Source organism: Balearica regulorum, chromosome 3, assembly GCF_011004875.1.
Source record: "Balearica regulorum gibbericeps isolate bBalReg1 chromosome 3, bBalReg1.pri, whole genome shotgun sequence".
NCBI lineage: Eukaryota > Metazoa > Chordata > Aves > Gruiformes > Gruidae > Balearica > Balearica regulorum.
In genome coordinates this window covers 1590473-1657928 of record NC_046186.1, presented here as the reverse complement: position 1 = coordinate 1657928, position 67456 = coordinate 1590473, and the positions used below count along the sequence as shown (strand labels likewise).

The window sequence follows — 67456 nt, the reverse complement described above, 5'->3', positions numbered from 1 at the left end:
GGCCCATTCTATTCCCACTTGAGATGGCGCACGTTTATATTTTCGCGGCAATTTATCCATGGCAATCCTGTCCGTGACGCCAATTTCACCGTCGCGTTAAGAGGAAGAGTCTGACGTGTGGCTGAGGAGGGCCGTTGAGTCCCGAGGTTCAGAAAGGATTTTAGAAAGCAATTGTAAACTCCTTCTCACAGAGGAGCCTAGGTGTGCCTAGGTCCAGTCTTAGACCCAGACTCAGTCGATGGTTTATGTCTAAAGGATTATATGCGTAGCCGCTTACCAGAGTCAACGTTTGCCTGTCAGAGCCCCGCCAAGGACTTTCACTGAGACAGTTTTGCAAAGTTGAAAAAGATAGATGATTTATTAGGGCGACAGATATAAAAAGTTTGGACTTGCCGTTGATAAATACACTTAGTGCAAAAATCGAGCTGCTCTTTTGTTAACAATACGTTCCCAGGGTAGCACCCGACATGGCCGGAGGTGCAAGCCTTACCAAAGAGGCGTCCCTGCCTGGGGGGAGAGAGGTCCAGGAGGTCTCATCCTCCAACTGGAGGATTCTAAATGCCAGATCCATACTCGTATGAGGTGGGACTGAGGCAAGTATCAGGTGCCGACTGGGTCTTAACAAGCTTCGCTGCTTGTTGAGGCCTCCCCCTCGCCACAGGGATCGCTCAGTTAATTCCAGCGGCAGAGCCTGCGGCGCCGCGTCTCTCAAGATGAGCAAGTTACTCATCCATGGCCTTTCTTCAGGTCCTATCCGTGCAAGGCAAGCCCGGTACTCAGTAGGGTGCTCAGCACGGTGCTCCAGCCCGTGCTTTATTGAAGTTGCCCCCCGCAGCTACTTCCGGCCCACTCTGTATTCAACACCAACATGTTTCTCCGCCGCGTGTCGCCGGGCCCTGGCCAGGATCCCTGGCGCAAGAGGGAGGACAAGAGACCACCACGGTGTACGTGGCTGGTGAGAACCCACCAGCCCCTGGGATGGGAGTGGGGGGCTGCCGCCAGGGCCCACCAGCGGGTCCCCCAGGCCCACGGGGTGCCAGAGCCTGGGCCACGGTGCCACCAGGCCCAGGCAGCCATCACAGTGGCCTGGCCTAGGGGTGGAGGTGGGTGGCCCGAGGGACCTGTCCTGCCCGCTCCCGCGCAGGCTCTGGGCCATGTTGTGGGGTGCGCTGCCCCCCAAACCCTGACAAAGGGGCACGGGGCCCTCCTGGCCGAGGGCAGACAGCCCGCACTAACCCGGCGCTGGCTTTGTGGCGCAGGGGACCTCTGTGGGGAAGGACCTTAGGAGAAGCAGGAGGAAGGACCCCATAGGTGAGCAGCCCCGTCCCAGAGCCGCGCCGGGCTCCGCAGCGGCTGCAGGCCGAGAGACGCCGTTGGCCCTGGAGCCCCCGTGAGGGCTGCCCTTGCTTAGTCCCCCTCTGCCTCCTCTCCCAGGAGCCTCCATCCCCTGGGAAGACGTGGAGGGGTCTATGGAGAGCCTGAAGGCTGGGTAAAGAGAGCCCCTCTTCCCTGCGGGGGGGCAGCCCCGTCCGGGACCCTTCCCCGCTTGTGGGAAGCTCTGCCGCGGGCAGCCGCCGTGTTGCCCTGGGGAGGCTGCGGGTGGGCGAGAGTAGGATCTGGGAAAGAGTTTGCCCTTTCCTGACACCCGCTGTGCCCCCTCCCGCAGAGCCCGCTGGTGGCCCCAGCGCCCCTCTCTGTCCTCAGCCCCTGGCTCCGCCAGATGCGTGATGGAGTCCCTGGACACAACCCAAATCTGCCTCGACCTGCTGCAAAAGCTGAAGGCAATACAGGATGACGGCGCTGCGACCCTGTGCGAGGCCGTGAAGAAAGAGTATCTGGTCTGCCTGCAGTGCCACCGATTCTTCACCGGCAGCTGCCCGCACTGCAGCCAGCCCACGGCAGTACAGGACCTGCCCACGCTGGCCGCCGTCCTCTACGGCGTGAACCTCCTGGTGCGCGAGGAGGTCCCACAGCTGGAACTGCGGCTGGGCTTGGAGCTGGCCGTCGGCGGGGAGCCGCTCCACGCGTGGGAGGTCACCTGGCTGCTCCCCCAAACGGCCCCCGAGAGATGCTGCAGGGCCTGCAAGGCGCCTCTGCCCAGGAGCCCTGGGGACAGCGAGGGCTCGCAGGCATGGCTCCCCGTCCTCGGGGCCCAGGGACCCCCAAAGGGACAGGCGGGACCGGCCAGGCAGGACGCGAGGCAGGCGTGGGCAAAGCGCCCCGCTATGGGCAGTGCGGCCCTGTGGCCGGCTGCGCCGGAGGAGTCTCTCCCCGGCCTGGGCCCGGTGTGGCCCCTGCCCCCGTGGGCACAGCCCCCCCCTCCCCCTCAGGCCCTGGACAGGCTGCAGAGAGCTGGCAGGGAGCCCCTGCCCTGGGTGGGCTACAAGGGCCTGGGCCAGGGGGCCAGGCTGCAGCACGCCTGGCAGTCCTGGGCCAAACTGAAGAACAGCGTGCGCAGGGGCGTCGGGGACGAGCAGGGCCGCCTGTGGAGAGGAGGGAGCTCGGCACCCAGCGGCACCCCGACAGGGGACCGGGCGCTGCCCTTCGATCTCCGCTGTAAGGTCGACGCGCTCTTCCACTCCATGGTGATGGAGGCGTAAGGAGCACCGGCAAGAAAAGGTGGGACCGGGAGGAGCGTGGGCCGGGCGAGCCCAGCGTGGGGAGACAGGGGGGGGATGGGGCTGTCTGGTGCAGCCGTTGCAGCCGTGGGGTTCAGGAGGGGTTTCTGGAGGACGAGGCGCCGCGGTGCGGGAGCGCCGGGATGACGGTGAGAGACGTGATGGCCTCTCGCTGAGTTTTGGTTTGGACGGGGCAGTTAAACAGGAGCGGCACTGGCACCAAACTGCTGACGTGGTTTAGGCCCAGCCGGCAGCTGAGCACCACGCGCCGCTCGCTCACCCCTCCCCCGGCGGGATGGGGAGGAGAATGGAAAAAACCACGGCAAAGCCTCGTGGGTTGGGATAAGGGCAGTTTACTGGGACAGCAAGGGAGAGGGAAAACCATCAACAACAGTGCTGATAACAGATAGTCACAATGGGGGACAGCAGAGAACAATTTACGGGTCCAACGACCGACCGACCGGACGCTCAGCCCGTCCGGAACCGCGCCGAAACCGCGCCGCCCGCTCCCCTGCCTGACTAGCCCCCCTTTTATGGTGAGCATGACCGTGACATGGTATGGAGTAGCCCCCGGCCAGCTTGGGTCACCTGTCCTGGCTCCTTGTGACATTACCTCTATCCTTGCCCGAACCAGGACAACTGCACAAACAAGTCCTTTGCCTTTACCTTCTTTCATCTTTTACTCACTTCTACACCGTTCTATCTGCTCTGCCGCTTTGTCCTCGTCTTGCCAACATTTTTGGGCCCATTCTATTCCCACTTGAGATGGCGCACGTTTATATTTTCGCGGCAATTTATCCATGGCAATCCTGTCCGTGACGCCAATTTCACCGTCGCGTTAAGAGGAAGAGTCTGACGTGTGGCTGAGGAGGGCCGTTGAGTCCCGAGGTTCAGAAAGGATTTTAGAAAGCAATTGTAAACTCCTTCTCACAGAGGAGCCTAGGTGTGCCTAGGTCCAGTCTTAGACCCAGACTCAGTCGATGGTTTATGTCTAAAGGATTATATGCGTAGCCGCTTACCAGAGTCAACGTTTGCCTGTCAGAGCCCCGCCAAGGACTTTCACTGAGACAGTTTTGCAAAGTTGAAAAAGATAGATGATTTATTAGGGCGACAGATATAAAAAGTTTGGACTTGCCGTTGATAAATACACTTAGTGCAAAAATCGAGCTGCTCTTTTGTTAACAATACGTTCCCAGGGTAGCACCCGACATGGCCGGAGGTGCAAGCCTTACCAAAGAGGCGTCCCTGCCTGGGGGGAGAGAGGTCCAGGAGTTCTCATCCTCCAACTGGAGGATTCTAAATGCCAGATCCATACTCGTATGAGGTGGGACTGAGGCAAGTATCAGGTGCCGACTGGGTCTTAACAAGCTTCGCTGCTTGTTGAGGCCTCCCCCTCGCCACAGGGATCACTCAGTTAATTCCAGCGGCAGAGCCTGCGGCGCCGCGTCTCTCAAGATGAGCAAGTTACTCATCCATGGCCTTTCTTCAGGTCCTATCCGTGCAAGGCAAGCCCGGTACTCAGTAGGGTGCTCAGCACGGTGCTCCAGCCCGTGCTTTATTGAAGTTGCCCCCCGCAGCTACTTCCGGCCCACTCTGTATTCAACACCAACATGTTTCTCCGCCGGGTGTCCCCGGGCCCTGGCCAGGATCCCTGGCGCAAGAGGGAGGACAAGAGACCACCACGGTGTACGTGGCTGGTGAGAACCCACCAGCCCCTGGGATGGGAGTGGGGGGCTGCCGCCAGGGCCCACCAGCGGGTCCCCCAGGCCCACGGGGTGCCAGAGCCTGGGCCACGGTGCCACCAGGCCCAGGCAGCCATCACAGTGGCCTGGCCTAGGGGTGGAGGTGGGTGGCCCGAGGGACCTGTCCTGCCCGCTCCCGCGCAGGCTCTGGGCCATGTTGTGGGGTGCGCTGCCCCCCAAACCCTGACAAAGGGGCACGGGGCCCTCCTGGCCGAGGGCAGACAGCCCGCACTAACCCGGCGCTGGCTTTGTGGCGCAGGGGACCTCTGTGGGGAAGGACCTTAGGAGAAGCAGGAGGAAGGACCCCATAGGTGAGCAGCCCCGTCCCAGAGCCGCGCCGGGCTCCGCAGCGGCTGCAGGCCGAGAGACGCCGTTGGCCCTGGAGCCCCCGTGAGGGCTGCCCTTGCTTAGTCCCCCTCTGCCTCCTCTCCCAGGAGCCTCCATCCCCTGGGAAGACGTGGAGGGGTCTATGGAGAGCCTGAAGGCTGGGTAAAGAGAGCCCCTCTTCCCTGCGGGGGGGCTGCCCCGTCCGGGACCCTTCCCCGCTTGTGGGAAGCTCTGCCGCGGGCAGCCGCCGTGTCGCCCTGGGGAGGCTGCGGGTGGGCGAGAGTAGGATCTGGGAAAGAGTTTGCCCTTTCCTGACACCCGCTGTGCCCCCTCCCGCAGAGCCCGCTGGTGGCCCCAGCGCCCCTCTCTGTCCTGAGCCCCTGGCTCCGCCAGATGCGTGATGGAGTCCCTGGACACAACCCAAATCTGCCTCGACCTGCTGCAAAAGCTGAAGGCAATACAGGATGACGGCGCTGCGACCCTGTGCGAGGCCGTGAAGAAAGAGTATCTGGTCTGCCTGCAGTGCCACCGATTCTTCACCGGCAGCTGCCCGCACTGCAGCCAGCCCACGGCAGTACAGGACCTGCCCACACTGGCCGCCGTCCTCTACGGCGTGAACCTCCTGGTGCGCGAGGAGGTCCCACAGCTGGAACTGCGGCTGGGCTTGGAGCTGGCCGTCGGCGGGGAGCCGCTCCACGCGTGGGAGGTCACCTGGCTGCTCCCCCAAACGGCCCCCGAGAGATGCTGCAGGGCCTGCAAGGCGCCTCTGCCCAGGAGCCCTGGGGACAGCGAGGGCTCGCAGGCATGGCTCCCCGTCCTCGGGGCGCAGGGACCCCCAAAGGGACAGGCGGGACTGGCCAGGCAGGACGCGAGGCAGGCGTGGGCAAAGCGCCCCGCTATGGGCAGTGCGGCCCTGTGGCCGGCTGCGCCGGAGGAGTCTCTCCCCGGCCTGGGCCCGGTGTGGCCCCTGCCCCCGTGGGCACAGCCCCCCCTCCCCCTCAGGCCCTGGACAGGCTGCAGAGAGCTGGCAGGGAGCCCCTGCCCTGGGTGGGCTACAAGGGCCTGGGCCAGGGGGCCAGGCTGCAGCACGCCTGGCAGTCCTGGGCCAAACTGAAGAACAGCGTGCGCAGGGGCGTCGGGGACGAGCAGGGCCGCCTGTGGAGAGGAGGGAGCTCGGCACCCAGCGGCACCCCGACAGGGGACCGGGCGCTGCCCTTCGATCTCCGCTGTAAGGTCGACGCGCTCTTCCACTCCATGGTGATGGAGGCGTAAGGAGCACCGGCAAGAAAAGGTGGGACCGGGAGGAGCGTGGGCCGGGCGAGCCCAGCGTGGGGAGACAGGGGGGGGATGGGGCTGTCTGGTGCAGCCGTTGCAGCCGTGGGGTTCAGGAGGGGTTTCTGGAGGACGAGGCGCCGCGGTGCGGGAGCGCCGGGATGACGGTGAGAGACGTGATGGCCTCTCGCTGAGTTTTGGTTTGGACGGGGCAGTTAAACAGGAGCGGCACTGGCACCAAAGTGCTGACGTGGTTTAGGCCCAGCCGGCAGCTGAGCACCACGCGCCGCTCGCTCACCCCTCCCCCGGCGGGATGGGGAGTAGAACGGGAAAAACCACGGCAAAGCCTCGTGGGGTGGGATAAGGGCAGTTTACTACTGGGACAGCAAGGGAGAGGGAAAACCATCAACAACAGTGCTGATAACAGATAGTCACAATGGGGGATAGCAGAGAACAATTTACGGGTCCAACGACCGACCGACCGGACGCTCAGCCCGTCCGGAACCGCGCCGAAACCGCGCCGCCCGCTCCCCTGCCTGACTAGCCCCCCTTTTATGGTGAGCATGACCGTGACATGGTATGGAGTAGCCCCCGGCCAGCTTGGGTCACCTGTCCTGGCTCCTTGTGACATTACCTCTATCCTTGCCCGAACCAGGACAACTGCACAAACAAGTCCTTTGCCTTTACCTTCTTTCATCTTTTACTCACTTCTACACCGTTCTATCTGCTCTGCCGCTTTGTCCTCGTCTTGCCAACATTTTTGGGCCCATTCTATTCCCACTTGAGATGGCGCACGTTTATATTTTCGCGGCAATTTATCCATGGCAATCCTGTCCGTGACGCCAATTTCACCGTCGCGTTAAGAGGAAGAGTCTGACGTGTGGCTGAGGAGGGCCGTTGAGTCCCGAGGTTCAGAAAGGATTTTAGAAAGCAATTGTAAACTCCTTCTCACAGAGGAGCCTAGGTGTGCCTAGGTCCAGTCTTAGACCCAGACTCAGTCGATGGTTTATGTCTAAAGGATTATATGCGTAGCCGCTTACCAGAGTCAACGTTTGCCTGTCAGAGCCCCGCCAAGGACTTTCACTGAGACAGTTTTGCAAAGTTGAAAAAGATAGATGATTTATTAGGGCGACAGATATAAAAAGTTTGGACTTGCCGTTGATAAATACACTTAGTGCAAAAATCGAGCTGCTCTTTTGTTAACAATACGTTCCCAGGGTAGCACCCGACATGGCCGGAGGTGCAAGCCTTACCAAAGAGGCGTCCCTGCCTGGGGGGAGAGAGGTCCAGGAGTTCTCATCCTCCAACTGGAGGATTCTAAATGCCAGATCCATACTCGTATGAGGTGGGACTGAGGCAAGTATCAGGTGCCGACTGGGTCTTAACAAGCTTTGCTGCTTGTTGAGGCCTCCCCCTCGCCACAGGGATCACTCAGTTAATTCCAGCGGCAGAGCCTGCGGCGCCGCGTCTCTCAAGATGAGCAAGTTACTCATCCATGGCCTTTCTTCAGGTCCTATCCGTGCAAGGCAAGCCCGGTACTCAGTAGGGTGCTCAGCACGGTGCTCCAGCCCGTGCTTTATTGAAGTTGCCCCCCGCAGCTACTTCCGGCCCACTCTGTATTCAACACCAACATGTTTCTCCGCCGGGTGTCCCCGGGCCCTGGCCAGGATCCCTGGCGCAAGAGGGAGGACAAGAGACCACCACGGTGTACGTGGCTGGTGAGAACCCACCAGCCCCTGGGATGGGAGTGGGGGGCTGCCGCCAGGGCCCACCAGCGGGTCCCCCAGGCCCACGGGGTGCCAGAGCCTGGGCCACGGTGCCACCAGGCCCAGGCAGCCATCACAGTGGCCTGGCCTAGGGGTGGAGGTGGGTGGCCAGAGGGACCTGTCCTGCCCGCTCCCGCGCAGGCTCTGGGCCATGTTGTGGGGTGCGCTGCCCCCCAAACCCTGACAAAGGGGCACGGGGCCCTCCTGGCCGAGGGCAGACAGCCCGCACTAACCCGGCGCTGGCTTTGTGGCGCAGGGGACCTCTGTGGGGAAGGACCTTAGGAGAAGCAGGAGGAAGGACCCCATAGGTGAGCAGCCCCGTCCCAGAGCTGCGCCGGGCTCCGCAGCGGCTGCTGGCCGAGAGACGTCGTTGGCCCTGGAGCCCCCGTGAGGGCTGCCCTTGCTTAGTCCCCCTCTGCCTCCTCTCCCAGGAGCCTCCATCCCCTGGGAAGACGTGGAGGGGTCTATGGAGAGCCTGAAGGCTGGGTAAAGAGAGCCCCTCTTCCCTGCGGGGGGGCAGCCCCGTCCGGGACCCTTCCCCGCTTGTGGGAAGCTCTGCCGCGGGCAGCCGCCGTGTCGCCCTGGGGAGGCTGCGGGTGGGCGAGAGTAGGATCTGGGAAAGAGTTTGCCCTTTCCTGACACCCGCTGTGCCCCCTCCCGCAGAGCCCGCTGGTGGCCCCAGCGCCCCTCTCTGTCCTGAGCCCCTGGCTCTGCCAGATGCGTGATGGAGTCTCTGGACACAACCCAAATCTGCCTCGACCTGCTGCAAAAGCTGAAGGCAATACAGGATGACGGCGCTGCGACCCTGTGCGAGGCCGTGAAGAAAGAGTATCTGGTCTGCCTGCAGTGCCACCGATTCTTCACCGGCAGCTGCCCGCACTGCAGCCAGCCCACGGCAGTACAGGACCTGCCCACGCTGGCCGCCGTCCTCTACGGCGTGAACCTCCTGGTGCGCGAGGAGGTCCCACAGCTGGAACTGCGGCTGGGCTTGGAGCTGGCCGTCGGCGGGGAGCCGCTCCACGCGTGGGAGGTCACCTGGCTGCTCCCCCAAACGGCCCCCGAGAGATGCTGCAGGGCCTGCAAGGCGCCTCTGCCCAGGAGCCCTGGGGACAGCGAGGGCTCGCAGGCATGGCTCCCCGTCCTCGGGGCCCAGGGACCCCCAAAGGGACAGGCGGGACCGGCCAGGCAGGACGCGAGGCAGGCGTGGGCAAAGCGCCCCGCTATGGGCAGTGCGGCCCTGCGGCCGGCTGCGCCGGGGGAGTCTCTCCCCGGCCTGGGCCCGGTGTGGCCCCTGCCCCCGTGGGCACAGCTCCCCCCCTCTCAGGCCCTGGACAGGCTGCAGAGAGCTGGCAGGGAGCCCCTGCCCTGGGTGGGCTACAAGGGCCTGGGCCAGGGGGCCAGGCTGCAGCACGCCTGGCAGTCCTGGGCCAAACTGAAGAACAGCGTGCGCAGGGGCGTCGGGGACGAGCAGGGCCGCCTGTGGAGAGGAGGGAGCTCGGCACCCAGCGGCACCCCGACAGGGGACCGGGCGCTGCCCTTCGATCTCCGCTGTAAGGTCGACGCGCTCTTCCACTCCATGGTGATGGAGGCGTAAGGAGCACCGGCAAGAAAAGGTGGGACCGGGAGGAGCGTGGGCCGGGCGAGCCCAGCGTGGGGAGACAGGGGGGGGATGGGGCTGTCTGGTGCAGCCGTTGCAGCCGTGGGGTTCAGGAGGGGTTTCTGGAGGACGAGGCGCCGCGGTGCGGGAGCGCCGGGATGACGGTGAGAGACGTGATGGCCTCTCGCTGAGTTTTGGTTTGGACGGGGCAGTTAAACAGGAGCGGCACTGGCACCAAACTGCTGACGTGGTTTAGGCCCAGCCGGCAGCTGAGCACCACGCGCCGCTCGCTCACCCCTCCCCCGGCGGGATGGGGAGGAGAACGGGAAAAACCACGGCAAAGCCTCGTGGGGTGGGATAAGGGCAGTTTACTACTGGGACAGCAAGGGAGAGGGAAAACCATCAACAACAGTGCTGATAACAGATAGTCACAATGGGGGATAGCAGAGAACAATTTACGGGTCCAACGACCGACCGACCGGACGCTCAGCCCGTCCGGAACCGCGCCGAAACCGCGCCGCCCGCTCCCCTGCCTGACTAGCCCCCCTTTTATGGTGAGCATGACCGTGACATGGTATGGAGTAGCCCCCGGCCAGCTTGGGTCACCTGTCCTGGCTCCTTGTGACATTACCTCTATCCTTGCCCGAACCAGGACAACTGCACAAACAAGTCCTTTGCCTTTACCTTCTTTCATCTTTTACTCACTTCTACACCGTTCTATCTGCTCTGCCGCTTTGTCCTCGTCTTGCCAACATTTTTGGGCCCATTCTATTCCCACTTGAGATGGCGCACGTTTATATTTTCGCGGCAATTTATCCATGGCAATCCTGTCCGTGACGCCAATTTCACCGTCGCGTTAAGAGGAAGAGTCTGACGTGTGGCTGAGGAGGGCCGTTGAGTCCCGAGGTTCAGAAAGGATTTTAGAAAGCAATTGTAAACTCCTTCTCACAGAGGAGCCTAGGTGTGCCTAGGTCCAGTCTTAGACCCAGACTCAGTCGATGGTTTATGTCTAAAGGATTATATGCGTAGCCGCTTACCAGAGTCAACGTTTGCCTGTCAGAGCCCCGCCAAGGACTTTCACTGAGACAGTTTTGCAAAGTTGAAAAAGATAGATGATTTGTTAGGGGGACAGATATAAAAAGTTTGGACTTGCCGTTGATAAATACACTTAGTGCAAAAATCGAGCTGCTCTTTTGTTAACAATACGTTCCCAGGGTAGCACCCGACATGGCCGGAGGTGCAAGCCTTACCAAAGAGGCGTCCCTGCCTGGGGGGAGAGAGGTCCAGGAGTTCTCATCCTCCAACTGGAGGATTCTAAATGCCAGATCCATACTCGTATGAGGTGGGACTGAGGCAAGTATCAGGTGCCGACTGGGTCTTAACAAGCTTTGCTGCTTGTTGAGGCCTCCCCCTCGCCACAGGGATCACTCAGTTAATTCCAGCGGCAGAGCCTGCGGCGCCGCGTCTCTCAAGATGAGCAAGTTACTCATCCATGGCCTTTCTTCAGGTCCTATCCGTGCAAGGCAAGCCCGGTACTCAGTAGGGTGCTCAGCACGGTGCTCCAGCCCGTGCTTTATTGAAGTTGCCCCCCGCAGCTACTTCCGGCCCACTCTGTATTCAACACCAACATGTTTCTCCGCCGGGTGTCCCCGGGCCCTGGCCAGGATCCCTGGCGCAAGAGGGAGGACAAGAGACCACCACGGTGTACGTGGCTGGTGAGAACCCACCAGCCCCTGGGATGGGAGTGGGGGGCTGCCGCCAGGGCCCACCAGCGGGTCCCCCAGGCCCACGGGGTGCCAGAGCCTGGGCCACGGTGCCACCAGGCCCAGGCAGCCATCACAGTGGCCTGGCCTAGGGGTGGAGGTGGGTGGCCAGAGGGACCTGTCCTGCCCGCTCCCGCGCAGGCTCTGGGCCATGTTGTGGGGTGCGCTGCCCCCCAAACCCTGACAAAGGGGCACGGGGCCCTCCTGGCCGAGGGCAGACAGCCCGCACTAACCCGGCGCTGGCTTTGTGGCGCAGGGGACCTCTGTGGGGAAGGACCTTAGGAGAAGCAGGAGGAAGGACCCCATAGGTGAGCAGCCCCGTCCCAGAGCTGCGCCGGGCTCCGCAGCGGCTGCTGGCCGAGAGACGCCGTTGGCCCTGGAGCCCCCGTGAGGGCTGCCCTTGCTTAGTCCCCCTCTGCCTCCTCTCCCAGGAGCCTCCATCCCCTGGGAAGACGTGGAGGGGTCTATGGAGAGCCTGAAGGCTGGGTAAAGAGAGCCCCTCTTCCCTGCGGGGGGGCAGCCCCGTCCGGGACCCTTCCCCGCTTGTGGGAAGCTCTGCCGCGGGCAGCCGCCGTGTCGCCCTGGGGAGGCTGCGGGTGGGCGAGAGTAGGATCTGGGAAAGAGTTTGCCCTTTCCTGACACCCGCTGTGCCCCCTCCCGCAGAGCCCGCTGGTGGCCCCAGCGCCCCTCTCTGTCCTGAGCCCCTGGCTCTGCCAGATGCGTGATGGAGTCTCTGGACACAACCCAAATCTGCCTCGACCTGCTGCAAAAGCTGAAGGCAATACAGGATGACGGCGCTGCGACCCTGTGCGAGGCCGTGAAGAAAGAGTATCTGGTCTGCCTGCAGTGCCACCGATTCTTCACCGGCAGCTGCCCGCACTGCAGCCAGCCCACGGCAGAACAGGACCTGCCCACGCTGGCCGCCGTCCTCTACGGCGTGAACCTCCTGGTGCGCGAGGAGGTCCCACAGCTGGAACTGCGGCTGGGCTTGGAGCTGGCCGTCGGCGGGGAGCCGCTCCACGCGTGGGAGGTCACCTGGCTGCTCCCCCAAACGGCCCCCGAGAGATGCTGCAGGGCCTGCAAGGCGCCTCTGCCCAGGAGCCCTGGGGACAGCGAGGGCTCGCAGGCATGGCTCCCCGTCCTCGGGGCCCAGGGACCCCCAAAGGGACAGGCGGGACCGGCCAGGCAGGACGCGAGGCAGGCGTGGGCAAAGCGCCCCGCTATGGGCAGTGCGGCCCTGCGGCCGGCTGCGCCGGGGGAGTCTCTCCCCGGCCTGGGCCCGGTGTGGCCCCTGCCCCCGTGGGCACAGCTCCCCCCCTCTCAGGCCCTGGACAGGCTGCAGAGAGCTGGCAGGGAGCCCCTGCCCTGGGTGGGCTACAAGGGCCTGGGCCAGGGGGCCAGGCTGCAGCACGCCTGGCAGTCCTGGGCCAAACTGAAGAACAGCGTGCGCAGGGGCGTCGGGGACGAGCAGGGCCGCCTGTGGAGAGGAGGGAGCTCGGCACCCAGCGGCACCCCGACAGGGGACCGGGCGCTGCCCTTCGATCTCCGCTGTAAGGTCGACGCGCTCTTCCACTCCATGGTGATGGAGGCGTAAGGAGCACTGGCAAGAAAAGGTGGGACCGGGAGGAGCGTGGGCCGGGCGAGCCCAGCGTGGGGAGACAGGGGGGGGTTGGGGCTGTCTGGTGCAGCCGTTGCAGCCGTGGGGTTCAGGAGGGGTTTCTGGAGGACGAGGCGCCGCGGTGCGGGAGCGCCGGGATGACGGTGAGAGACGTGATGGCCTCTCGCTGAGTTTTGGTTTGGACGGGGCAGTTAAACAGGAGCGGCACTGGCACCAAACTGCTGACGTGGTTTAGGCCCAGCCGGCAGCTGAGCACCACGCGCCGCTCGCTCACCCCTCCCCCGGCGGGATGGGGAGTAGAACGGGAAAAACCACGGCAAAGCCTCGTGGGGTGGGATAAGGGCAGTTTACTACTGGGACAGCAAGGGAGAGGGAAAACCATCAACAACAGTGCTGATAACAGATAGTCACAATGGGGGATAGCAGAGAACAATTTACGGGTCCAACGACCGACCGACCGGACGCTCAGCCCGTCCGGAACCGCGCCGAAACCGCGCCGCCCGCTCCCCTGCCTGACTAGCCCCCCTTTTATGGTGAGCATGACCGTGACATGGTATGGAGTAGCCCCCGGCCAGCTTGGGTCACCTGTCCTGGCTCCTTGTGACATTACCTCTATCCTTGCCCGAACCAGGACAACTGCACAAACAAGTCCTTTGCCTTTACCTTCTTTCATCTTTTACTCACTTCTACACCGTTCTATCTGCTCTGCCGCTTTGTCCTCGTCTTGCCAACATTTTTGGGCCCATTCTATTCCCACTTGAGATGGCGCACGTTTATATTTTCGCGGCAATTTATCCATGGCAATCCTGTCCGTGACGCCAATTTCACCGTCGCGTTAAGAGGAAGAGTCTGACGTGTGGCTGAGGAGGGCCGTTGAGTCCCGAGGTTCAGAAAGCATTTCAGAAAGCAATTGTAAACTCCTTCTCACAGAGGAGCCTAGGTGTGCCTAGGTCCAGTCTTAGACCCAGACTCAGTCGATGGTTTATGTCTAAAGGATTATATGCGTAGCCGCTTACCAGAGTCAACGTTTGCCTGTCAGAGCCCCACCAAGGACTTTCACTGAGACAGTTTTGCAAAGTTGAAAAAGATAGATGATTTATTAGGGCGACAGATATAAAAAGTTTGGACTTGCCGTTGATAAATACACTTAGAGCAAAAATCGAGCTGCTCTTTTGTTAACAATACGTTCCCAGGGTAGCACCCGACATGGCCGGAGGTGCAAGCCTTACCAAAGAGGCGTCCCTGCCTGGGGGGAGAGAGGTCCAGGAGGTCTCATCCTCCAACTGGAGGATTCTAAATGCCAGATCCATACTCGTATGAGGTGGGACTAAGGCAAGTATCAGGTGCCGACTGGGTCTTAACAAGCTTCGCTGCTTGTTGAGGCCTCCCCCTCGCCACAGGGATCGCTCAGTTAATTCCAGCGGCAGAGCCTGCGGCGCCGCGTCTCTCAAGATGAGCAAGTTACTCATCCATGGCCTTTCTTCAGGTCCTATCCGTGCAAGGCAAGCCCGGTACTCAGTAGGGTGCTCAGCACGGTGCTCCAGCCCGTGCTTTATTGAAGTTGCCCCCCGCAGCTACTTCCGGCCCACTCTGTATTCAACACCAACATGTTTCTCCGCCGCGTGTCGCCGGGCCCTGGCCAGGATCCCTGGCGCAAGAGGGAGGACAAGAGACCACCACGGTGTACGTGGCTGGTGAGAACCCACCAGCCCCTGGGATGGGAGTGGGGGGCTGCCACCAGGGCCCACCAGCGGGTCCCCCAGGCCCACGGGGTGCCAGAGCCTGGGCCACGGTGCCACCAGGCCCAGGCAGCCATCACAGTGGCCTGGCCTAGGGGTGGAGGTGGGTGGCCCGAGGGACCTGTCCTGCCCGCTCCCGCGCAGGCTCTGGGCCATGTTGTGGGGTGCGCTGCCCCCCAAACCCTGACAAAGGGGCACGGGGCCCTCCTGGCCGAGGGCAGACAGCCCGCACTAACCCGGCGCTGGCTTTGTGGCGCAGGGGACCTCTGTGGGGAAGGACCTTAGGAGAAGCAGGAGGAAGGACCCCATAGGTGAGCAGCCCCGTCCCAGAGCCGCGCCGGGCTCCGCAGCGGCTGCAGGCCGAGAGACGCCGTTGGCCCTGGAGCCCCCGTGAGGGCTGCCCTTGCTTAGTCCCCCTCTGCCTCCTCTCCCAGGAGCCTCCATCCCCTGGGAAGACGTGGAGGGGTCTATGGAGAGCCTGAAGGCTGGGTAAAGAGAGCCCCTCTTCCCTGCGGGGGGGCAGCCCCGTCCGGGACCCTTCCCCGCTTGTGGGAAGCTCTGCCGCGGGCAGCCGCCGTGTCGCCCTGGGGAGGCTGCGGGTGGGCGAGAGTAGGATCTGGGAAAGAGTTTGCCCTTTCCTGACACCCGCTGTGCCCCCTCCCGCAGAGCCCGCTGGTGGCCCCAGCGCCCCTCTCTGTCCTCAGCCCCTGGCTCCGCCAGATGCGTGATGGAGTCCCTGGACACAACCCAAATCTGCCTCGACCTGCTGCAAAAGCTGAAGGCAATACAGGATGACGGCGCTGCGACCCTGTGCGAGGCCGTGAAGAAAGAGTATCTGGTCTGCCTGCAGTGCCACCGATTCTTCACCGGCAGCTGCCCGCACTGCAGCCAGCCCACGGCAGTACAGGACCTGCCCACGCTGGCCGCCGTCCTCTACGGCGTGAACCTCCTGGTGCGCGAGGAGGTCCCACAGCTGGAACTGCGGCTGGGCTTGGAGCTGGCCGTCGGCGGGGAGCCGCTCCACGCGTGGGAGGTCACCTGGCTGCTCCCCCAAACGGCCCCCGAGAGATGCTGCAGGGCCTGCAAGGCGCCTCTGCCCAGGAGCCCTGGGGACAGCGAGGGCTCGCAGGCATGGCTCCCCGTCCTCGGGGCCCAGGGACCCCCAAAGGGACAGGCGGGACCGGCCAGGCAGGACGCGAGGCAGGCGTGGGCAAAGCGCCCCGCTATGGGCAGTGCGGCCCTGTGGCCGGCTGCGCCGGAGGAGTCTCTCCCCGGCCTGGGCCCGGTGTGGCCCCTGCCCCCGTGGGCACAGCCCCCCCTCCCCCTCAGGCCCTGGACAGGCTGCAGAGAGCTGGCAGGGAGCCCCTGCCCTGGGTGGGCTACAAGGGCCTGGGCCAGGGGGCCAGGCTGCAGCACGCCTGGCAGTCCTGGGCCAAACTGAAGAACAGCGTGCGCAGGGGCGTCGGGGACGAGCAGGGCCGCCTGTGGAGAGGAGGGAGCTCGGCACCCAGCGGCACCCCGACAGGGGACCGGGCGCTGCCCTTCGATCTCCGCTGTAAGGTCGACGCGCTCTTCCACTCCATGGTGATGGAGGCGTAAGGAGCACCGGCAAGAAAAGGTGGGACCGGGAGGAGCGTGGGCCGGGCGAGCCCAGCGTGGGGAGACAGGGGGGGGATGGGGCTGTCTGGTGCAGCCGTTGCAGCCGTGGGGTTCAGGAGGGGTTTCTGGAGGACGAGGCGCCGCGGTGCGGGAGCGCCGGGATGACGGTGAGAGACGTGATGGCCTCTCGCTGAGTTTTGGTTTGGACGGGGCAGTTAAACAGGAGCGGCACTGGCACCAAACTGCTGACGTGGTTTAGGCCCAGCCGGCAGCTGAGCACCACGCGCCGCTCGCTCACCCCTCCCCCGGCGGGATGGGGAGTAGAACGGGAAAAACCACGGCAAAGCCTCGTGGGGTGGGATAAGGGCAGTTTACTACTGGGACAGCAAGGGAGAGGGAAAACCATCAACAACAGTGCTGATAACAGATAGTCACAATGGGGGATAGCAGAGAACAATTTACGGGTCCAACGACCGACCGACCGGACGCTCAGCCCGTCCGGAACCGCGCCGAAACCGCGCCGCCCGCTCCCCTGCCTGACTAGCCCCCCTTTTATGGTGAGCATGACCGTGACATGGTATGGAGTAGCCCCCGGCCAGCTTGGGTCACCTGTCCTGGCTCCTTGTGACATTACCTCTATCCTTGCCCGAACCAGGACAACTGCACAAACAAGTCCTTTGCCTTTACCTTCTTTCATCTTTTACTCACTTCTACACCGTTCTATCTGCTCTGCCGCTTTGTCCTCGTCTTGCCAACATTTTTGGGCCCATTCTATTCCCACTTGAGATGGCGCACGTTTATATTTTCGCGGCAATTTATCCATGGCAATCCTGTCCGTGACGCCAATTTCACCGTCGCGTTAAGAGGAAGAGTCTGACGTGTGGCTGAGGAGGGCCGTTGAGTCCCGAGGTTCAGAAAGGATTTTAGAAAGCAATTGTAAACTCCTTCTCACAGAGGAGCCTAGGTGTGCCTAGGTCCAGTCTTAGACCCAGACTCAGTCGATGGTTTATGTCTAAAGGATTATATGCGTAGCCGCTTACCAGAGTCAACGTTTGCCTGTCAGAGCCCCGCCAAGGACTTTCACTGAGACAGTTTTGCAAAGTTGAAAAAGATAGATGATTTGTTAGGGGGACAGATATAAAAAGTTTGGACTTGCCGTTGATAAATACACTTAGTGCAAAAATCGAGCTGCTCTTTTGTTAACAATACGTTCCCAGGGTAGCACCCGACATGGCCGGAGGTGCAAGCCTTACCAAAGAGGCGTCCCTGCCTGGGGGGAGAGAGGTCCAGGAGTTCTCATCCTCCAACTGGAGGATTCTAAATGCCAGATCCATACTCGTATGAGGTGGGACTGAGGCAAGTATCAGGTGCCGACTGGGTCTTAACAAGCTTTGCTGCTTGTTGAGGCCTCCCCCTCGCCACAGGGATCACTCAGTTAATTCCAGCGGCAGAGCCTGCGGCGCCGCGTCTCTCAAGATGAGCAAGTTACTCATCCATGGCCTTTCTTCAGGTCCTATCCGTGCAAGGCAAGCCCGGTACTCAGTAGGGTGCTCAGCACGGTGCTCCAGCCCGTGCTTTATTGAAGTTGCCCCCCGCAGCTACTTCCGGCCCACTCTGTATTCAACACCAACATGTTTCTCCGCCGGGTGTCCCCGGGCCCTGGCCAGGATCCCTGGCGCAAGAGGGAGGACAAGAGACGACCACGGTGTGCGTGGCTGGTGAGAACCCACCAGCCCCTGGGATGGGAGTGGGGGGCTGCCGCCAGGGCCCACCAGCGGGTCCCCCAGGCCCACAGGGTGCCAGAGCCTGGGCCACGGTGCCACCAGGCCCCGGCAGCCATCACAGTGGCCTGGCCTAGGGGTGGAGGTGGGTGGCCAGAGGAACCTGTCCTGCCCGCTCCCGCGCAGGCTCTGGGCCATGTTGTGGGGTGCGCTGCCCCCCCCAAACCCTGACAAAGGGGCTCCCGGGGCGGCTGCTCCCCGAGGACTGCACCAGCTCCCCGAGCTGCACCAGCTCAGCCCTGGGCTGCTATGGCAACCATTGTGTGTCAATGCGATGTCATGGTGGCATCACCAATGTGGCCTTTGCTTAAGTGGGTTTCAGGGGGGCTCGGTTCTCACTCGTGTGCGAGCCAGCGACCAAGCGAGCACATGCGCAAGTGTGTGAAAAACACAGCAGAGATGGGAGGAGAAGCAAACGACCGGGTAGGAGCGGGGTGCTTCAGCGTCACCCCAACCTCTCCTCCCCTCAGGAGATCTCGATGGGTTTCTCGGCCTCCCCTCTTGACCCCTTTGCGCATCCTCTTGTTGTGCAGAACCTCTGGAGGAGATGCTGGTGCTCCCTGTGTGAGATGGACGAGTGGAAGCTGACGCTGCTGCTCTTCATGTCAAGCCTGAGCCTCTGGGGCCTCTGCATGGTCGTGCTGCCCTGCGCTACCAGCTTGTTGGCCATACTGGGCGTGGGCATCTTCTTGACCTGGTGGCCCAAGTACAACGCCAAGGTAGGTGTCTGCCTGGGCATCGCCCCAGACACTGCCTGGGCAGGGCTTGGCCCAGGGCAGAGCCATCTCTGGGGTGCTCGGGAGGGACCCCGTTTTGGGATGCAGCAGTCAACAGCGGCCGTTGCCGGCCCAGCCAGGCCCCTGCTCTGGAGCCACTGAGCCACCTCCGCTGGGGCACCAGCCTTGGGGCCAGGGACACTCCAGTGCCCCCTCAGGGTCCCTGTTGCCTGGGCACGGCAGACACCCCGCACTAACCCGGCACTTGTTTTCTGGCGCAGGGGACCTCTGTGGGGAAGGACCTCAGGAGAAGCAGGAGGAAGGACCCCATAGGTGAGCAGCCCCGTCCCAGAGCCGCGCCGGGCTCCGCAGCGGCTGCCGGCTGAGAGACGCCGTTGGCCCTGGAGCCCCCGTTAGGGCTGCCCTTGCTCACTCTCCCTCTGCCTCCTCTCCCAGGAGCCTCCATCCCCTCGGAAGACCTGGAGGGATCTACGGAGAGCCTGAAGGCCGGGTAAGGAGAGACCCTATTCCCTGCAGGGGGGCAGCCCCCTTCGAGACCCCCCACTCGTTGGAAGCTCTGCCGCAGGCAGCTGCCGTGTCGCCCGGGGAAGGCTGCGGGTGGGGGAGAGCAGGATCTGGCAGAGAGTTTGCCCTTTCCTGACACCCGCTGTGCCCCCTCCCGCAGAGCCCGCTGGTGGCCCCAGCGCCCCTCTCTGTCCTCAGCCCCTGGCTTCGCCAGATCCGTGATGGAGTCCCTGGACATAACCCAAATCTGCATCGACCTGCTGCAAAAGCTGAAGGCAATACAGGATGACGGCGCTGCGACCCTGTGCGAGGCCGTGAAGAAAGAGTATCTGGTTTGCCTGCAGTGCCACCGAATCTTCACCGGCAGCTGCCCGCACTGCAGCCAGCCTGCGGCAGAACAGGACCTGCCCACGCTGGCCGCCGTCCTCTATGCCGTGAACCTCCTGGTGCGCGAGGAGGTCCCACAGCTGGAACTGCGGCTGGGCTTGGAGCTGGCCGCCGGCGGGGAGCCGCTCCACGCGTGGGAGGTCACCTGGCTGCTCCCCCAAACGGCCCCCGAGAGATGCTGCAGGGCCTGCAAGGCGCCTCTGCCCAGGAGCCCTGGGGACAGCGAGGGCTCGCAGGCATGGCTCCCCGTCCTCGGGGCCCAGGGACCCCCAAGGGGACAGGCGGAACCGGCCAGGCAGGACGCGAGGCAGGCGTGGGCAAAGCGCCCCGCTATGGGCAGTGCGGCCCTGCGGCCGGCTGCGCCGGGGGAGTCTCTCCCCGGCCTGGGCCCGGTGTGGCCCCTGCCCCCGTGGGCACAGCTCCCCCCCTCTCAGGCCCTGGACAGGCTGCAGAGAGCTGGCAGGGAGCCCCTGCCCTGGGTGGGCTACAAGGGCCTGGGCCAGGGGGCCAGGCTGCAGCACGCCTGGCAGTCCTGGGCCAAACTGAAGAACAGCGTGCGCAGGGGCGTCGGGGACGAGCAGGGCCGCCTGTGGAGAGGAGGGAGCTCGGCACCCAGCGGCACCCCGACAGGGGACCGGGCGCTGCCCTTTGATCTCCGCTTTAAGGTCGACGCGCTCTTCCACTCCATGGTGATGGAGGCGTAAGGAGCACCGGCAAGAAAAGGTGGGACCGGGAGGAGCGTGGGCCGGGCGAGCCCAGCGTGGGGAGACAGGGGGGGGATGGGGCTGTCTGGTGCAGCCGTTGCAGCCGTGGGGTTCAGGAGGGGTTTCTGGAGGACGAGGCGCCGCGGTGCGGGAGCGCCGGGATGACGGTGAGAGACGTGATGGCCTCTCGCTGAGTTTTGGTTTGGACGGGGCAGTTAAACAGGAGCGGCACTGGCACCAAACTGTTGACCCCCCATGAGGTGTGGTCCCTTTGGCCCCGTGGGTTCCCGCTCAGGGACAAATGGAGCCCAGGGTCACTCCTCAGCTCCTTTCTCTCTCCCAGGGTGGGCAAGAGGAGACTCCTGGCTGGGCACCAGCTGCAGTGCAGCCAGCAGACGATGGAGAGAAGTAACTGGCGCTTCTCTGCTCAGCAGCAGCCCCTCAGTCCCACTGGTGGCTGCCCCCCGCCCTGCAGAAGAGACGGGCGAGGTCCTGCCAGCTGCACCATCAGCTGCACCGTGCATGTGGACACGTGTCTGCTTTGGGGCCAGCCAGACGGTGGACTGCAGAGAGGAAGTCCAGGAGCTGCTGGACTATGTCAGACCCCCGACGAGGACAACAGATGTCCGTCCTTCACCTGCCAGCAGCACCAAGCGCCTTGTGCTCTGCCAGTGTGGAGCAAAGATCCATCCGGCATCTCCGTGGGTGCTCTCCCCAGGAACGCAAGACCTTGGCGGAGAACTCGGCGGTGAAACTAAGCCTTTGTTAAAATAAAACATTGGCATCCTTAAAACATCCCTGAGAGCTCTTCAGTTATTGCACAAATGGGGGTAATGCAGAAAGCCACCCGTGTCCTGGGCTGCGTGTCCAGCAGCGTGAGCAGCAGGTCGAGGGAGGGGATTCTGCCCCTCTGCTCCGCTCTGCTGAGACCCCCCTGCAGTGCTGCGTCCAGCTCGGGGGTCCCCAGCACAAGAAGGACACGGAGCTGTTGGAGCCAGGCCAGAGGAGGCCACGGAGATGCTGCGAGGGCTGGAGCACCTCTGCTCTGGAGACCTCAGGCTGAGAGAGCTGGGCTGGTTCAGCCTGGAGAAGAGAAGGCTGCGGGGAGACCTTGGAGCCCCTTCCAGTCCCTGCAGGGGCTCCAGGAAAGCTGGAGAGGGGCTGGTGCCAAGGGCAGGGAGGGACAGGCCAAGGGGAATGTCCTGAAGCTGCAGGAGGGGAGATGGAGATGGGATGGGAGGCAGCAATCCTTCCCTGGGAGGGTGCTGAGGCCCTGGCCCAGGGTGCCCAGAGAAGCTGTGGCTGCCCCATCCCTGGAAGTGTTTGCCCAGGAAGTCCCTCACCCAGCCATCCCCCTCCTGGTGCCTTGCTTCAGTCACAATGGGTTCTCTCAGCCCAGCAGAGAGAACCCTGCCAGGGGCTTCGAGCAACCCCAAAGCCCTTCCCTGACACCCCCTTTGGAGGATGCCTTTTGGTTCTGCCTGGCTCCTGTCCCACTCACCCAGGAAGGAGAGAGGACACACAACCACCAGAGCTGCTTGTAGCAGCCTCCAGCAGGGAGGTTCCATTCCCTGGAAAGGTACTGTCACTCTTGCCTTCAAGAAGGGCAAGAAGGAGGACCTGGGGAACCACAGGTCGGTCAGGCCTGTAACTCCTCCGTGTGCGGCCTGGGGGACATCCTGGCAGCCCTGGCAGCAACCCCCCACTCCCAGCCTCCTCCTGTTTCCATGGCAACCGCAGATACAAATACCATGGCAACAGCACAGGCAATGCCACCAGTTCCCACAGCCTGGACGTGGGCGGATGCCAGGGCGTGCTGAAGCCGGAGATCTATTCCTCTGTTCTTCATGGCCACCACCCTTCCAACCCTGCAGTGGTGGCCACCAGTAGCTCCAGTTGGAGCAGAAGGGGTTGTCCTGCTGCACTGAGGTGACCAGACATGGTTATCTCAGACTCATCTGTCACTGTCATCCCAGGGCTGGGGGAGCAGGTTCCCCACCTTGGCACCGTCCTGCCTCTCCAGGTCTTCATCAGCTGCTTCACGTCCAACCTGGACCCCAGGAGCCCCTTTCAGAGGGTACTTACTGTCCCTGGGACAGGAGCCAGGCAGAACCGAAAGGCATCCTCCAAAGGGGGGTGTCAGGGAAGGGCTTTGGGGTCGCTCCAAGCCCCTGGCAGGGTCTCAGCTCTGCTGGGCTGAGAGAACCCATCCTGGCTGGAGCAAGGGAGGACAGCACGGGGCCTGTGGGCATGGGTGGAGTTGGGGTCAGTAAGTGGGGATATGTCAGTACATGATTTGTGGAAGACCCTATTGGCTTCTAGGGTAGCCCAGCTGGCCCTCCCCACTGCCTGCTTGGCCCCTTTGGAGGTGTCAGAGGTGGAAGAGCTGCAGGACCCAGCGAGCCGAGCGGTCTCCTCACCAGGGACCATCAGATGGCAAAAGAAGAGCAGATCCAGCCCTGTATTGGGTCCTTTCCTGCTAATCAGGGCCTGACCCCACATCTCCTTCCAACCCTGAGGGCCTGACCCTACTGCTCCCGAGGGCTGAGGGGAGATGGGGTGCTGGCAGGGAGCACCCCCACTGGGGACCCCCCAGTGCTCCCACGAGCGATGGTTGTCCTATTGGTGTGCACTGCATTGCTAGCACTTGTCCCGGCTCCTGCTGAGAGCTCCCAAAAACGCCCGAGCATCGTGAATCTTGCTCAGGGATCCCACCCGTGGTTTGGCACCCTGCGCTGCCGTAGCTGGAATCTCCCAATCGCTGCCCGCGGCAGACGCCCGCCCGCCTTTCTGCTGCTGTTTTCGGGGGGCTGGGGCCTGAACTGCTTGGGAAAAGGATTTTTTGTCCCCTAAAAGTGAAAACAAGATTGATTATCAAAGCAAATAATACAAATAACAACTTCGCTGGAACTTGCTTTAGGTTGTGGGGGCTGGGGGGAGCCCCACACTCCTTGGGGTGCTGCAGGAGGGCAGAGGGTATTTCTCCAGCTCAGGTTGGCCGGCCTCAAGATGGCAGCAATAACACGCAGCATGCCTCCACTGCTTCGAGTGAGTGGGGACCGCTCCATCCAACCCTCCTGGCTCGAAGGACACCCCCAGCCGCCTCTCCTGGCATCGCCTCCCCGCTTCTTCTACACCACTCCGGTGCGATGCAACTTCTTCTGCTCCTTCTTGGTGCCCTCAGACTTCTGTTGGTGGCTCTGGCCCTGCAACCGGTGTCCTCCTCCATCACCCTGACCCTCCAGCCCCGGCCCTGCTCCCTGCCAAAAGTAAGTTGGTGCCTTTCTCCCTTGAGCAGCCCCGCGCTGGGATGCTGGAAGCCGTTTCCGAAGCATCGCTCCCTAGTGATGGGAGAGGTGCTATTAATAAATCCCGTCAGATTTTATCGTTTCTCTCTGTGCCAATGAAGAGGGTGGTTTGGGGAAGGGGGGAGGCGGGGGGAAACCTGTTTCTCTTGAGCGTTTTGTAGCTACGAGCTCACCCTCGGTTGCAGGAGCATGGGATGGCTCAGCAGGCTGTTCAACCAGCTTTCCTGTAAGTCACGGGGCTGAATCCGCTGGGGGCTTGGGGTGGGGGGGCTCTTGGGTTAATTTTTGGCAGGGATTAGCAGGGGAAAAGGGTTGTCCTGCTCCCTGGGGGCTGTGCTGGCCAGGACACGCGACCAACGTTGCCAGGGTCTCTCCCAAACTTGCGTGGAGCCCAGGCACCTCCTTGGGAATACGTGGGTGAGACAGGACCGAACTGAGGGGATGGAGAGGGAAAGGGGCACGGAGGAGAGGGGTGCGTGGGGCTGGTGCACCTCCCGGGTTCCATGGAGCCACATCAATGAGCAGAGGGGTCCCCCAGAGCTGGTTGGGGTCCCCAGAGCCAGTGGGGTCTCCCCCTCCCTCACCTCTGCTTCCCCCTGCCCCTTGGGGGAGATGCCAGCCCACCCGGGGCGTGCGGAGGTAGCTCCATCCCTTTGACGGTATTCAGGCGTGTAAATGGCTTGGCTGGCTTCAGGCAGGAGAGTGGGCGCAGGCTGTCGGCACTGCTCTCCCTGTGTGGGAGGGCTGCCGCGGGAGCGCCGTGCTGGCTGGGGAAGGGGGTGATGGTGATTGACCCGTGTCTATCCAAAACTCTTCTGACCCCTGAGAGGGTCTTCCTCATGCCCAGAAGCTTTTTGATGTCTCTGCCTCTTCCCCTCCGTCTCTCGGGGGGCAAGGAGGTTCTGCTGCCCCGCTGTGCCTGGCTGCCGCAGCGTGCCGCGGGGCTGCTCCGACTGTCTTCCAGTGGCTGTAGCAGGAAGGGGCCCTGTCCACGTTGTGCCTGGTGCGGCACCAGTCACCCCCAGGCATGATACCTCGAGGGGGGGTTAATTTGGGGGCAGCAGGGGAGGAGAGGGAGCTGAGCGGAGGAGGAAGGGATGGGAACAAGACGGGGTGAGACCTGCAAGGGATGCCCACGCAGGGAGGGACCCCGCTGCGCCGGTGGTGGGTGCAGCCATCCATGGAGCGGCATGGCAAGGACCTGCTGAGCAACAGGCGGGGGGATCCCTGGGGGGGCTGCAGCTCCCCGCGACCCTGCAAGCTCCTGCCCGGGGTTTGGGGAATGGCCCCATCACTTCGCCATTCCCGCTCGGCACGTGGGTGCCCCCCCGCCACTCCCGCCGCCCCCTGGGATCACGCCTGCCCCACTGCATGCCACAGGGTGGGGGGCATGGGGTGCACCCCATCGCTCCCCTCCTCCTCCAGCTCCTCCTTGGCCCCTTGGCATCCCCCGCGCTGCCCAAACCGTTTCAGCAGAGCCCTGGGGTGGGGGGGCAGCTGTTCTGGGGGGGCTGGCTGGCTGACCTCAGTGTCCAGCCGTGGAGGGGGTCCTCAGAGGAGTGTCAAAGCAAGCGTTGGGGGGGGCCCTGGTGCACCCCGTCAGTAGGGAGGTGTCACTGCGGCCCGGGGGTGTGGCGGTGCTAGACGGCCGCCCTGTGACCACGAACGTCGGCCCTGGCTGCTCTTGCTCCATCCTTCTTCCTGCCTCGGGTTCTTCCGCGGTGCTGGGGCGTCCCCCTGGGCCCCGTGCTTTTGGAGGGGACCCCAGCGACGGGGGCTCGCCGGGGGCGGCCTGCCAGATCCTCCCAGGTGCGAGCGGGACCAGCCCGAATGCCGGCTGCCTCGGGCTCCCTGCCCAAATTCCCGACTGATCCCAAGACCTGCCCCAACCCGCCTGCGGGACTGAGGTGTGGGGCAGGCCAGCTGGGCAGGTGAGGGGTCCTGGGCCTTCCTCGCCTCCTGCCTCCTCTTCCTCCCTGGCGTCGGCGGCACCCGCCAGCCCTGGCAAGCCCTTTCCGGAAACCGGCAGCGGGTGGGAGGAGTGGTTTCAACGTCGGTACCAACCCGCGGGATACGTACCCACCGGGCCAACCCTCCCCTCCAGCAACGCCACCGCCTTCCCCCGCCGACGGGTGAGGAGCACGGCCGGCCCGGTGGGGTGAAGGCAGCTCCCACGTCCTCTGCCAAGGTGAGACCCTCTGCCTGCTCTCGGGGGGACCCTTGGGTGCTGGGAGGGATGGGGCAGAGCCAAGGGACAGCAGGGGTGGGTGCAGGACAGAGGCACCCCAGCCCGCAGTGGGGGTCCCCTCCCCAAGGCACCCATCCAGCCGGCTGCGCTGCCCGCGGTTGGGCTTCCTTGGCCCTCCCTGCACGGGCCGACGCATTGCGGCGGTGCCGGGGTGCTTGGGAGCTTGGGGGCACGAGGGCAGGGTGCAGCGCTCCCCCGGCGCTCCCCACCCTGCAAATGGCAATCAGGAGGTGCCTCGTCTCTGCTATCTGCTGCCGGCGTCAATGTTTGCCCAACACCGGGGCGGTTCCTGCCTGCCAACATGCCTGCCTGTGCTCAACCGGCGCGGCACGGCGCCTGTCCGGCACAGTGGGGAGTAATCCCGGAGACCGGAGTGTTGTGGTCTGGCGGGGGGGGGGGGCTGATCCAACAGCCCCGTGCGCTTTCTGCTGGGGTTCGACGCAGCCGGGGTGAGCGATCCCAGCGAGGATCCCCCCGGGACATGCTGCTCCCCCTCCTAACCCAGCCCTGCCTGGGTAAATCTGCCCCGCGTCCCCCTGGAGAGGGCGGCCACACTGCTGGATCCCCTGTGACGTCCAGGGGATGTCTGACTGCCCAGCCAGGGATCGGAAAGGACTTGGGGGTCTGGGAGGTGCCGCATGGGGCTGGGCCCGCCCCAGGGCTGGTGACGTGCAGCAGCCAGGGAAGGCCGGGTGCGTGTCCCGTGCCGGCCGGGGGACCGCGCTGGACGAGGTACCGGCGTTAGGGCAGGGGGGGGCTGGTGGTGTGTCCTGGGGGCTTCGTGGGCATGGCGATGCTGCAAGGGGCCTGCACCCCCGTCTTGGCCCAAAACTGTGCCCAGCACAGGGGTATTTGCAGGACGACGTGGCCATCGGGGCCCTGAGGTCGGTCGCGGGGGACACAGCCAGCTGCAGCGTCCCGTTGCGTCCCTCACGTACCCCTCCTCACTGGCTTTGTGCTGGAGGATGCCCTGGGCAAGGAATGAGAGCGGGGTTCAGGAGCACCCCAGGAACACTCCCATTCTCACCCATCGCTCCCGCAGGCGGAATCGCCTCCGAACGCTCCGCTGGCATCAGCCGCGCGGCGAAGGCTGGGGGGGGATGCTGCAAGTTCACCCCCACGTGGGTGCCGATGACAGATCCTCATAGCAGGAGCCCAAAGTCCACGAGCTTCCCAGCGTCGGGCAGGGAAGGGCAGCATCAGGATGCGGATCATCCTTCAGGTTCGGGTCTGCAGCCCTGATCCACAGCTCCCAGCCTTGCCTGCGAGGGCACGGGTGAGAGCCGGAGCAGGGAAAGCTGCAGCTCTCCGGGCAGGAGCCGTGGGGGACGGGGGCTGCACGCTCCCCGGTGTCTGCAAAGGACGGGCAGGGACGCACACCCAGCGCGTGGTGGTGTGCGTGCATGGGAAACACACCCTCGCCTTCGGCAGCCATGCTTTGCACACACTAGTGAGCACACATGAACGTGTGCAAGGGCACGCACGGGTCCGGAATAAGTGCCGCTGTCCCCACGCTCTGCGTTTCCATGCCTTTGCGCTCAGCTATTATTATTCGGCACAAAGGCTCTTCCAGGCGCTGGGGGCTGGGAAAGCAGCGGCTGAATCATTTTGCTTTTTCCCTGGCAGAGTTATTACTCACGAGGGGTAGACGGAGCTGGGAACCTTTGGTGCAAAGCCTCACTCGTGTTTCACATCGCAACGGGGGCAGATCCCGTGCAATACCCACGTCTCCTCCGCTGAAGCATCCGGGCAGGCAGGAAGGGTAAAACCCTGGATGCTCAGCACAAAAATCCCAGGGAGACCTTTCCCTTCAGAATCACAGGGGTAAAATTAGATTTTTCCCTTGGAAAATCCTCCCGAGAGGGTGGCAATCCCTCTGGCTCGGGGGTGTTTTCCCCCGGGGATGGGGGGGGCCGGCCAGAGCGCAGATCCCGTGGGGCAGGGAGGGACAGTGCCGGTGGCATCGCAGCGAGGCACCCAGCTCTGTTTGGGGAAGTGGCTTCGAAGGAGGAACAGGAACATGACACGTTGGAGACGTGGCTCCCGTCAGCCCCCGGGGAAACCTCGCAGGACTCAGGCTTTTCATTTTGGGGTGGTTTGCTAAGTTTTGTGTTCAAAAAATGGCTTAAAATGGTATCAGCAGCACTCTGGTTCCCGCAGGGTAAAACCCAGCAGCCGTGTCCCGGGGCAGGAGGCTTCTCCCTGGCTGTAACCACCAGTAAGGCAGGTTAGCTGGTGCACTGGGCTGAACTGGGATGGCCTCACTGTGTAGAAAGGCACCACGGAGGGAAGGAAGTGCTGCAGATTCGCGTGCAGGCAGCATCGCTGCGAGCCACTGCGCCGGGTACCCCGGAGCCCATGGCTTCTCTGAGCAAAGAGCCACTTGAAGGCACAAGCAGCGCTCCCCTTTGGGGAAAAAAAAAAACAAAACCCAAACCCACACGTTTTTAGGGCGTGAGTTATTTCATCCCAGGGACGACTTGAAAACAGTGGCCTGAAAGTGTCCGCTTTGCTCCTTTGGACTGGAAAGCTGCACGGTGACGCCCTGCGTGATTTCCACGGAGGTTTTCAGCATCTTGGCCCTGTTAACTGACACGGGACAGCTCTGCCTGCCCCCTGCCCGCAGCCCTGCCTGCAGGCCATCCTGCTACCTGTCCCGCTTGGCTCCCGGCTCTGCCCAGCCAGCCTCAGCCCCGTGCCGTTACTTGTGCACGTTCGATAGCCGTCCAGCTCAGCGGGAGGGCTGCCACGGGCAGGAGCTTGCCACGGGCAACTTGACCTCGGTCTTGTGTCCTAAGCTGACCCCAGCAGCCCGGGGTGCTCTGCCTCTGAGCCTCGTGCAAGCTGCTGCACGCCTGGCCGTGCTGCACAGCCCACCACGCTGCACATCTGGCTCCACTGCACAGCCTGCTGCGCTGCACATCTGGCTCCACTGCACACCCTGCCATGCTGCACATCTGGCTCCACTGCACAGCCTGCCGCGCTGCACATCTGGTTACACTGCACACCCTGCCACGCTGCACATCTGGCTCCACTGCACAGCCTGCCACGCTGCACATCTGGCTCCACTGCACAGCCTGCTGCGCTGCACACCCAGCCACACTGTGCATTGTGCCACACTGCACACCGTGCCACACTGCGCACCCTGCCACACTGCACATCTGGTTACACTGCACAGCCTGCCATGCTGCACATCTGGCTACGCTGCACACCCAGCCACACTGCACACCTGGCCACACTGCACATCTGGTTACACTGCACACCCTGCCATGCTGCACACCCTGCCATGCTGCACATCTGGTTATGCTGCACACCCAGCCACACTGCACATCTGGTTACACTGCACAGCCTGCCACGCTGCACACCCTGCCACGCTGCACGCCTCGCCATGCCGCAGGCTCACCCACACTGCACACCCACCCACGCTGCACACCCACCCACGCTGCACGCCCAGCCATGTTGCACACAGCACCACGCTGCACAACCTTCCACACTGCACAACTCGCCACGTTGCACACCCTGCCACACCGCGCACCCAGCCACGCTGCACACTGTGCCACGCTGCGCACCCTGCCGCACTGCACACCTCCCCATGTTGCACACCCCACCATGTTGCACACCGTGCCATGTTGCACACCCTGCCGCACTGCACACCTCCCCATGTTGCACACCCTGCCACGCTGCACACCGTGCCACGCTCCCCGTGCCCAGCTACGCCCCGTGCAGACCTGCCGAAGGAAATCGCCTCTTCCCTTTGCAGGGCTCTGCAGCTTTTCCTTGCCCCTTCCCGCCGGGTGAGCGGGAGAGCGCTGGGTGCCAGGCTGGGGGGAGCCACCCCGCAGGGCTTGGGGAGCTGCTCTGGGGGCAGAGGAGGAAGAAGAGGAGGAGGAGGAAGGGGGGGCTGCCTTCACCTCCCTCTGCCGCCACAGCCAGAGGCAACACACCTGCCTGTGCTGCCCGTCCGTCCCCTTGGGGCCCCAGGGCGGCTTCCAGCCAGCGGGGAATTTCCACCTGGCATTTTGCTGCCTGGTTTTATCTCCACAGGCTGAAGCACCGAGACATTTCAGACGGGAAATTCCCCCCACCGAAATCCCCAAACCCTTCCCCTTGCAGTGACAGCACGGGATGCTCCGCTCCGTAGCAAGAGCATCCCTGTCCCAGCCCTGGGCTAACCGGGGCTGCCGCTGCCTTTTCTCCTGCTGGGACCCGCACTCCCATGCCCAAATCAAAAAAAAAAAAAAAAAAACCCTCGAGGTCAAAAACTAGGGGCCTCGCACTGAAAAAAGTTTAGAAATCACCCAATTTGGGGGAGTTCAAGGGAAAAAAAAAAAAAGACCCGGCTGTCATGTTTTGGCCTGAGCTGGTGCCTCTGCAGCTCAGGTCGGGCGGGCAGAGGGTTGAAGGCGCCTCGGAGGGTATTATTTGGGTTGTTTCATTTCTTAAAATGACATTTTAAATGTTTATCTTTCCGAGAAAAGGGCTGAAAACTTTGCAAAGTCTAAAAAACTTGCAGTTTGTTGGCAAGCCGGTCTTGCGTAAGCCTGTGCAGCAGTGTGATAGCGTGCGCTGGAAATGATTGACCAGCAAGAAAACAAAACGCTTAATTAAATGACAGCAATTAATGCCCCCCAAACTCAGCTGAATTCTCCTGGGAAATGCAAACTTCCCACATTTTGCACACCCGGGCTCTGCTGCAGTGTGGGACTGCGCAGCTCTAACGCAGCCCGACTGGATGGGTGGCTGTAAAGCCACGCGGCGGCCGTATAGGACAGTATAGATAATATAATGGCTGGTGCGGGACGTGCTAACGAACCTACCAAGAATACTGAGAGGGCTCGGTGGCGAAGCCTGGCAGTTTGAAAAGGGAAATGAGTTTCAAAGCAGGGCTCGGGGGTGACTTCCGAACTGGTGCTTGGTGGTTTTTGCCCCGGGGAAGTTGTCACTGTGCAGTGCGACCGCAGCCAAGGGCTTTTCCAGGCTGCGGACAAGAAGCTGGAGTTTGAAATTCCCGGTTGGTGCAGGGAAGGATTTCGGGTGGGGGCTGGAGGAGCTGCAGCTTGGCATCCTCCCAGGGAAAATTTCTGCCAAAAAGAGCCACAACCTAGCCAGGAGTTTTGGAGGAGACGAGTTTCCTTCAGAGTATAAGAAGGGGAATTAGTGTAAGCACCCAGAAACGGGTGCCCTGCCTGGGGGTGTCTGGGTGCGCAGATGCCCAGTGCCAGCTCCCTCCCAGCCTCGTGCACGGTGGGAGGTTCTACCCCAGACCCTCTATTTTCCTTTCCCTCCCCCTTCCCGAAAGGCAGCAGGAGCAGCATCTCCTGTGATTCCCACGGGTTGCCTGGCGACGGGGATGCTTAGCGACCGGGACCCGCCGTGCACGCTTCCCGCCGTGCCAAAAATGATGCTGCAAGCCCTCACCCGCTCCGCTTCCTTCTCCCGCAGAAAGGTTACTGGGAAATACGCCCACCCTGTTCCTGGGAAGCTGTTTCCCCTCCTGGAGGGGAGGCTTTGAATGCTGCTCACGGGTTATTTGTGTGAGCTTGGGTGGTTTGGTTTGGTGGGGAAGGTTGAGTCCTGCCAACCCCTTGGCCTGGGGATGCTCCTGCATCGTCCCAGGGCGGGACACATCTCCCGCATCCCCTCCACAAATGCCCTCAAGGGCTTTCAGAGCCCCCCCTAGGCCTGATTTTGGGAGCTCTTCCAGGCTATTGGCATGTTTGACACTTTTCCTTACACCTAGTCGCATCATTCTCGGCTGGAGAAGCGTTGGACTCATTTTTGGTTGAGAAAGTACAAGAAAAAACACGGATCGAGTGATAATTCCATTATTAACTGTAAGAATGAATGGGAGCCCTGGGACTGACCCCCGTGATACAGTGCAGGATCGGAGCACGTCTGTGGGGCCCTGGACCTTGGTCCCTGGGCTGGAAACCAGATGTCAGAGCCTGCCCGTGAGCCTTTTTGTGTCTGGCAGCGGCAGGCAGCAGGCAGGGGAATATAAAAATGCAGCTTTACTGGCTCCGGTGTGAGTTGTGTCTCTCCTGGCGTAAAAGATGAGGGATTTAGGACAAACTCCTCTTCCTGCAAAACCTGGGGCTGCTCAGGGGGTGTCTTTTCCCCCTGTGGCCATGGGATTGCTCCTAGTTGGAGCAGTGTGGAGGAGGTGATAGCTCTGGCATGGCCAAGGGACAACGCTCAGGCAGGAAGATCTTCCATTGGGGTGGAGACCAGAAGGGATCGTTGTAGCAAACCTTGTGTCTGAAACGTGGGTAGTCTGCCCGGGGGGAGGATGCTGTGGCCCCCCCTGCAGCCATGGGGCTCACGAAATGTGGGGCCCCTCCAGAACGAAACAGGAGACCTGGTTACCGGGGGTATGGAGAAGACTGAGGTACTCAATGACTTTTTTGCCTCAGTCTTCACCAGCAAGTGCTCCAGAGCTCACAGAAAGCAAAGGTGGGGCTGGGAGAATGAAGAACTGTAGAAGATCAGGTGTGAGACCACCTAAGGAACCTGAAGGTGCACAAGTCCATGGGACCTGATGAGAGGCACCCATGGGTCCCGAGGGAACTGGCAGATGAAGTGGCCAAGCCATTCTCCATCATATCTGAGAAGCTGTGGCAGACCAGTGAAGTTCCCACTGACTGGAAAAGGGGAAACAGAACCCACGGTTTTAAACAAGGGAAAAAAGAAAGATCTGGGGAACGACAGGCCGGTCAGTCTCACCTCCGTGCCTGGCAGGATCATGGAGCAGATCCTCCTGGAAACTGTGCTCAGGCACATGGAAAATAAAGAGGTGACTGGTGACAGCCAACACGGCTTCACTAAGGGCAAATCGTGCCTGACAAATTTGGTGGCCTTCTACGATGGGGTTACAGCGTTGGTGGATGAGGGAAGGGCAACGGATGTCATCTACCTGGGCATGCAAAGCATCTGACACTGTCCTGCACAACATCCTTGTCTCTAAATTGGAGAGAGATGTGGATTAGACAGATGAACCACTTGGTGGGTGAGGAATTGGCTGGATGGTCACACTCAAAGAGTTGTGGTCAGCGGCTCAACGTCAAACAGGAGACCAGTGAGGAGTGCTGTTCCTCAGGGGTCGGTGTTGGGACCAGCGCTGTTTAACATCTTTGTCGGCGACAGTGGGATCGAGTGCACCCTCAGCAAGTTTGCCAACGACACCAAGCTGTGTGGTGGGTCGACACGCTGGAGGGAAGGGATGCCATCCAGAGGGACCTGGACAGGCTGGAGAGGTGGGACTGTGTGAACCTCATGAAGTTCAACCAGGCCAAGGGCAAGGTCCTGCACGTGGGTCGGGGCAATCCCAAGCACAACTCCAGGCTGGGCAGGGAATGGATGGAGAGCAGCCCTGAGGAGAAGGACTGGGGCTGTTGGGGGACGAGAAGCTCCCCATGAGCCAGCAAGGTGCGCTGGCAGCCCAGAAAGCCACCCGTGTGCTGGGCTGCGTGTCCAGCAGCGTGAGCAGCAGGTCGAGGGAGGGGATTCTGCCCCTCTGCTCCGCTCTGCTGAGACCCCCCTGCAGTGCTGCGTCCAGCTCGGGGGTCCCCAGCACAAGAAGGACACGGAGCTGTTGGAACCAGGCCAGAGGAGGCCACGGAGATGCTGCGAGGGCTGGAGCACCTCTGCTCTGGAGACCTCAGGCTGAGAGAGTTGGGCTGGTTGAGCCTGGAGAAGAGAAGGCTGCGGGGAGACCTTGGAGCCCCTTCCAGTCCCTGCAGGGGCTCCAGGAAAGCTGGAGAGGGGCTGGTGCCAAGGGCAGGGAGGGACAGGCCAAGGGGAATGGCCTGAAGCTGCAGGAGGGGAGATGGAGATGGGATGGGAGGCAGCAATCCTTCAGCCCAGGGTGCTGAGGCCCTGGCCCAGGGTGCCCAGAGAAGCTGTGGCTGCCCCTGGCTCCCTGGCAGTGGTCAAGGCCAGGTTGGATGGGGCTTTGGGCAACCTGGGCTAGTGGAGGGTGTCCCTGCCCATGGCAGGGGTGGCACTGGATGGGCTGGGAGGTCCCTGCCCACCCAAACCATTAAAAAAGCAGAAGTGCTGGGGGGTGGCTGCAGAGCTCCCCTGCCTGGGAAGGAGGTGGTCAGGAGCAGTTAGCAGGGGCTCAGAGGGACATTTTGTCTTCAGGACAAGGCACCACATTGACCATAGCCAAAAAAAGTGGGGCTGGCCATCCTTGAGCCCCTCACCCTCTTGCACCCTCGTGAGGAGCCTTGCACGGTCATCCCAGCACCTCGGGGACCAGCGTGCCGTCAGCCTCCCGTCTCCTCCCCACGCAGCCTCTGGCAGAGCTGCCGTCCCCATCTCCTGGTGAGCCGTTCCTCCCCAGATGGTCCTGCCTCGTCCCATCCCCAGCTCCAGATAAACATGGAGCTGGGAACACGGAGATCCTTCCCCAGTGCCTGAGTCACCCCCCCCTCCAGCTGAGCTGCCACGCGTGGGCTTTGACTGCAGCTCTCCGGGTGTTATTTCTAATTCCCCCAGGAACGCATCACCGGTACCGGCCGTCTCACCGGCTGTTCGGGTGTAGGTCACAGTCGGGGTGTCGGGATGGGAGATGGGATGTGGGGGGAGATGGGGACCCTGCACCCAAACCCAGCCACGCCAATGATTTCCCGGTCTGAAAAAGGGCAGCGCCTGCTTTAGGGGGGGGATAACCCCCCGCAGGACACAGGATGGGGGGTCCTGGGCTGCTGGTGTAGCAAGACGGGGAGAAATACAACGGGACCTGAGGAGGTCTGGGGGATGCTTGTCATCTGCTGGGGGGGGGTTCGGCTGTTTTGGGGAGTTGCTGCACCGGGGATGGAGGTGTCAGCGGGGGGGGGGTGTGTTTTGGGGTCCCTTAGTAGGGGGAACCGCCTCTGTACCTGCTCTGACCCCCCTCCCAGGCAGCCTGTCCCTGCCAGCCGGAGCCTGTGTCATTTCCTTTGCTTTGCGAAACGCAGGCTTCCTCTGTGGGGACATCACGTGAGGAGCCCTCGGTCCCCAGCCTGCCCTGGTGCTGCCTGCCTGGGGAAGGGGGGAAAGGGGACGGCAGAACCGTCCCGGTGACCCCCAGCCAGCTCTCACCGCTGGACCACGCTCCCCACTGCCATCCCATCTCACGTCCCACGTCTAAAGGCCGTCGCATCCCCCTTGCCAAGCCGGCAGCATCGTGGCTGTGCCGGGGGATGTGCCGGGTCCGGCTGGTGCAAAATCCCACGGGGCTGGTGGGAAAGGGGAGAGATGCCCCGGGTGGGCAGGATCAGGGGGAAGAGGGGACGGGGGACGGGGATGGGACGCGCAAGGCAGCTGGGCTGCAGTCGAGCAGGCTGCGGCGATGGGCAAGGCAGGACAGCCGGTGTCACACCCCACGGCAGAGGCTCGTATCTGGCTGGAGCTCGGCACCCAGCCACCACCAAGGTGCCGGCAGCACCCTGAGGTCACGCGCCGTGTTTTTGTGTCGCCAGCCATCCGTACCTGGCCAGGAGCTGCAGCAGGGACACAAACCCCCTGCTCCCCCCCTGCCCGCCGGGGACAGGGCTGAAGTGATGGATGGGAGCTGGGCAAGGCAGGTTTGGGGTAGATATGGGGAACGAGAGATAAGGCTGGGAGTGCAGCAGGGTGGTCACACCGCTGCGGGTGCTCTCTGGGACAGCACCCACCCCTGCTCCCACTTATACGGTGGAAACTCACTGGTTTCGGTGCCGAAGCAGGGCTGGAGTGTGGTGCCGTAGGTGCCAAACAGGGTGAGAGCCCGAGCCTGCCTGTTCCTCCACCGCCGGGAACCAGAGCAATAAAGTCATGAGTCATTTAAATACCTGCATAGATAGGGGAAGGGTTGGGGAAAGAGCGGGCAGCCCTGCCTGCTGGGCCCTGCCTGCGCTGGCTCCTGACGTTGAGGAATGCTGCTCCCGGGGGTGACTCAGGCTGCGCTGGGATCCCCAGCTTGCTCCCGGGGCCGTTTTCCTCGGATGGAGCTGGCGTCCAACTTGGTGGCTGCCAAAAGAAGGGGCAGGACAGTTCGGAGAGGGATGTGCTGGGTCCTGGCGTGAGGGATGGTGGAGCCCACGGGCCGGTCTGGCAGCCAGAGACCCTCCTGGGTGGCCGGGGTAAGTCGTGGGTCACCGTTGGCCCCGTCCTCTGGTTCCCGCAGGGTCAGATTCCCCCCCTCCCCGGCACAGCACTTCGGGGCCGTGGCATCTCTCAGCGGGAGTTTGGGGTTTGCAGAGGAGGGGGATGCGAGCTGCCTGCCCTGCCTGCTCTGCCTGCATCCTCCGCCCCGCGCCGGGACCACCCGGGTCTCCTGTGCTGGGTGAGCCGTGCCTCAGTTTCCCCATCTGCATGACGGGCTCGAGCAGCCGCTCGCGGCACGTGTGTGAGCGTGGGCCCTGCCTGCCTGGGTGCTATGCAAATGCCTCTGCGCACGCTTGTCAGCTGCAGCAGGAAGCACCAGCTCCGTGAGCGCCGGCTCTGCGTGGGGACAGAGGGGACGGTCGCCTCGCCGTAAGTGCCGCTTGCCTCCTGCTCCCCCTTCCCTGGGTGCCTGGGTGCCCTGGGGTGCGACGGTGGGACCGAGACCCTCACCCCGAGGAGGTGGGCGGAGGGCTGAGCACGTGCAAACTCATCACACCGAGTTGGGGGAAGGGGCTCGGTGGGGTTCCAGCGTGTCACCGCGGTCGTGGCCGTCAGCGGAGGTGTGTCGGGGGTTCGGGGTAGGGCTGGAGGAAGTGGCACCTGGGGGCACCAAACTTTTTGAAGAGCGTGAGAGCGACTGGAAAAACTTCCTGGTGCGGGGCTGTGCCAGTGTGTGGCAGAGGAGGCGGCTCTGGATCGCCGTGGGGACCTTTCGGGGTGTCACCCACAGAAGAAGGTGACAGGGGCTGACGGGGGGGACGCAGAGGCTGCAGCAAGCGGATGTCGGTGACGGCGGCAGCGGTGCAAGCTCTGGGTTCTGTTCCGTGGGATCCTTCGTCCTCGCGTGCCCGGCGGGGGCTGCGTCACACGTCCCACACCGCTGTCCCCACTGGGGACAGAGCCGGCTCTGTGGGACATGTCCCCACGCCGGAGGGGAGGCGAGTGGGCAAGGGGTGGAGGTTCGGGGGGCTCGGGCTGTGGCCAGGGCCCCTTCTCCATCCTCCAGCCAAATGGGTGCCCGGCCGGGGGGCAGCTGGGATGTGCCCCCCCTCCCCAGACACTGCACAGCCGTGGGGCAGGCAGGGTGCAGGCAGGGTGCAGGCAGGGTGCAGGCAGCACCTTCGCTGCGCTTTGCAGGCTTTATGTCGGACAGGCGTCGTGGCCTGGGGTAGGGGTGTGCAAGGGCAGAGTGTGAGCCCCGGGCGTGTGGGAGCCGGGAGACCACGGGGTGCTCGGCTGGAGGGACGGAGCCGTCCCGCGCATCCGTGCCAGGTCCGGGGGGGACACGGAACTGCGGGGTGTGCCCTTGTTCAGGCTGGCTGCCTCCGGCCCTGGCCGCCTGCGGCCGTGATGGTCGGCGGTGCTGCTCAGGGGCAGCGGGGTGCTGGCTGTCTGCGGGGTGCTCCCTGCGGGGTGCTGTCTGCGGGGTGCTGTTTGTGGGGTGCTCTCTGCAGGGTGCTGTCTGGGGGGTGCTGGCTGTGCAGTGCTCTCTGCGGGGTGCTCTATGCTGAATGCTCTCAGTGGGGTGTTGTCTGGGGGGGTGCTCTCTGCACCCCACTCCCCAGCAGCATCGCCACAGAGAGGACACCCAGCCCCAGCCCTGGCCCCGTGGGCTCAGCCCCGTCACTGCACTGTGGGGGGACGTGTCGTGGGGATGGGACTGGAAGAAGAAAAAGTGAAGTGAAGAGAAGGTTGGGGAAAAAGAAGAAAAGCCCAAGTGCAACATTCCGGGCGCATGTGCTCAGCTGGGAGAGGGGGTCCCCCTCCCCAGGGCTGGCTCAGGCCATCGCCCCCACCCCGCCACCTGCCTGGGAGGATCCCTGCGAAACCCAAAGCGTGCAGGGTTCAGCTTTTAGCTATCGAGCAGAAGAAATCTTGAGTTTAGATATTTCTGGGAGGAGAAGCTCTTTGGGTACCAGCCCCTTCTGCAGAGCAGCGAGCTCTCGAGCAAAGCCTGCAGCGGAGCGTTTCTGCGCCGGCTACCGAGCTGGGACGGGCTGTTGCTGACTTTGCTCGACCCTGTTGCTGCTTGAGCCTAGATGAGCAGGAAACCCTCGTCCAGCGCTGCACGATGCTGGGTGGCCGTAGCGTGGACGCGTTCTGCGGGCTGGCGTTGCTCAGGGGGGTGCACATCCATGATATCGCTTGCAGGGATGTCCTCGGCTTCCCCGGCGTGGCCGGAGAGAGGGCAGGGCAAGACGGGATGCCCTGGTTGTCGCTGCTTTGGCCAGCTCTTGTAACCCCGCATGGGAAGGGGACCTGGCTGAAAGGGACGTCGCACGCAGAGAACTGGCCCGTCGGAGTGTTCTGCAAAGGATGTGGGTTGTTGTAAGATCCTCGCCGTGCAGCCTGAGGCACTGCTGCAAAGAAAAGAAAAGAAAAGAAAAAAAAAAAGAAAGAAAAAACAAAACCCCAACGCAAAACCCGGTGTGAAAATGCATGTGAGCTCACGCGCACGTGTCCGTCGGCGTGGCTGGGCTCAGTGCCAACCCGTGCCGGAGGCGAGGGGTGCCCGGCTCAGCACTGCTGCCTTGCTCGGGTCCAAGGTTAGCATCCCGGCATCCCATCGCCCTCCTAGCAATGCTCCATCGCAGCCACGGGCATGCGGAGCCGTTTCCCTCCCCCTGCTCCCCGTTCCCTTGGAGAAACCTGAAAAAACAAAGTCTGGGCCGTCCACGCATTGCGCCGCTGCCAGCAAACCCCTTTGCACGGCCCCGAAGGTGCCAGGCTACGCCGCGCGTATTTTTAGGCCAGTGACTCAGGCGAGTCGCTTTAAAAAAGACAAAGCTTGCGGGAGGCAGCACACGGCGTCCCGCCAGCACGCACGTTCGCGCGGGGCTGTAATTACGGCGAAGCCGCCTCTGAGCGCCGTGCAAACGACGGTGCAAATCCCAGCGAGGAAGGAGAAACGGGGGAACGGGGAGAGAAAAACCTCAGCAGCCGGCAGCCTCGGGAGAGGGGGTTCTGCCAGCAGCTCCTCGCCGCGTGTTTTTCTCGCCGTCCCCGCGTGGTTCTGCAGAGGCCGGTGCGGGGTTTCGGCTGCAGCCCCCACCCGCGGTGGGGCAGCCAGCCGTGGGGTTTGGGCTGGCGTTGCCCTGGGGGAGATGAGGGATGCTCCGCTGCTGTTTGCTGCCGCGTCAGAGCGTGTCTCAGCTGTACGACCCCGTGGGTGTCGTGGGACCCCCAGCCCCGCGCACGGGGACGTATGGGACATCCCGTAGCCCACCCACCCTGTCACCCCCCTGCGGCATCTTCCAGGTCTGCTCCTCTCCCTGCCTGCCTTCGCAAGGCAGAGCTGGGGAGACCCCCCCGGACCCCCCCCCAGCCCCTCCCCAGCCCCTCTGCCCCCCCTTGCCCCAGCTCTGCCGGGACCCCCCCGGAGCCACACTGGGACCTTTCCGCGTTGCAGACCTGGAGTGACGTGCGAGAGATGCAACGCTCCAGTTTGCAGACGGCTCCGCAGCTGGTTAATCAGTAACTCGAGGCCTGAGCTCAGCTGGGGCTCCAGCTCAGAAGCAGCCTAGTGGGTGAACTTTCACTTTTTTTTTTTTTTTTTAATTTCACTCAAAAAAAAAAAAAAAAAAAAAAAGTGGTTTGGAGCAGCTCTTTGCAAACCTGAATTTGTCCCGTGCATCTGGCTGCGCTGGCTGGTTTTTTGCTCGCTGAGGCTCTGTGCAAAGCTCCGTGCTTTCCTGGGAAGATCCTGGCCAGGCTGGGACAAACACCTTTGCTCTTAGGGGGTTATGTGAGCTGAGTTTGCCTGGTCTCAGCCCAGGTGCATGTCCAGAGGGGTGGAGAAAGCAACCCAGAGCAAACCCTTTTCTGTGCCAGCCCTGCCCAGCTTGCAACCCAAAAGCCACGTGAAGAGGAAAATTTTTGATTCATTCAGATCATCCAAGACCCACATACCCCATTAAACATTTTTCTCAGCAAAGGGAAAACTCAAGCCACTTCCCTTCCAGCTCAAATGACATTTTTTGAGCAGGCTTCTGGGTTTTATCCCCTCTAAAAATAAAAGAGCAAATCGATATATATCAGTATCGCCCTTCCAGGGGAGAAGGAACCTGGCTTGCTTGCCCCGTTTTGCTTTTTATTGGTTTGCTTTGGGGTTTTTTGCAAAGCTATCTGCTAAATTCAGCTCGGTCGGGAGGTCACGTTGTTGAACCGCAGCTGCAGGTACCTGTGCTGGGAAGCTGCAGCCCGAAGCCTTCACCCGGGTTTCGTGGGTGGGAGCAAATGGTGAGTGGTGGGACACAGAGGTGTTGCTCTGGAGGTGATGAGGACATGGAGGTGTTGCTCTGGAGGTGATGGGGACACAGAGGTGTTGCTCTGGAGGTGATGGGGACACAGGGGTGTTGCTCTGGAGGTGATGGGGACACAGAGGTGTTGCTCTGGAGGTGATGGGGACACAGAGGTGTTGCTCTGGAGGTGATGAGGACATGGAGGTATTGCTCTGGAGGTGATGGGGACACAGAGGTATTGCTCTGGAGGTGATGAGGACACAGGGGTGTTGCTCTGGAGGTGACGAGGACACAAGGCTCTGCTCGGAGGAGGTGTGAGTCGGGAGGGAGGGCACCCTTTGTCGCACTCTCTCTTGCTTTATTTTCTCTCCCCATCTCTGTCTCCATCCATCTCTCCTTCTCTTCCCCCCACCATGCGGGGTGTCCCCACTGTCCCCATCCCACCCCTGCCTCTCCTATCCCCATCACCCCGCAGGGTGACCCCCCCGTTGTCCCCAGGGTCCCCGCGGTGCCAGCTCGGTGTCTGTCCCGCAGGGAAGGGATGCTCAGCTCCTAGCACCCCGGGCGTGCTGAGGATGTCGGCCATCCCCGAGGCGCTGGGTCGCCCACGGAGCAGCTCCTCCCGTAGCCTGGCCGGGACGTTGGAGGCCACCCTAGGCATGGGGACGTTGGAGATGGACAAGGAGGAGATGCGCATCCTCAAGGTCTGCTTCTACAGCAACAGCTTCAACATGGGCAAGAACTTCAAGCTGGTGAAGTGCCCCGTGACGACGGAGATCCGGGTACGTGGGCAGGGGGGTGGGCAGGGCAGGGGAGGGGGGGATGTGTTGTCCACCCGGCATCAGAGCTAGCTCCCTTCCAGGCACCATTTCCCACAGCATGGTAGCCCCCAGAACACCGTAGCTGAGAAGCACCAAAACCTGGAGAGCGGGGAGAAAATTTGGCCATCTCTGGTGGCCCCGGGAAGTTTGGAGAGGGTGAGAGCTTGTTGGCCCCACTGCTGGTTCCTGCCATGAGGATCGTCCCCTCCACGGGCAGCAAAGAGGAGTTTCCAGGCTACAGTTGATCTTGCCCTGGAGAAGACATCCCTGGGCACCACGCTGCAGGGAGCGGTGGGGGGAGGCCTGAGGACAAACGGGTTTGGGACACGATGGTGCCTTGCAGGGCTGGGGCCCAGCTGCTGTCAGGAGGCTGGGGACGGCAGGAGCTGGGTCCCCACCTCTCTTCCATACCCGCATGGACACAGGTCCTCAGGTGAGGGGGACAGTGACCTTCACAGCCCCAAGCCCTCGGCGTTTCCCCACGGCCACGTCGCGGCGTTACTGCCTGCGCGGGTGACTCTGGCACCCCTGGACACCCCGGGGGTGCACCCAGCTCCGAGGCCAGCAGCACCTCTTGCTCTCCTGGTCGTACTGCAAGCCAGGACCCAGGTCCTTCCTCCCACCCCACCAGGACTTCTGCACCCAACTTCTGCCCTTCGCTTGTGGGGACATGGGGTTGGGGGGACAGCAAAGGTGATATTGGTGCCTTTCCATCATGGACATGGTGGCTTTGGGCTGGAAATGTGCTCCTCACCCTTCCTACCTGGAGTCTTGTGGCTTCCCAGCTGGGGGAAGAGGTCTGGGTGCTGGGGACCTGCCAGCCAGTGCCAGCTCTGCTCTTGGGTGCTGCAGGGTTGGTGTCCACCATGAGAGAGATACATGCCCTGGGTGCAATGGGTGATGCGGTGCCTTCTCCTGGCACAGTCCTCGGGACAGTGCGTTACAACGAAGTCTTGGGGAGGTGATCAAAGTACAGCTGAGCTGGGGGTTGTTCCTCAACTGGTGGGACATCTCCAGGAGGAGGTTATGGCATGGCAGAAGGTTTCAGAGGAGCCGTAGGAGCAGGAGAGGACTCATCGGGCTGGGAAGGGGATGGCCTGGGGAGGGGAAATGCGAGCGAAGCCATGGAATGGCAACAGTCCGGCTGTCCCCAGCGCAGGGATGGGAGCGCAGCCAGCAGAACACAGGAGTGGAGCAAGCCAGAAGTGGTCACTCCTCGCCAGGGACAGCTCGGCCACCAGTTCTGTTAACGACCATCAGCTTTTAGTTGGCTTTTTGTCTACTAGACTAAGAGCAGAGGTCTGGCAGGGTCCTGAGGACTCCCAGTCCTCACTGGAGTTCTGGGGCAGGAGAAACAAGTTGCAGCACAAGCTCACCAGCAACGATGTCTGCTTTGCTACCTGCTCACAACCATCGTGTGTAGCTCGGCTGATGCGTAAGGAAGGATGGAAATGGCCCAAATGGGCTTTTATCCCCAACCAAAAAACCTCTGGGAGGCTGGATGAGACATGTTCAGGCTGGGGTTGTTGCAGAGCAAGCTGGAGGCATCTTTGGAGGCCTCACGTGGAGACTGCTGGGGCTGGTGGCTGTGCCTGGGGCTGTGTGTTCGCTCCAGGGACATTTGTGTTGCGGTTGTGCTGTATTTTCTTCTCATTTTCTATCTAAAGCTCATCTGGAGCCTGGCTGGAGATGCTCAGGTCTCAGCCCTGCTCCCTTCCACCCCAGGAGGTGATCAGGTCCATCCTGGTGAGCGGCCGCATCGGGCCCGACATCAAGCTGGCCGAATGCTATGGGCTCCGCCTGAAGCACGTGAAGTCGGACGAGATCCACTGGCTGCACCCAGACCTAACGGTGGGCGAAGTGCAGGAGAAGTATGAGTGCTTGCACCTGGAGGCTGAGTGGAGGTAGGACCCATGGTGCTGATGTCCCTCTCCATGGCCCCAAACCCACCCGGGACAGGGACACAAGGACCACCGAGCCCCATTACAGGGGAAGCTCCTCCAGTGTGGTCCTCATCGAGGGGCTTTCCTGTTGCCAGGTACGATCTCCAAATCCGCTATCTGCCAGAGGACTTCATCGAGCGCTTCAGAGAGGACAGGACCACCTTGCTATACTTCTACCAGCAGGTCAGAGGTGGCCCCAGGGGTCTCCTAGCCCCAGTCAAGTCTGCTCTCCATCCACCCTGACCCACCCCCCCCAGCTCCAGGAGCGTGTTTCCTCCTTCCCAGCCCAGAAAACATGATTCCCAAGAGCCCCAAGATCTTGTAGACCATTTACCTTCACCTTGGGCTGCTGAACCCCCCCAACCTACAGCTCATGGGCAACCCCCGAGGTTCCGTCCCACTCCCTGATCCCATGCCCATCAGGGATAGCTTGTCCCAACCTCTTCATCCTGCTCCTGCCCCTGCTGCATCCCAGAGTGGGGTGTGGGAGAGCGCAGACCCTGTGAGCATTCTTTGCCAGCATCTCCTTCCAGCATCACCTGTGAGCATCCTCTGCAAGCATAGAATCATTGAATCATTGAATCATTGAATCATTGAATCACTGAATCCTAGAGTCCTAGAATCATAGAATGGTTTGGAGTGGAAGGGACCTCAAAGCCCACCTAGTTCCATCCCCCTGCCATGGGCAGGGACAGCCTCCACTAGCCCAGGTTGCCCAAAGCCCCATCCAACCTGGCCTTGAACACTGCCAGGGAGCCAGGGGCAGCCACAGCTTCTCTGGGCACCCTGGGCCAGGGCCTCAGCACCCTCCCAGGGAAGGATTGCTGCCTCCCATCCCATCTCCATCTGCCCTCCTGCAGCTTCAGGCCATTCCCCTTGGCCTGTCCCTCCCTGCCCTTGGCACCAGCCCCTCTCCAGCTTTCCTGGAGCCCCTGCAGGGACTGGAAGGGGCTCCAAGGTCTCCCCGCAGCCTTCTCTTCTCCAGGCTGAACCAGCCCAACTCTCTCAGCCTGAGGTCTCCAGAGCAGAGGTGCTCCAGCCCTCACAGCATCTCCGTGGCCTCCTCTGGCCTGGCTCCAACAGCTCCGTGTCCTTCTTGTGCTGGGGACCCCCGAGCTGGACGCAGCACTGCAGGGGGGTCTCAGCAGAGCGGAGCAGAGGGGCAGAATCCTCTCTGGGGATCCTGGTCGTCCATCCATCAAATCCATGTCTCTCCAATTTAGAGACAAGGATGTCATGCGGGGCAATGTCAAATACTTTAGAACCATAGAATTGTTTTGTTTGGAAAAGACTTTTAGGATTATCAAGTCCAACCATTAACCTCACCCTGCCAAGCCCACCACTAAACCATGTCCCCAAGCACCACATCTCCACGTCTTTTAAATACCCCCAGGGATGGGGACTCCACCACTTCCCTGGGCAGCCTGTTCCAGACTTGCACACTTGGACTCTACACAAGCCCAGGTAGATGACGTCCGTTGCCCTTCCCTTATCCACCAAAGCTGTAACCCCATCGTAGAAGGCCACCAAACTTGTCAGGCACAATTTGCCCTTAGTGAAGCCGTGTTGGCTGTCACCAGTCACCTCTTTATTTTCCATGTGCCTGAGCACAGTTTCCAGGAGGATCTGCTCCATGATCCTGCCAGGCACGGAGGTGAGACTGACCGGCCTGTAGTTCCCTGGATCTTCCTTTTTACCCTTCTTAAAACCGTGGGTTCTGTTTCCCCTTTTCCAGTCAGTGGGAACTTCACTGGACTGCCACAGCTTCTCAGATATGATGGAGAATGGCTTGGCCACTTCATCTGCCAGTTCCCTCACGGGTGCCTCTCATCAGGTCCCATGGACTTGTGCACCTTCAGGTTCTTTAGGTGGTCTCACACCTGATCTTCTACAGGTCTTCATTCTCCCAGCCCCACCTTTGCCTTCTGCCACTTGGGCAGTGTGGCTGGAGCCGTTGCTGGTGAAGACTGAGGCAAAAAAGTCATTGAGTACCTCAGTCTTCTGCATATCCCAGGTAACCAGGTCTCCTGTTTCATTCTGGAGGGGGCCCACGTGTTCCCTCCTCTTCCTTTTATTGATGACATGCCTATAGAAGCTTTTCTTGTTGCCCTTGATGTCCCTGGCCAGATTTAATTCTGTCAGGCCTTTAGCTTTCCTAACCTGATCCCCGGCTGCTCAGACAGTTTCTCTGTACTCCTTCCAGGCTACCTGCCCTTGCTTCCAGCCTCTGTAGGCTTCCTTCTTGTGGTTGAGTTTGCCCAGGAGCTCCTTGTTCATCCATGCAGGCCTCCGGGCATTTTTGCCTGACTTTTGGCATACATCACTCCTGAGCTTGGAGGAGGTGACCCTTGAATACCCACCAGCTGTCTTGGGCCCCTCCTCTTCCCTCCAGGGCTTTGTTCCATGGTATTCTACCAAGCAGGTCCCTCAAGAGGCCAAAAAGACTGCTCTCCTGAAGTCCAGGGCAGTGAGCTTGCTGTGTGCCCTCCACACTGTTCCAGATCCTCATGGATCTTGAACTCCACCATTTCATGGTCCCTGCAGCCAAGGCTGCCTTTGAGCTTCACATTCCCCACCAGCCCTTCCTTGTTGGTGACAACAAGGTCTAGCGTGCCAGGCATCCCTGCCATCATCCCTGCCATCATGCCCTGCCATCGTCCCTGCCATCATCCCTGCCATCATGCCCTGCCATCGTCCCCTGCCATTGTCCCCTCCACTTCCTGACCCCTGTGTCTCCTCGGCAGCTCCGGAGCGAATACATGCAGAATTACGCCAGCAAGGTGAGCGAAGGCATGGCCCTGCAGCTGGGCTGCCTCGAGCTCAGGTACGTGCCTCCGCCTGTCCTGGCCGCTCTGCTGCACCGGGAGGGCTGGGGAGGACGGGGTTGGCGCGGGCTGTGGGGCTGGGGAGGGTTTTGCAGGAGAGGGGGGGGCGTTTCCAGCTCTTACTTTGCCATGGCGGGAGGGGACGTGGTGGGGGGACATGAGCACAGGGTGCCTGGCTCACGGCCCTCCCTTCTTGTAGGAGGTTTTATAAGGACATGCCTCAAAATGCGCTGGAGAAGAAGTCCAACTTCGAGTTCCTGGAGTGAGTAGGCATAGCCCACCCCGCTGGGCAGAAACCCCCTTACCCCTAAACTGCCCACCCTGTCCAGCCAGTCCCGAGGGGTTGGGGATCTGCAGATGGCCTTCCTCATCCCCCCACAGCCCCTCATCCCCCACAGCCCCTCATCCCCCACAGCCCCTCATCCCCCCACAGCCCCTCATCCCCCCACAGCTCCTCATCCCCCCACAGCCCCTCATCCCCCCACAGCCCCTCATCCCCCCACAGCCCCTCATCCCCCCACAGCCCCTCATCCCCCACAGCCCCTCATCCCCCCACAGCCCCTCATCCCCCACAGCCCCTCATCCCCCCACAGCCACTCATAGCCCCACAGCCCCTCATCCCCCCACAGCCCCTCATCCCCCCACAGCCCCTCATCCCCCCACAGCCACTCATAGCCCCACAGCCCCTCATCCCCCACAGCCCCTCATCCCCCACAGCCCCTCATCCCCCCACAGCCCCTCATCCCCCACAGCCCCTCATCCCCCCACAGCCACTCATAGCCCCACAGCTCCTCATCCCCCCACAGCCCCTCATCCCCCACAGCCCCTCATCCCCCCACAGCCACTCATAGCCCCACAGCCCCTCATCCCCCCACAGCTCCTCATCCCCCCACAGCCCCTCATCCCCCCTGCAGCCATCAGCCCTGCTGATGAGGAGGATGGCAGGAGGGGGAGATGGGAACCTTTCACCCTGCGCTGGGTGGGCAGCTTCTCCCCCAGGAGCACCCCCTTGTCCCTCAGCACCCCCTTTGCTTGGTGCATCCCCCCACCCTGCCAGCCTGCAGCTCCCCCCGGGAGCGGGGGTCCCTGCGGGGCCGTTAATGTGCAGGGGGGTCTCTGCTCTCCAGGAAGGAGGTGGGCCTGGACCTCTTCTTCCCCAGCCAGATGCAGGAGAACCTGAAGGTGAGGGACACGTGTGGGTGCGGACAGGCAGGGCTGGGTGCACGGGTGCAAGGTGTGCAAGCATGCACGGGCGTGGCTGGGGGTGCTCATGTGCATGCGTTGAAGTGCGCACGTAGATTTGCACGTGTGTGCACGTCTGCTGTCACGTATGCACGTGTGCGGTTGTGCTCACACATGTGAAGATGTATCTGCATGCGCACAGCCATGTACATGTGTATATACATGCACATCTGGGGCCAGGTGTGCGCATCAGCGTGCACGTGTGGGTTTGCACACACATGTACGTGCACATCTGCCCGCACTTGTGGAGCTTTGCACACACTCGTGAAGGTGTATCTGCCTGTGTTTGTGCATTCACACGCATGGCCGCGTGTGCTCCTGTGTATATCAGTGTGCACGGGTGGATTTGCATGGATGGGCATGTCTTCTCACACATGTGAAGGTGTATTTGCATGCATTTGCATACGTATGCATGTATGTATGCAGATGTATACATGCAGGCACATCTGCTCACACATGTGATGATGCATCTGCGTGCACACGCAGGTGCAGATTGCACACATTGCGCACATGTGTGCATGCACATCTGCCCACACTCGAGTACGAGTGAGCACACACGCATGGAGGCACGCACACACGTGTGGACATGCATGGGTGTGCGCACAGATGCACGTGCACGTGCGTGGGTGCGTATTCATATTTGCAAGGCGAGTGCACGCACGCGTGTGTCCGTGTGCATGCATGTGTCTGTGTGCACGCACGTGTCTGTGTGCACGCCTGTGCCTGCGTGCGGCTCGCACCCTCTGCGCCCCACATCCCCGCTGCATGCCTGGCACCCGCTCGGCGTGGCTAGCGGCCACTGTGCCCACAGCCCAAGCAGTTTCGGAAGATGATCCAGCAGACCTTCCAGCAGTACGCGCTGCTGCGGGAGGAGGAGTGCATCCTCAAGTTCCTCCACACCCTCTCCACCTTCGCCCACATCGACCAGGAGACTTACCGCTGCGAGCTCATCGTGAGTCCGCAGGATGGGATGGGATGGGGATGGGGATGGGGATGGGATGGGATGGGATGGGATGGGATGGGATGGGATGCGATGGGATGCGATGGGATGGGATGGGATGGGGATGGGGATGGGATGGGATGGGATGGGATGGGATGGGATGGGACGGGACAGGAGTGCGTCCCCCTGCCCAGGGTGCTTTGGGACCAGGCGCATTGGCTGTGCCCCCCCGTGCCAGGCAGCATGCAGGGGGGCCACTGCAGGATGAGGATGACCCCCATCACAAGCTGGTGTTTGAAGCTGCATCTCCCATGCCCTTCAAGCCCGCAAAGTCTTGCTAAAGATGCAACCGTAGTCATCAGTTCTCTTAAGCTGTTAATTAACCCCGCACGGCGGGGCAGCCAGCGGCCACCCGAAGCATCCCCTGGCACCGTCCGGGCAGTGCAGAGCGGGATGCTCGCAGGGCTGCTCTCTGCCACCGGCTGCTCCCCGCCACAGTCCCCGGGCTCGGAGAGGAGCTTGGCCACGCTGAGCTCAGGGGAGACCCCTCGGGGACTTTCCAAGGCTTGGGAATCACTCGCTGTCCCCCAAGGGAGGCACAAACCCAAAATCCCCCGAGTAAGGGATTGCTGATCCTGCAACCCACCCGGCATCACGTCCCCGAGGGGGAGCTGAGCATCCTTCCCCTTCCCCACAGCGGGGGGAGGCCCTGGGGGCTTCTCTTTGGAGGGGCTGGGGGTGCGGCGGGGGCTCCGGGGACCTTCCCCACCCAGGGGTCCAAGCCCAGCGGGTGCGAGCTGGTGCCTGAGGTTTGCTGAACCCCTCTGGGGTGAGGAGGCGGCAAACCAGGAGCTCTGGGCACCCCTTTGGGGCCAGGAGGAGGAAAAGCACCCACGCTGGGCTCCTTGCCTCACACCATCCGACATCCCCTCTCCAAACCATCCTCTCCCCAAGTTCCTCCGGGACGGTGATTTTTCCCAGGATGTCTCACGCATTGCAGCAGGTTGGGGGGGGGGGGGGGAACCTTGGCTCTGGGGGTGCACACCCACAGGTCCCCAAAATTGCATCCTCCTTCTGCTGCTCCCCCCTCAGCAAGGATGGAACATCGTGGTGGACCTGGTCATCGGACCCAAGGGAATCCGGCAGATGACGAGCAAGGAGGCCAAGGTATGGGGGGGGCGGGGGGGGGGGCAGGTGTTGGGTGCTGGGTGGGACTGGGGGGTGTCTGCTCTGAAGTTGGTGGTTAAAGTCGGCGCCGGGGCTCTGCCTCTCTCCCCAGCCCACGTGCCTGGCCGAGTTCAAGCACATCAAGTCCATCAAGTGCTCCAGCGTGGAGGAGGGCCAGGCTGTGCTGCAGCTGGGGCTCAGCAGCACCCCCCAGGTGAGGAGGCTTTGCAGGGGTAGGGGGGGGGGGTGTGCTGTGTGTGCTGGGGGGTTCAGAAGAATTTGGGGATGCCCCGGTGCCGTGGGGTGGCATCGCATCCCTGCGGGTTAGGTGGGACTCCATGGGTGGCTCCATTTCCACCGAGAGCTCCTGCCTCCAGCCGCGGCCAAGTCTCCTCCAAAGCAGGATGTGTCCAAGCTGCCCTGGGGATGTGTCCCCCCCAAAGGTCCACCTCGCCTGGGGGTGGTTTGGGGCCGGGCGTGTTGACCGAGATGTCCTGGGGTGCTGGGAAGAACGATGCTGGAGAGACTGGGGTCCGCTGCAGAGCGGGGAGGTGGTCACCAAGCTACCCCAAGGTGGAGAGAAGGGGGGGACCCCCCATTCCAGCATCCCCCTGCCCCAGCTCTGGGCTCACCCGTCCCCCTGTCCCTGCTGTCTCCCCCAGTCCCTGGCTATCAAGACAGCTTCTCTGGCTGAGGCGGAGAACATGGCCGACCTCATCGACGGCTACTGCCGGCTGCAAGGCCACTTGGAAACCTCCCTCATCGTCTTCCCCAGGAGAGGTGAGCGCCCTGGGGGGCACCGACCCCGGCAGGGTCCCCCCCTCTGTCCCCCCCGCAGCCCTTCTCCGTTCTCTCCATGGCCACAGCATCCCCCGTGGCTTTGGAGTGACCCCAGCTGAGACCCACCAAACTCACTGCACGTCTGGTTGAGGCATTTGGGGGGGGGGGGTCCCAGTGCCCACCAGACTCCGATGGGGGTGGCTGGGAAATGACTGTCTGTCATCCTCTCCACAGAGCGGGAGAAGAGGATCAGCCTGCCGCAGATCCCGGCCCCGTGAGTAGCGCCCGGTCCCGCAGCGGGGCTGGGACCCCCATCCTGCCCCCCCCACCCCGCTCCCTGACCCCGACCTCCTCCCACCCGCAGGCACCTGGAGGAGAGGCAGTCCACGCTGTCGGACAGCATGAGCGTGGGTGAGTTTTTGGCTCTTCTCCTCCCTTCCCACCAGCCCGTGGGACGCAGACACAGGGCTGTAGGACACCGGTACACGGGGATTTGGGGGTTTGGTGGAGCTCGACACCCCCTGCCCTTTGCCTGGGGGTCGAGGTGTAGCCGAGCATCCCCGGAGGAGGACTAGCCTGTCACCCCGCACGGTCCCCATGGCCGCGGTGCCTGCGGGGGCTGCTCCAGCCTGGGTGGCCGGACCCCGTGGGGATGCTGCAAGAAACCCCCCTGCCCGGCGAGCTGCCTGAATCCCTGCCTGCAACTCCTTCTTGCCCTAGACTCTGATATTTATGCCGAAATCCCCGATGAGTCTTCAAGACCGAGGTCTGGAGGTAGGTGCCACCCCCCTGGGTGCCCTCTTGCTCATCTCCCAGCACCCCAACCAAGCCCTCCCACCCCCTCCTGCCCACCCCAGTTTCCCACCCCGTCCCCCCAAAAACCAGCTTTTTCCTGCACTGCCCACCCTACCCCCGCGAGAGGGGCCGAAGGAGCTGGGATCACCCCATGGGTGCCCACCCTGTGGGTCCTTGCTGAGGGGGTGATGGAGAGGGTTGGTACCCAGGGATTGTCTCCTGCTTGGTGTGGGGGCTCTGCCCATGGTGCAGGCAGGGGTACAGGCAGCATCCTGCCTGCTGGCACTGCCACCTCTGACCTGCTCCCCTATCCGTGAAGTCCAGCACTATGGGATCTCCCGGGAGGATGTCACGTTGGGCAGGATCCTCGGGGAAGGCTTCTTTGGAGAAGTCTACGAGGGGATCTACACCACCCCGGTGAGTGTCCTGCCCTCTCCCTGCCCTGCCTGCATCCTCCGCAGCAGGGGGGGAGCAGGGTAAAGCAGCCCCCACCCCTTCTCTTTGCAGAAGGGGGAGCGGGTCAACGTGGCTGTGAAGACCTGCAAGAAGGACTGCAGCCCAGAGAACAAGGACAAGTTTCTGAGCGAAGCGGGTATGCTGGAGGTGGGGGGGGATTCTGCTGCCCGCTGGGGCTTGCATGGGCAGGCAGAGGTCAGATGCGGGGGGGTTGGTGGTGTTTGCAGCGTTGCAACGGTGGGGTGTTAGACACAGGATGGCAGAACCCTGCCCTGGCATCTTCTGGTCCCTGCTCGGGGACAAATGGCCGTTGCAACGCAGGACGGAGCAGGAGCAGGGAGGTGTCCCCTGCCCTCACCCCTGTGACATGGCTGTTCTCCAAAATACCGGTTTTATGGGAGGGGTGGCTACTGGGGGGAGGAAGAAAAGCTGCTGAACCCTAGTGTGAGAGCGGACAGGCACCACCTGGATGTAGATCCCTGTGGAGCTGGAAACAGGGAGCCCCAACCCCTTTGGGGACCCACTAGGCTGTCCTTGGCAATTCCTCCTGCTCCATCTCCGACTTCATGGCAGAGACCTGCCCCTGCACCCCAGGACAAGGGGTTGGGCCCCTGGAGGGGGGGCCCCCCATTGCAGGGTGTCTGACTTGATGTCCCCGCAGTGCTGATGAAGAAGCTGGACCACCACCATATCGTGAAGCTCATCGGCATTGCGGAAGAGGAGCCCACCTGGATCATCATGGAGCTCTGTCCCTATGGAGAGGTGAGCTGGGTCCCACCACTGGATCCCATCCTGTCCCCCTGCCACCCTTCCTGCCCCTGCTAAGTCTCTGATCCCCCCTCCCTCGTCCCGTTGCAGCTGGGGCAATACCTGGAGCAGAACAAGCACTGCCTCGCCGTGCCCACGCTCATCCTCTACGTGCTGCAGATCAGCAAAGCCCTGGCCTACCTGGAGGCCATCAACTGCGTGCACAGGTAGGGCAGGAGGGAACAGGAGTCGGGCGGGATGCCGGGAGAGGCAGGGGAAGGCAGGGACCGCAGGGGGACAGGCAGGTGGGGAGCAGGAGCGGGCAGAGCCTGGCAGCATCCTCTGCTGCAGATCCTTTTTGCAGCTGGTTGAGCTGGTTGTCGAGGTGTGAGCTCGCCTTCTCCATCCCTTCTCCCCAGCCAAAGCTCTCTCTCCTTGCAGGGATATTGCCGTGAGGAATGTCCTGGTGGCCTCCCCGGACTGCGTGAAGCTGGGCGACTTCGGGCTCTCCAGGTACATCGAGGACGAGGAGTACTATAAAGGTAAGGGCTGCGTGATGGAGTTGGGGCTCACTCCAAGCCTGTGAGGTTGGAGCAGGGATTTCTCCAGACGGCAGAGCTGGCATGTGGCGGGGCTCCCCACGACAGCAGACCGGGGTGGTGGGAAGGGGCTGGGGCAGAGACCATGGTGAGACCTCGCTGCCCTGTCCTGCCTGTGCTGGGGCTGCTCCACGCCCCCGCAGTGAGCACGGCCACCCTCTGTCTCTCCCTCCAGCGTCCATCACCCGTCTCCCCATCAAGTGGATGTCACCCGAATCCATCAACTTCCGTCGCTTCACGACGGCCAGCGACGTCTGGATGTTTGGTGAGCGGTGGGACGGGGATGGAGCAGGGTCCTGGGCATCGTCTGCCTCCCGTGGCATCGTCTTAACGCACAGAGACAAATTCTGCTCTGGGACGGGGCGGGTTATCCCATCCTTGCCCGTGGGGGAAGACGCCCTGGGGAAGAGCTCCTGGGGCAGAGCTTCCTCCAATTCAACCATCATTAGGTGCTTCCTCCTCCAGTGAAATCAAGATGGTCAGAGGGGGCTGAGTTAAACTCTGTCCCCTCCAAATATCCATCTCCCTGCCCATCCGCCCATCCCCATGGCCTCTGGCACTCGTCTGTCCGTCTGTCGGTCCCTAACAGTGCTATGGCCAGCAGTGACCAGGAGCTGGGCTCCTTGCAGCTCCCCGGGAGAGCGGGCAGCCCTCTCCTCTGCATTCTTCACCCGGGCACTGGAAAGGCCAAGCAGCCAAGGGACACGGTGTCAGGCAGCAAAGCGTCGCAATGTCGCCAGGTCCCCAAAAAAACCCGAGCGAGGGGCTGGTCCCCCAGCTCTAGCGTCAGTTGAGGTTGGTCCTGTTGCTCCCACAGCTGTGTGCATGTGGGAGATCCTGAGCTACGGCAAGCAGCCTTTCTTCTGGCTGGAGAACAAGGATGTGATCGGGGTGCTGGAGAGGGGTGACCGCCTGCCCAAGCCCGACCTCTGCCCACCCGTCCTCTACACCCTCATGACGCGATGCTGGGACTACGACCCCAGCGAAAGGCCCAAGTTCAAGGACCTGGTTTGCAGCTTGAGGTGAGCGGGGAGGTGGGGAACCGGTGATGGGCTGGAGGGTCCGTGGTTTGATGGAGGGGTGAGCAAGTGGGTGAAGGAGAAAAGTGAAGCTGTGTGAGGTTTCGGGTCTGGAGTTTTCTGGCCAAGTCTGAACTCAAAGGACCATTTCAGAGCATTTGAACCCACCTGCCCCGGGGGTTGTGGTGCCTGGGCTGATGTGGAAATGCTTTGCTTCCTGGGGAGGGGTCTTGCAGGGAAGTCCTGACCTCTGGCACTCGTCTGTCCGTCCCTAAAGGCGCTATGGCCAGCAGCAACCAGGAGCAACCTGGTGCCAGCCATGGTGATGCTGGTGTGGCCGGCCAGGACCACGCTCTGTCCTCCCAGTCCTTTCCCTTCGCTCTTCCCATCCCTCCTTGCTCCCTCCTGTTTTCCGTGGCCCCTCCAGCTCCAGCATCCCTGGGCACAGGAGATGTGTCCCTGCCGCAGGGGGCTGTGCCAACGCTCCCTCCCGGGGCTGTCACCCTCCGTCTCCCCCTGCAGTGACATTTACCTGATGGAGAAGGAGCTGGCCAAGGAGCAGGAGAGGAACAACCGCCACCGGCCTCCCAAAATCATGGAGCCGCCATCCTTCCAGGAGCCACCCCCAAAGGTGAGGAGAGGGCAGAGAGGTTCATCTCCCCGCCTCGACCCACCCATGGGTGCTGCAGAAGTTGGGACCTCCCTGATCTTGCACCCACTGTGCATTTCTCCCTCCTCTGCTCCCCGCAGCCCAGCAGACCCAGGTACAAGCCGCCACCCCAGAGCAACCTCCTGGCTCCCAAGCTGCAGTTCCAGGTAAGGTTGCACGGTTGGAGCATCCCACAGGGACCTGAGCAAAGGGGTTGATGCCGAAAAGCCCTACCCAGAGCTCGAGCCCTTGAGGGCTCACAGCTTTTGGGTCTCCGAGGTGCACCGTGCCACCATCGAATGCCTCCCGCCACCTTGCCAGCAGGTCACTGCACCGCTCGGGGCTCAGCGCTGCCCTGCCCTGCCTGCCCCATGGTTTGTGTGTCCCTCAGAGCTGGCAGAGAGGATTTTACCCCCAGGAAGGGGACTTTGCACACTCGGCACCGGCTGGTTTGCATGCACGGTGGGGAGGAGAGGAGGTTTGCTGCTCTCTGGTGTTACCTGGGCTGATTCTGGCTGCCCTGCGGGAGCACAGGTCACCCCCTCTGCAAGGTCTGGTGCTGGTCCCTGGAGCATCAGGGTGAAACCCGCAAGAGCAACTATTTTGGGTGTTCTTTTGGGGCTGGGCAGGGGTCCAGCCAGCAGCACGGGAGGTCTCAAGCCCATGCTCAGGGCAAGGAAGAGCCAAGCGGGGAGGAAGATCCTGATCCTGCTGCCCAGACGGGCATGAGCGCAGAGGCTGCTCCTGCTCCAAAAGCTGCTCTTCCCTGCATTGTCTGCTCCGTCCGTCCATCCGTCTGTCCGCACTAAACCCCCCCCCGTGGCTTCTTTTGTGCCTGCGCCGCCCTGCTGCCCGCCCCCCCCACCCCACCCGCCTGCAGGTGCCCGAGGGTCTGTGTGCCAGCTCCCCCACGCTCACCAGCCCCATCGAGTACCAGTCTCCGGCCAACTCCCTGCACACCCCGCCGCTCAACCGCCACAGCGTCTTCAAGCGCCACAGCATGAGGGTAAGAGAAGGCTTCTCCCATCCCGCAGCATCCAAAGGACATCCCGGTCCCGGGTGGCCTCATCCCGGGCACGTCGGGGACCTCGCAGGAGGCGAGGGCTCGGTGGGAGGGATGCTCGCTGCGCCGTGCTCTGCTCTGTGCTGCTGCCTCCGCTGCTTTGAGCTCAGTGTTGCTTCTGGCCTTACTGCGGGAGGGCCAAATGGTGTCTCCTGGAGGGATCGAGCCCGTGAAGGGCTCCAGGGTGTCTCCAGCCCCCCGCCATGCATGTTTGCACGCGCATCCCAATGAAGGCATGTTGGTGGACGAGCAGACGGAACAGCATCCCCAAAAACGAGCCGGGGACGGGTGGCTGCTGCTCCTCGAGGCTTTGGGTCAGCTCCTCACTCTCGGTGTTGTCACTTGAAATGCCAGCAGTGGTTTGCAGCCTCAGCTCGGTTACTCTAATCCCAAAATCAGAGCTGGGTGTTGGAGCACATCCTGAGATGTGCCAAGCACGGCCCCGCCACGGGCACGATGAGCGGCTCCCCAAGGTGGCCCGTGCATGCTGCCCACGGAAGGTGCTGGGACATGTTGGTGGGAGGTTTGGGGCCAGGTGGTGGTTTCTGCAAGTGCTCCCCAAATTCAGTTTGGGGGTTCATGACTGTCGAGGTCTGGCACATGGCTTGCATGCGCGGAGCGGGGCTCTGGCTCCCGTGCCAAAATCGGGGAGGGGGGTGGCTCTGACTCCTGAGCCCCCCCGGTCACCACCGGCTCTGCACACCAGGAGGAAGATTTCCTCCGTCCCAGCAGCAGGGAGGAGGCACAGAAGCTCTGGGAGATTGAGAAGCTCAAGATGCGGCAGGTCCTGGACAAGCAGCAGAAGCAGATGGTGGAGGACTACCAGTGGCTGCGGCAGGAGGAGAAGTCCCTGGTGAGTGGCCTCGGGCTGCCTCCAGCTCTTGCACCCTCATGAAGGTGCTGGAATAGCCACAGCAACCACCAAGGTTGCTCTTCATGGCTGGAAAAGTCTTTTTTCCTTGGAGGATAGGCTCCTCCAGCAGCCAAACCTCTTGCACCCCTTTATTTTCCACACCCGTAAAAATCTCACAGAGCTGCTTCATTTCAAAATTAATATTTTGAAACTCGGGCAAACTTTAAATACTTGCAATTGCATCTTAATGAGCTTTTAGAATGCTTTTGAAATAAGGACTGGAGATAGCTGATGTGTGACTAATCCATCAGCTTGCTCTGAGACAGGCTTGGAAGGAGACAGAAAATCTTTTATTTGATAGACTCACGCAGCCGGTGGAGCAAAGCCCAGCTCCCCTCGCCCCTGGGGCTGTTGGATGCCGAGTGGCTGCAAACAGCTCCTTGAACTAAGCTCCCTTTTTTTTGGAGCAGCAGTTTGAGGTTTCTGATACTCCAGGAGCAGATGGGATAAGGGTGATGGGATGGGATGGAGATGGGACCAACGATGGGCATGAAGCCCCTTCCCCTCCCACATTCCCGGACCCTGCAGAAATGCGTTCCTCTGATGTGTTTCCCAGAAATCAGGAAAATCCCCTTTTTTCAGTTCTTTTTCCTTTTTTCCATGCCTCTCACAAAGCTTCCCCCCCCCCCTTTGCAGGACCCAACGGTGTTTATGAACAACAACGCTCCTCCGGTGAGTGGTGCTGGCCCCGGAGCAGCCGGGTCAGGGTGTATTTGGGTCCTTCTCCTGGGATTGTCTGGAGATCCTCACTTGCTTTGGCATGGTTGGGTGATAGATATTTATATAGGTGCCCCTCGCATTGGGAAAATTAACCTGAAAATGTTAATGAGGTGAAATGCTGGTGGTGTGGAGCTCCCCACCACGAGCCCTGGGAGGGGATGGCGATGCCTCCTCCCTCTTCGCTGCCTCCAGCCAGGATTTCGTGCCTCTCATTCACTGTTTCTTCTCTCTGCAGCTGCTCCCGGAGAAGGAGACGGATTACAGTGAGTGCCCACAGCTGCACGGGGGGTCCACGGGGGTCTGACCCTGCGGGGAGGTGGCATGGCTGGGGTGGGTCAGGGTGTCCAGCCGCAGTGGGACACGCTGCTCCAGGGTGGTGCGGGACGTGGCACAGGTCCCAGGGGTCTTGCAGCGTGCCCGTATGTCCAGGGGAACAGCCAGAGTGACTCTCCTTCCTTTCCCTTACTGACGGCGTAGCGGAGTTCACGGGGCCGCCCCAGAAGCCTCCAAGACATGGGGCACAGGTAAGATCTCCCTGGATCGGGCCACCACGGTCCCAGTCCTCTTCCTCTGTCTCCACAACCTCATTCCTCTTCCTCCTCCTCCTCCTCCTCCTTCATCATCCCTCTGCACCTGGGAGGTGGATGGGTCTGGCCAGAGTTCCCCATGGTTTCGGTCTTTCCCTCCTTGCCCCCTCGGTCCATCTGATCCCATCGCGTGCCCGTTCTCCAGCAGTCCATCCACCTGACCCCCACTGCCAACCTGGACCGCACGGATGACACGGTGTACAGCAACGTCATGGACCTGGTGCAGTCCGTGCTGCAGCTGAAGAATGAGATCAGCCTCCTGCCCCCGGAGAGGTACATCCTGGCGGTGAAGGTAAGGAGGGCAGTGAGGGGAGGGGACAACACCAGGGCTTCTGTGGGCAACGGGGCAGGGAGTTCGGAATGAGTCTGCTGTGCAGCTCCCACCAATCATCCTTCTCGGGAAGGTCTTGCGCATATAGGAGGGAGCATTTCCAACATTCCCAGCTCCTCCTTTGGATCCTTGGGTCAATGATGGGGGAGTTTCCAACATGCCCTGCACCTCCATTGGGTCTATAGGTCAATGGTAGGAGCATTTCCAGCATGTCTTAGTCCTCTGTTGAGTCCTTGGGTCAACGATGAGAGAGTTTCCAACATGCCCTGCTCCTCCATTGGGTCCTTGGGTCAACGGTGGGAGCATTTACAGCACTCCCTGCTCCTCCGTTGGGTCCTTGTGTCAACCGTGGGAGAGTCTCCCACCATGCCCCTCTCCCGAACGGCATCCTTGACTCAGCGGCACAGACTGTTTCCATGCACCGCTTCCCTGTGCCCGTGCCTGGAGCCATCCTAACCCTGCCACCCTCCCCACAGAACGTGGGCCTGTCCCTGCGGAAGCTGATCGGCAGCGTTGATGAGATCCTGCCCATCCTGCCTGCTGCCTCCCGCACTGAGGTAGGACCAGGGAGGAGGGAGAGGGGTCCGGCACGGGGTCAGGTGCTGGCGGGACCCCTGTCTGTAATCCCTGCATGTCATGGTCAGATCGAGGGGACCCAGAAGCTGCTCAACAAGGACTTGGCCGACCTCATCAACAAGATGCGCCTGGCACAACAGAACGCTGTCACCTCGCTGAGCGAAGAGTGCAAGCGACAGATGCTGACGGCATCCCACACCCTGGCCATGGATGCCAAGAACCTCCTGGATGCTGTGGACCAAGCCAAGGTCCAGGCCAACCTGGTGAAGCTGTGCTTGGAGTGAGGGCAGGGGTGGAGAGAGGGAAGGAGAAGGGGTGGGGAAGGAGAGGAGAAGAGGAACCGTCATGCTTCGGTTGGTGGACATGGGAGGAGAGCGTTGCGGAGGAGCTGGCTTTTGTGTGTCTCCCGTGGCCTCGCTGTCCTGCCCTCCCTGTCCCCCCTCCTCCTGCAGCCGCTCGTGTCTTTAGCATCGTCTCGTCGCTCCTCTGAAGAAGGGAGGCATCTGGTGACTTGTCCCCGGAAAGGGCTGGGGGGGGACCTGACCGTCCTCGAGGGCGGCTGAAGGTCCCTCTGGCTCGGCGGCTCCTCGCTCCCCGGCTGCCAGCAGGTCCATGTGTCCATCCCTTGGCCCCTCCGAGGACAGACGGCCGTGGGCGGCGTGTCACAACGGACCCCGACCCCGCTCCTCGCTGCCGGGAGGCACGGCGCCTGGGAGAGCTGGCATCCCGGGGAGGGGGCCGCGCAGGGGTCCCTGGGGGCCATCGGAGCGGTGGCCAGAGGGACTGTTTGCGTTTCCTTGTACATTGTATAGAAGAGTTTATTTAATGATGACAGGCGGGTCTGCGCCCCGTGGTGGAGCCGGTTCCGGCGCCCATGGCCAGAGAGTGCCCGGCCCCAAACCTGCAGAGCACAGGGAGGGGTGGGACCCCCGCCGACCGCAGCCTTTGGTGACACAAACCAGAACAGTGCCTCTTCCAGCTGAGTTTTCTCTGAGCCGCTCTGTGTAAGCAATGACGGCAAACTAAATCTCTGTTCGGTTTGTGCTTTGAGTTGGAAACCGTACAGTTTGGGCTTTTCCCCAGCATCTTCCCACAATGCTGTTTATTCTGGCTGCGATAAACCATGCACAAAGTACTGCTGTGCCTGTTGCTTGCCTGTCACCCCCCCGTACCCTGGGGACACGTCCCCTGGTCACCAGCACCTCCTTAGAAAGAGTAAGGCTGGTGCTGCTCAGACCTCTGAACCGTCTTGCCGGCATGAGGAGTCCCGGTGGGAGCATCCCCAGGGGAGCTGCTGGGGTGAACCTTGGTCTGCTGCATCCACGTCCTCTCTGGAGCCCCATTTCCCTCCTGTTGACCCCACAATCCATACGAGGGTCCTGGACTCCCCCTGCTCCCACCCCAAGGCTTGCTAGTGAGAGCATCTGCAGACCTTTGCTTTTGAAGAGCATCAGGAATCGCGGGAAATTCGTGGTGGAGGCTGCCGGGAAGTGGTTTATGCAGGGTAGCACAGCCATGAAGATGGGCTCCCCCCCAAAAGAAGGATGCTGGGGGGGGTCTCGAGGGCTTGTGACCTGGTGGCCTCATCAGCCAGGCCGGGCTGAGCTGAAAGGGGTGGTGGGTGCCGGCTGTGACTGGCAAGGGTGGCTGCAGGGATGAACGTGGGAAGGGGAGTGGGTTCCTCTCTGCCCCATCGCGGTGATGTCTGCCCTGCCCTGCTCACCTCCGGCCAACACCCCTGCGTCACCCCAAGGAGACGCAGCCCCAACCGAGCCAGAAATCGTCCTCACAGGAGAGCTCTCTCCACCCGTGCGCTCCCAGCTCTGCAGAGCCCTAAAGCCTGTGCGCAGCCGGTTGGGGGGTCGCACGCACGTATACCCACACACGCATCCAGCCAGCCACGCCAGGGCACACGCTCCCTCGCACACCCCATTTCTCAGCCCCGCGTGTGCACGCCCGAGCCAGCCTGCAAGCACCGATGGCTGCATGAACGGCTGCAACACCCTCGGGACGTGCGTGTCCCTCCGTGTCACCATTTATTCCAGCCCATTTCACTCCTGAAAGCACAAAGTGTTTTCTGAAACCCCTCGGGCTGCATCCAGCACTGCGATGGGTCGGTCTCCTGGAGGAGAAAATGTTGCAGGAGAAGCTGTGTGTCTCTCAGGACACGGAAGAAGAGAGTAGATGCTCTGTAAGTGTGGGTCCTTTAGGGGTACATGGAGGCTAGAAATTAAAAGCTAGCTCCCGGGGTCCGTGGGCCGTGGCTGGGTGGGTTGTCCCATTCTGGCCATGGCTGGGTGGGTTATCCTGTTCTGGCCATGGCTGGGTGGGTTGTCCCGCTCTGCAGGGTGGTTTTTCCCTTCCAAGCCACCCACATTTCTGGCTTGGCAGTTCCCGTCTCCCTGCCACCCTGAGCTCCGTGCCAGCGTGTTGCAGAGGGTCTGTGCCCGGGCTGGGCTTTGCAGAGCAGAGACCCCTGAGCCATGCGGCTGAGCAGGGACCTCTCTCCTCCCATGGCTGTACCCCTTCTGCATGGACCATCCAAAGTGTTATTGCCTGCCCCATGTCATGCATGACTTCACCAGCCTGTGGTCCTGAGCACCCTGCGGTCAGGATGCATCCTAAACCAGCTGTGATGTCCCCTCTTCTTGCCCAGCACGTTGCAGTCACAACCAGAGGCAGCTCTTGGGTTTTGGGTAGGACTTGCAGCAGCTCGAGGAGACGGATGCCTCTCCTGGATGCCTCCAGCCTACGCTGGGGCAATGGAGAAGCTGTACCGTGTCTTCCTCGATGCCAGGATGGCTGCGACAGCCCTGGGCAGGATGGCAGGTAGCCGTCCCTCCCCACCTTCCCCATGTCACCCCTTGGCACAGCCCTTGCTTCACCCTGCATTTCCCATCCAAGGGTCCTCCATGGTTGCACCCATGTCCTCCCGGGGAGAGGCAAGGATCTGGCTGGACGTGGCCATCACCATGCCAGCTCCCCGGGAGGCAGGAGCGTGCATTGCCTGCCATCCCCACTGCAGCCTGGCCCGGCCCCTAGATCATCCCTGCCAGGTAGGGCGGGAGGAAGAGCCCCACGGTGCCCAGCAGGCAGACGATGATGAACATCCAGAGGAAGATGCGGTCGATCACCATGGCCACGTACTTCCAGTCCTCCTTCACCTGCCGAGCGGAGAGAGGCTGTGAGCGTGGGCAGAGGATGCAACACCCCCATTCGTGAGGATCCCTTGGGGTTAGGAGACCACCCGGTTCTTTGCATCTGCTGTTTGCCTCAGGGTGAGGAGATACCCCGTGTCTCGGGAAATCCCTGGAGCAGCAGGGCTGGGGGATGGACCTCTCTGGGGGCAGGGGGGCTGCTCAGGGCAGAGCAAATCCCACCCAGGGATTTCTGAATCCACCTGGCTAAAAGTAGGTGTGCAGCCCCTGAGCAAGGTCCCAGCAGGGTAGGTTGGGCCATCTTTGCTCTCAGAGGGCAGGAGATCACGGGCAGGAGAGGGACCCCCAACATCCCCACAGACCCTCAACTGACCCGGTGGACCAGGCATCCCCTAGGAGGGGGTCATTGACCTTCTCCGTGGCTTTGGGTCCTCAGCAGCCAGGGAACCGATCGGGGGGTCCCAGCACTGCCCCCCCGCATGGAGGTACAAGTGGCAGGAGGCAGCACCCAGGGTGGGGGCCCCCCGTTACCCCCCAGCCCTCGGGGGCACCCACTCACCGAGAAGTCAGCATCCTCGGCTCGCAGGTGGTCCGCGATGTATTGCACCCCCTCCAGGGCCTTCAGGATGCTGGGGGACAGCATCAGCCCCCGGCCCGAGCCCACCTCCTCCTCCTCCCCCTTGGGGGGCACCCGGGGGGCTGAGCCCGCCGACGTCTTTCCAGCTTGGCGCCCGCAGCCATAGCGGCACTGGGTGCCCTGGCCGTGGGAGCCCGCCTGGGACATGCGGCTGGGGTACACCTTTTCCTCCTCTTCTTCCTCCTCTTCTTCCTCCTCCTCCTCCTCCTCCTCTTCCTCTTCCTCCCACTTGTCATCCACATCGGTCTCCAGCCAGCACCGGGAGGTGCTGAGCCTGGTCCCCGGGAGGTCGTACTGCCCCGCGGTCCCCTCGGGGGGAGGCAGCACCGGGGGTCTCTTCATAAAGAGCCAACGAGGGATGAAGTCGAGGAAGAAGCTACGCACCCAGCGGGGCATCGTGTGGGTACTGGGGGAGCGGTGGTGGACGTTGAGGACGAACACAGTGATGATGATGGAGAGCGTGACGAAGATCATGGTGAAGAGGAGGTACTCACCGATGAGAGGGATGACCAGCGAGGTGGACGGGATGATTTCCGTGATGAGCAGCAGGAAGACAGTGAGGGAAAGCAGGACGGAGATGCAGAGGGTGATCTTCTCCCCGCAGTCGGAGGGCAGGTAGAAGACTAGCACGGTCAGGCAGGAGATAAGCAGGCAGGGTATGATGAGATTGATGGTGTAGAAGAGTGGGAGGCGACGGATGATGAAGCAAAAGGTGATGTCGGGGTAGATCTCGGTGCAGCAGTCATACTTCTTGGAGTTATAGGTGCCGATGGCATTTATGATGGCCCACTCGCCGCTCTCCCAGTAATCCTTGAGGTCCACATGGTGCTCCATGTTCTCCAGGTCGATTTTGGCCTTGTCATACGTCCAGGAGCCGAACTTCATCTTACAGTTCTGCTGGTCGAAGGGGAAGAAAGTGACATCGATGCTGCACGAGCTCTTGTAGATGGCGGGCGGCACCCACTTCACCTTCCCGTTGGAGAAGAGGTGAGCCTTCGTCATGTGGGTCACAGCAAACTCCCCGTCGGCACTGCAGGGGTGGAGAGGTGGAAGGTTAGAGGAGGATGAAAGGTTCCCCACCACCGAAAATAGGGCCAGGAGCTCCCCCAGCTCTCAGGGCTGGCATGAGCCTTGATTTGAGACTGTGGCCCCATCCTGCATCCCTGCACCATGCTGGGTTCACCCTCCTGGGCATCACCCAGAGCATGAAGATGGGTGGGAGCATAAGCACTGGACATGGGGAGATGGATGCAGACTCGTTTGCATCCTTACCACTGGGGTGGGATGGGGGGCAGGAGGCCTGTGGGGGCTGACAGCACCAGAGACCTACTGGGATGGGATAAGATGGGATGAGATGGGATGAGATGGGATGATATAAGATGATATGATGCGATGGTATAGATATAAAGAAGAAATTCTTCCCTGTGAGGGTGCTGAGGCCCTGGCACAGGGTGCCCAGAGAAGCTGTGGCTGCCCCTGGCTCCCTGACAGTGTTGAAGGCCAGGTTGGATGGGGCTTTGGGCAACCTGGGCTAGTGGAGGGTGTCCCTGCCCATGGCAGGGGTGGCACTGGGTGGGCTGTGGGGTCCCTTCCCACCCAAACCAGTCTGAGATTCTAGGATTCTATGAGCTGCAGGAATGAGATGGATGGGATGGGATGGGATGGGATGGGATGGGATGGGATGGGATGGGATGGGATGGGATGGGATGGGATGGGGGAGCTGTCCCTAGGGATGCCTCATCTCTGCAGCATCACTCACTTGTTATAGAGCACAATGTCGGGGATCCAGATCATCTCAGAGGGCACCCGGATGGAGGTGACATTGTCAAAGTCTGCTGGGTCCCAGCGCAGCTTGTAGTCACTCCACTCCTGGAGGGAGACATGGAGGGAGACATGGAGGGAAGGGCATCAGGTGGCCCTAGGTCTGGTGGGACCAAGCTGCCCAATGCCTCCTCCTCCTCTGGCAGCATCCAGAGGAGCAGCGCCACGGAGATGCCACCAAGCGCCCCGGGGCAGGGTCTCTCTGCCCCAAATGCTGTGCCCTCCTTGACATGCTCCTGCCCTTGCCCCAGAGAGGGAACAGGCTCCTACCTGCTTCAGCCAGACATTTGTGGTCATCATCTGGTTCTTCTCATCCTGCAGTGGAAAAGAAGGAGAGGTGAGAGGAGATGGAGAGAGAGGGCTTGTCCCATCACTGCACCGTGCCCCAAATCACTGGTTTCACTGTCTCCTCTCCATCCCTGGGGTCCAGCTCCTGGAAGCGACTGGTACCGGTACAAGTCCAAGGAGACACTATATTTCCCCGAGATATCTGCTCACTAGATGGCAGCAAGAAGTAGCATATTGCAGCGTACAGCTCTGAGCTGCTCCGAGGGATGGACAAAGGTACCGTCCCACGGACGGAAGGATGGATAGGTGGGTAGGTGGATGGGTTGACAGGTGGACAGGTGGATAGGTAGATGGGTGGATAGATGGATAGGTAGAAAGGTGGATGGGCAGATAGATGGGTGTGCATGGGAGGAATGAGCAAGGGATGGATGGACAGAGAAGCCCAGAGGTGCCTCAGGGCAGGTAGATGGTGGGTAAGGACATGGGAGGGATGGAGAACTGCAGTTTTCCTTGATTGTCCCCCGCTGTCAGGGAAAGCAGGGTCTGGGATGGAGAGGAGGGGTGCAGACCCCCCTGCTCATTGGAGGTCTGAGGGAGGCAGGGTGGGTGGTTTGTCACCTGCTGGAGATGGCGAGGAACCGGTGCCCGAACCCAACATCCCACCAGGGTCCCCAGGTCCTGGCCTGACAGATCAGCAGGACCAACTGGTGAAAAGTCAGAAGCCACACGGGACTGGGATCTCCACCGGCGAGCTACGCACCACATCGATCAGCTGTGCGATGGAGAGCCCGAACTTCACGATGACCACGTCGGAGGTGTTGGGCACCGGCCGTGACCAGCGGTTATAGCCAGTGAAGAGATGCTTGAAGAGACGCTCCTCGGCGTGGCTGCCGGGCTGGTCCCGCAGGCAGGCGGCTGCGGGGACACGGGGATGGGGTAGAGATCACTGACTCCCCTTTCACCCCCCCTGCACACCATGGAAATGGGGTGCCCCTTCTGGGCAAGCCCCCTCTCTGTCGCAGCAGGCAGGGATGCTAAACCCACGCTGGGGTGGGGAGAGGGGAATTACCCCCCTCAAAGCTGCCCCATGCTCCTCCTGGGGAGCGGAGAGTGGTGCAAGGTCAACCTTGCAACGCTGGCCAAGAAAATCCCACTCTGGAGTGGCTGAGGTCCTCCTCCCAGTCCCCTCCAGCTGCTCTTACTGGTGCTAACTGGTTCAGCTTTGCAAAGTGGAGGTTGACCCAGTCCTTGGGACCGCTGCAGCCTGCCCAGAGACCATCCCTCGGGCTGGGCTGGAGACGGGGCTGGGAAGGAACGCAATGCGCTTTGCTCCGCCTAGAAATTGTTGGTGTTGGTCTTCGGTGCCGTCAGCCTGCGGTGCATCGCTCGGCCGTCCTTGCTCGCTGCAGAGCCCCATAAATTTCCAGCAGCAAGTCGAGGGAGGGAGGGAGGGAGGGACAGAGGGAGGGCTTTGCACAGTGATGTGCAACCAAAGAGGCGTTGTACGGGTGGCTCTGCCCTGAAGAAGGGTGGGTGTACGGCCCCGTGCCCCGTGCAAGCTCTCCCCAGGCTAGCCCAGCAAGGGACCCTGGTTGTACTTTGGCCAGGGGTGATGTGCTGAGCAGATCCAAAGGTCTTAGAGGTGCTGGGGAGGGCTGGTCTGGAGCAAAGGGACAAGCAAGATGCCCAACTCCTGGGAGATCTTGCGTTGACAAGGAGTGGAAGCAAAATCCATTTTATTTCCATCCCTCCAACATTTCTAGTTTGCATAGGATGGATCTGGGGTCCCAGAGGGGCATCCCCGGAGGGGATGACCCAGAACAGACTGTCCCCACCCAAGTGCCTGGGTGGTGTCAAGCTGCTCCGCAAAGACACGAACCCCATCGTGGCATGGAGCATGGTGGAGAACACCATGCCAGCGTGGGGAATGGGGACGCTGAGAGACTGCATGGGGGTAAACTGGGAGACAACTGGTTTTCCATGCACATGCACCACAGCTCCCTCGGCGTCCCCTCCCCTCTCCCCAAATTTACCCCCACCCTGAGGCCCCAGCGGGTGACACCCACGGGAAGGCAGGGCTCGAGCGAAGGAAATTCAGGTACCCCAGGGAAAGCCAGGGCCACCCTTACCCGCCTGGAAGGTGACGAAACACCACGCGACGAGGGGGATGATGCCATGGGACAGCCGCCCCATGCTCCCTGTGCTGGTGTCCCCCGTGGACTCCCTCCCTGGAGAAGTTTGCAAAGCCCCCCAGGAGGGACCAGCTGAGGTGGTGGTGGGAGAGGAAGCTCAGCAGGGAAAGCCACCACAGGGGACCTCCGGCAGGGTGTCCTGCGTGTCCCCACCGTTAGCGAGCGCTGGAGGAGCCATGGATGGAGCTGGAGGTGGGCTGGGAGAGCCTCAGCAGGGACACGGCCGGACCAGGGTGGGTGCGTGGTCTGGGATGCTCCGCTGAGCCACCTGCCCCAAATTTCATTCCTGGAAAGACAGCAGAGAGGGGCACTGTCACCGCGATGCCACTGCAGTGCTGGTCTGGGAGGTGACATCCTGCTGTGGTCCCCTCAAAGCTGCTCCCAGCCGTGAGCAGCGCTTGGAGCTGATCTGAGCTGCCACCATGCAGAGTCAAGGCAAAATGTCCCCAAAGCATCTGCTCCCCGGTTTACGAACAGGCAGGACACAAAGCTGGGCAGCGTCAGTCGCAGCCGGGCAGCTGAACCCCGCGAGTTAAAGTGATGGGGAGCCCAGATGTGTCCCCAGCTGATTTGATAGCAGAGATGGAGCCCAGTGCTCCAAACCTTACTGATGTGACCAGAAAATAACTGGTTTCAACCATCCTTCTGCCCTCTCTGACTCAAAGCTGCTTCATGCCCTGAGAGCGAGGGAGGGGGAAGCATCTCAGCTGCTCCAAGAGACTGCGCTGCCCCGAATGGGCCTCTGGGGCTGGTTTCTCCAGGAGCATTCACTTCTGAGAAGAGGGATCATCCTTTCACCATCCACCCTCATCCATCCATCCATCCATCCATCCATCCATCCGTCTGTTCCTTCATCCATCCATACACGCACCCATCGATCCTTACATCCATCCCCGCATCCATCTACCCATGCGTCCATCCATCCACGGATGTGTTTGGTTCCCCTCCCCAGAAAAGAAAATCTCTGCAAGGGGAGAAACCACTTGCTCTGCAGAGGCCCCGAAATCTGCTCCTGCTTTACAAGGTGACTCCTCCACACCCAACCCGTGCCCCCAGGAGCAGCCTCCCCTTTCCAGGAGGCAATTGCTTTCATCTCCAAAGAGAA

At 61.9% G+C, this 67456-nt stretch overlaps 3 protein-coding genes across 14 annotated transcripts in view; 2 read left to right on the top strand and 1 right to left on the bottom strand.

The window, feature by feature from the left end:
* The first annotated feature begins 17970 nt into the window (after positions 1-17970).
* LOC142601142 (uncharacterized) lies at positions 17971-19996 on the top strand. Its single transcript, XM_075749528.1, has 6 exons — positions 17971-18245; positions 18356-18541; positions 18820-18871; positions 18995-19049; positions 19224-19859; positions 19981-19996. The coding sequence occupies exons 1-6, from the start codon at positions 18072-18074 to the stop codon at positions 19994-19996; spliced, it is 1119 nt and encodes a 372-aa protein (XP_075605643.1). The 5' UTR covers positions 17971-18071.
* A 3301-nt stretch (positions 19997-23297) lies between these two features.
* On the top strand, positions 23298-59389 carry PTK2B (protein tyrosine kinase 2 beta). Of its 11 annotated transcripts, none has more exons than XM_075750251.1 (31): positions 23298-23423; positions 40617-40864; positions 42629-42807; positions 42942-43029; positions 45591-45670; positions 45871-45933; positions 46799-46853; positions 47725-47865; positions 48946-49020; positions 49133-49234; positions 49683-49800; positions 50035-50074; positions 50165-50211; positions 50521-50574; positions 50915-51012; positions 51103-51187; positions 51713-51813; positions 51910-52025; positions 52240-52340; positions 52573-52662; positions 53215-53419; positions 53939-54047; positions 54167-54232; positions 54946-55071; positions 55835-55981; positions 56678-56713; positions 56997-57024; positions 57230-57285; positions 57494-57640; positions 58156-58236; positions 58324-59389. In XM_075750251.1, the coding sequence occupies exons 2-31, from the start codon at positions 40658-40660 to the stop codon at positions 58537-58539; spliced, it is 3057 nt and encodes a 1018-aa protein (XP_075606366.1). In that variant the 5' UTR covers positions 23298-23423; positions 40617-40657; the 3' UTR covers positions 58540-59389. The 11 variants fall into 11 exon arrangements, with proteins under 11 accessions (XP_075606366.1, XP_075606364.1, XP_075606363.1 ...); XM_075750249.1 differs by lacking the exon at positions 23298-23423 and adding an exon at positions 23595-23688 and having other exon boundaries at positions 57239-57285; positions 57497-57640; XM_075750248.1 differs by lacking the exon at positions 23298-23423 and adding an exon at positions 23595-23688 and having other exon boundaries at positions 57239-57285.
* A 1290-nt stretch (positions 59390-60679) lies between these two features.
* Positions 60680-67456, bottom strand: part of CHRNA2 (cholinergic receptor nicotinic alpha 2 subunit) — an 8266-nt gene continuing 1489 nt past the window's right edge. The window contains exons 2-7 of one of the 2 annotated variants that reach the window (XM_075750266.1): positions 66289-66637; positions 64920-65074; positions 64142-64186; positions 63810-63919; positions 61973-63080; positions 60680-61419 (exon numbers count right to left, since the gene is read on the bottom strand). In XM_075750266.1, the coding sequence (XP_075606381.1) occupies positions 61294-61419; positions 61973-63080; positions 63810-63919; positions 64142-64186; positions 64920-65074; positions 66289-66352 (1608 nt within the window). In that variant the 5' untranslated portion in view covers positions 66353-66637 and the 3' untranslated portion in view covers positions 60680-61293. Of the gene's footprint in view, positions 61420-61972; positions 63081-63809; positions 63920-64141; positions 64187-64919; positions 65075-66288; positions 66638-67456 lie in introns of those variants that run through there. The other variant, XM_075750267.1, reaches the window with a different exon arrangement.

Bases quoted from the DNA above. Each gene is read 5' to 3' on its own strand.
- LOC142601142 (XM_075749528.1), top strand. From the start codon at position 18,072: ATGGCAACCATTGTGTGTCAATGCGATGTCATGGTGGCATCACCAATG. The intron at 18,542-18,819 runs GTAGGTGTCTGC...TTTCTGGCGCAG, and splicing joins GGCCCAAGTACAACGCCAAG to GGGACCTCTGTGGGGAAGGA. The intron at 19,050-19,223 runs GTAAGGAGAGAC...CCCCTCCCGCAG, and splicing joins ACGGAGAGCCTGAAGGCCGG to AGCCCGCTGGTGGCCCCAGC.
- PTK2B (XM_075750246.1), top strand. From the start codon at position 23,652: ATGGGATGGCTCAGCAGGCTGTTCAACCAGCTTTCCT. The intron at 49,021-49,132 runs GTATGGGGGGGG...CTCTCTCCCCAG, and splicing joins TGACGAGCAAGGAGGCCAAG to CCCACGTGCCTGGCCGAGTT. The intron at 50,075-50,164 runs GTGAGTAGCGCC...TCCCACCCGCAG, and splicing joins CTGCCGCAGATCCCGGCCCC to GCACCTGGAGGAGAGGCAGT.